We start from the raw sequence: 72089 nt of genomic DNA on the forward strand, positions 1-72089 counted from the left end.
TATTTGGTTGTTTGGTTGTCTAACAACGGCGACAGCGGAGAGTTCGGGGCCCATTCTACCGTACTCCGCGCTGTGCGGTGTCATTATGTCTTGATGTCATCTTATCAAACGTTATCACGGACGAGTATAATAAGAAGGACTCCGTGTCACGTTACATAACAGTGAGGCATCAAAACAAGCCGGTGAACGTGTAAATACGTATCTGCACGTATACACTTACACTAATACAAGCCGATCGGCTGCCATTATGAGATTTGCCATCGTCTGTGACAGATCAGTTTGCGCCGCAATAAAATATTTAAAAAATGCCGTCGTGCTTTGTGAAAAAGTGTTAAAACAATAGTATAAAAGTATTTGTGGATATATGATTATTTAAGGGAGAAAAAATTGTGTATCTGGTATACCACGAACCGCACACACACTAGCATAAAGGTGATTCACTTGCTAATATTACGGCGCGGAGTCCTTCTTTTTTTAATAGTCCGTGAATGTTATAAATGATTGTACCTAAACATTTCCATCAGCGTAGACCACTCAAAACAACGATTCCTAACATTTATTTTGTAATATTTTAAAGCAGTAGTGTGGGAACACCTTTATATAATACTAGCAAAGTGCCGCGGTTTCACTCGCGTACATACCGATCTCGTGTTAGTGGAAAGTTCGACTTTAGATTTTTTCTTAACATAAGACTTTATTTCACTTAGTTATTATTTTATTATTACATTATTCTTTAGATTGACATTTATAATTTTGTTATATTATCTTCTGAAGGGAATATCCGATTTTAATAATTTAATAAATAATTGTACAGGTTTTGAAACGGTCTTTAATATAATATCATTTAATGGGATAGGGATTAATATAGAGGTATGAATACTATGGTTTGATTTTACCAGTGGGAGGCTCCTTTGCACAGGAAGCCGGCTTGATTATGGGTACCACAACGGCGTCTATTTCTGCCGTGAAGCAGTAATGTGTAAACATTACTGTGTTTCCGTCTGAAGGGCGCCGTAGCTAGTGAAATTACTGGGCAAATGAGGCTTAACATCATATGTCTCAAGGTGACGAGCGCAATTGTAGTGCCGCTCAGAATTTTTGGGATTTTTGAGATTCCTGAGCGACACTGCATTGTAATGGGCATAGCGTATCGATTACCATCAGCTGAACGTCCTACTCGTCTCGTCCCTTATTATCATAAAAAAAAGATTATTGTCGGCACTTTTATAATCTAAAAAAGGTAGTTATTGTGGCATAACTACAGTAGTTGGACATATGGTACTGCGGACTTTTTTTTTATTGATATATTCTATAATACTGTAGAACATTTTTTTCTTTCTTGGGTTATATTATTGCATTTTTACGAGGGCTCAATATTTTTTGAAAATATTATAAAGGCTATGTCACTTAGTGAAGATGCAGCTTTCTAATGGTGAAAGAATTTTTAAATTCATTCCGGTAGTTTTTGTGTGAAAATAGTACAAACTCACATACAAAAACACGCATGTCTCCTCTTTATAGTACCTAATATGTTTAGAAATATGCATAGCTATAGATTCAGGTTTCATCAGCATAATGCATAAAGCCCCAAGCCTCATCTTCCTCTCTGTTAAGTATTATGTAAACTTCACTGTGTGAACTACACAGTGAGTTACTATAAGTGTCAAACTAGATGGCGTTGTTTTTTTTTGCGCCCAAACAAGGGAAAGGGCCACCCTCCGGGATAACGACGGGAGGGAGGTGGTGAATGCTCATGCATACCAACGCAGCCTAAGTCTGCGTTGGTTATGTGGGACTCACGTGAAAACCTAGGTGCCTACCCACTAAACACCACCTGCAGTTGGCTTTGGGCAGGTGCCCTCTAAGCCTTCATCGAAGGCGACCTTCTCTTGGGGAGAGAGAGGCGCAAGCGGCACTCCCTATGGAGTATCCGCTGAGATATCGTTGGCGCTGTATTATGATGATGGTATTTTCTAAACACACTTTAAATATTTTTAGCCGTTTCATAGGTAAGTTGTATTTTTTGGAATAAATGTCGCTTCGCCGCTTCGCTCAGTGAACAGTTGTTTTTATGTGTTAGTGCATTAGTTGGGAAGTGTACACTCTCAGTTTCTGATGCCAATAAAATATAAATGTTATTCAATAAGATATTGATTATTATCACCTCGTTATAACATGTCAATATATTAATGTAGTCAAATGAAATGCAAATGTTATACTCGAGTCATCTTCACATTATTTTAATAAGATCACTAACTAGTTCTTTCAATAGGATGCACTTAGCAATTACTTTGTTTGGAGGTTTATATGTAGTTAATTTCAATATATTATTATTTATGGCTTTGGGGTATAAACAATTATTACTGCAAAATCTTTGGCCATTATAAATATGATTAGTTAGTATTAGAGTTTATACTTACATAGAGGTTTTATATATAACTAGCTGACCCGACAGTCGTAGTTCTGTAAATAATAAAAAAATACTGTTTAATAGGAATTTGCCAATAATATTTCAAAACATCAGGAATTATTTCATAAAAAATGCTGCCTGTTGTTATAATGAAATTGTTTCACAGCAGAACTGTCACACCGTGCGTCAATAAATTATCTCAAAAAAAAATATTTCCATAAAAAAACAAAACTTCTTACATAAATAAAAGAGATTGTATGTTTGTATGTTCCCAAATAACTCCTAAACTATTCGACCGATCTCAATGAAATCTTTTGTAATAGATTCGTTGAAGCTCAAGGAAGGTTTATTATATAATTTATATGGCAAAACAACGTTTGCCAGCTCAGCTAGTATTTAAAATAAAATTATTTATTGGTCCCGAATCCAAAACTAGCCTATCTCTCAAGTATTGATAGGTTATCGGAAAATATTTTAAGTAATTTACCTTTATTGTTTTAAATTTGTAATATTAATCAGTTCACTAAAACAAAATTTTTAGGGCTGAGTTGCATCAACTAACTTTAGCAATAACAAACATGTTAAAGTACCGGTTAGGCAATAAAATGTGTTGCACCATTTGACAAAATTCAGATGTCGTCATAACTTTAACTGTTAACCGTAACCGTCCAATCTTCGCCGGTTAAAGCTATTGTTAATGTTAAATAGCTAAATAGCGACCTGTCAAAAGCTTCAAAATAAATATTGACTTGTTATTTCACTTTTTAAGTTTAAATATGCCAAGGGATAAGATGGTGTAATACATTCCGCAGTCTATGTTAAAGATAGTGTTACTGTAAACGTTAAATTTGGCTTAAACCTTAACTATAACAGGTAATATGATGGAACCCGGCCTTAATCTTAACATTCTATAAAAGTGTAATTTCATTTTACCAAGATTTAAGTTACCTTTTTATTTTTAATTAAGTAACAAGTTCAGCTTTAAGTCGTGCTTGAAAATTTAAGTAACTATTGACAATCTGGTATTAATAGATTTAGGTTATCATTATATTATTAATCATCTAAAATAAAATAAAAAAACTATTTTTCTCATTACAATCTAACCTAAGCTAATCAGTTTAAGCTAAGAGAAATCTCTTAATTATAAAGTTAAAAGGTTTTTTTTATATGAAAAAAGGGACTAGACGAGCAGGACGTTCAGCTGATGGTAATTGATACGCCCTGTCCATTACAATGCAGTGCCGCTCAGGATTATTGAAAAAACCAAAAATTCTGAGCGGCACCACAACTGCGCTCGTCACCTTGAGACATAAGCTGATGTCAAGTCTCATTTGTCCTGTAATTTCAATAGCTACGGCGCCCTTCAGACCGAAACACAGTGATGCTAACACATAACTGCTTCACGGCAGAAATAGGCGCCGTTGTGGTACCCATAATCTAGCCGGCATCCGCTGCAATGGAGGCTCCCACTGGTATGATTTAGGGACTATTCATTTATAATCTTATAGGATCTGTAGACACCATATACAGTACATAATATTACTGAAGTTTTCCTAAGGATTTCGATACAGTAGCTGTTAATTTTGATTTACGAGATTCTTGCCACTTTTACTTATTCAAGCTCAACTTCTCCGAAGTTTTTTTTTTGGAAGAGGAGGGCAAACGAACGTCACCTGATGCATAATGATTACTGCCGCCCACATTATCTTACAACACCAGGTATCATAGGAGCATAGCGTATCGGCCTGAGAACACTGAACAAGGAAGCTCATTTCCCAGCGTGAACAAAAGTTCCTTGAAAACCGTACTTTGGAGGAATGCCACATATCCAGATAGTGGGGATGATATTCTTATATGTGGCGTGTCGTGCGTGGGTGAACCCAGCTCTTCGGAACACCTGTGATAAATGCGATTTAAGTTACACACAATACAATACAATGTTAGAAGACACTAAATGAAACGACGTCTCTACGCAAGGTGATCTAATCGTTCTAGGAGCACTGGGTCGCCGTTAATTCCGCCAATATTTCATCTCATATGCCACGAGTTGCATGCTCACGTGCCAGACAAATATTGGCGGAATTAACACTGAAGAAAACTTAAATTATTTGTATAATTATGGATTTCCGCAAAGTAACACCTACTACAATAAGTTTTCTTGGTGTGCGTTAATTGCTCAAAATAGAGGTCAGTTCTAAACTCAATTTTTTTCGACGTGTTCACAGCTGTAATAGTCTATCTAGACGTATAAATTGTCTCAGCTAGATTCTATATGACTGTAACTGTATTCAACAAAGAACATTTTTTAGAAGAATCGATCGTATAGGTAATATGATCTTGCGTCAATACCGCCTCCAACATTCACCTGCAAAACTAGAGGATTTAATTACAACGTAAAATGTATGAGGATGAATTTATTCAATCTATATAAACTAACGAAAATTTCAAAGTCACCAATACAGCCCAAATGATTGTGAAACTGAAGTGGCAGTTGGTAAGGCACATAGTTTGACGGACGGATGGAAGAAAAGGCCCTGAATGGCGACCACGTACCGGAAGACGCAGTGTTGATAGGCCCCCCACAAGATGGACCGATGATCTGGTTAAGGTCGCCGGGATACGTTAGATGAGGGCAGCGCAAGACCGATTATTCGTGAAGATCTTTAGGGGAGGCTTTTGTCTGGCAGTGGACGTCTTCCGGCTGATAATGATAAAAAATTCATAAAATTATTAGAAATTACTTTATTATTAGGAGAGTAACCAAAAAGAAAAGAAGATTTACGAAGCCTTTTATGCCTCAGACCATCATATAATACAGTAAAGGTAACTATCGCACAAAGTACCTTACCCCAACCTAGACATATCCTGTCCTATGGGTGCATGCATGACAACGATATAATTATGGCAATAATATTATACATATATTTCATCAAAATCAGTCAAATATTAAAACAGTGGTATGGTATGGTATAGGGGCTCCTGTTTCCGCAATTAGACCACTAGCATGGGTCCATTTTGTTTGCAGTAATGGCCAGTTACTCCAACCAGCCCAGCTCCTTCCAGAAATTCAGAACATTCTTGGGGTGTGCGCAGACTTCCTGGAGCGACCTGGATTTTTTTATTTATTTACCATTTTTGCACTGTGGTGAAACTGCTAATTTTCACTATAACTTGGTATTCAATTCCTTCTGTGAGGAATTTGACAGGATTTTTACTCCAGTAACGGTGACAGTAAACAACAAACATTGTTTTAATGATTGGGCAAGAATGGGTATCGGTATAGGTAAAATTAAAAACAGTAATAATAAAGTAAAAGCGACTTGGAGTGTAATTAACAATGAAACTGGTAGATCGTAACACCTCTATCTGTTTAAATATTAATAATCGCGTTATAAATTCGGAAATAGTAATTGCAAATGAATTTGATAAATACTTCTCCGAGATCCCGATTGTCACGACCAAAGACCTTAACTCTTCGCCAAAAACAGCATATGATATGCTTTAATTACACGTACCAGTATCTTCCACTGATTTAAAATTTAAGTATGTTACAGGTAGCGATAAAATAAAAATCTTCAAATGAATTAACCTAAAAAATACAAAAGACCTATGGGGCTATTCGACTAATATTGTAAAATACATACTTGACACTATAGCACCTGAATTAGCAATAATATTTAATGAATGCATAGATGAGGGTGTGTTCCCTGACCTCATAAAATACAGCAAAGTTATACCTTTGTTTAAATCGGGCAGTTCTTTTGACCCTGCTAATTTCAGACCTATTTCAGTGCTGCCTGTTTTTAGTAAAATTTTTGAAAAACTTTTCCTTCAACAGCTACAAATGCATTTTTGTAAATTAATGAACAAAAATCAGTTTGGTTTCACTAGGGGCTTATCAATAATTAATGCGGGTACTAGACTCATTGAGCACATATTTGACGCCTGGGATGAGTCACAGGATGCATTGGGCATTTTTTGTGATTTGTCCAAATCATTTGACTGCGTCCACCATGAATCTTTACTCCTAAAACTAAAACATTATGGAGTGAAAAATAGAGCCCTAAATCTGTTAAAATCATATTTAGGCGAAAGAGTTCAGATAGTCGATGTAAATGGCAAACGGTCTTCGGGTAAACCTGTGGGAATAGGTGTTCCACAGGGTTCTATTCTCGGTCCTTTCTTGTTTCTTATATATATTAACGATCTACCGTTTGTGGTAGATGATAGCCATGAGATTGTATTGTTTGCTGATGATACTTCACTTATTTTTAAAGTGAAGCGACGTGCGGATATTGATGATGAGGTAAACAATGCACTCTCAAAGATAGTGCGTTGGTTTGAGACGAATAATCTGCACTTAAACAGTAAAAAAACAAAGTGTTTACGGTTCATTACACCAAACACAGCGGAGGTACAAACCAACGTATTATATTTATATTTATAAGTAATAAATGACCAGAGATTGGAACTTGTGGACACTACGGTCTTCTTGGGTATCACGTTAGATAATGAGCTTCAGTGGGGTCCACATATTGCCCATCTAGCAGATAGACTCAGCTCTGCGGCATATGCAGTTAGAAAGATTAGAGAGTACACGAATGTTGCGACCGCTAGATTAGTGTACTTTAGTTATTTTCACAGCATCATGACGTACGGTATATTACTATGGGGTGATGCTGCTGACATTGATATAGTGTTTCCTCTGCAAAAGAGAGCTGTTCGTGCTATATATCAGGTTGGTTATAGACTGTCTCTCAAATAAAATTTAAAGGAATAAATATTATGACTGTTCATTGTCAGTACATTTATGAAAACTTAATATACGAGTACGTTCACAAAAATCGTCACCTTTTTGCTCTTAATAGTGATTTTCATTATTATAACACTAGAAATAAGGGATTGCTTGTAACTAATTCTAGTAGGCTTCATAAGATACATAATAGCTTTAAGGGTAAATATATACACTTCTATAATAATGTCCCAGCCACTGTTCAGGCATTATCTATAAATAAATTTAAATGTTTTATAAAAAAATGGCTGTCGTAAATCCTTTTACTCCAATGCTGAATATCTAAATGATCGGACAGCCTGGGACTAGATTGTGATTATTTTATAGCGATAGAAATGATGTACAATATTGTATATTTTTATTGAACAGAGCACAAAAAAAGAATGCTGGAAGAGTTTCTTGCGCCGCTTCTTCTCTTTCAGAGCGCCATTTGTTTCCGAAGCGGTAGTAGTATCTAGTAGTATAAGAAATGACATCAAAAAGAATTCTAAAGGAATCAATTTTGAGAAAATAAATGCCTTTTATGCCTTTATGCCTTTTTATTGGTTAATGTTTTTGCCCGTTGGTTGGCAACCCCCGCACATTCCAGGATTACGTGAGCGACCGTTTCGTCTTCGGCCAGACAGCCTCTGCACCTAGGACTGTCCATTACGCCGATTGTGAAGAGGTGTTTGTTGAGTGATGTGTGACCCGTTAGGGTGCCCACCATTATACGGATGTCATGTCTGTTGAGGCTGATAAGTCTACGTGTCAGTTTGGGCGATAGTACAGGTATCGCCTCCTTCGACTGTCTACAGCTTGAGACATTCACCCATCGGGTGTTGTGTAAGTCGTTGATGAGAGAGCGTATCCATGAGCGCATTTGGCTGAAGGGCAGTGGCAGTAGTGGCAATGAACCAGTCACTAGATTTGCCGATGCCCGCCTTGCAAGCTCATCCGCTGCATCCTTTCCCAACGAACCGCTATGTCCCTTGATCCATTGCAGAGTTACCCGGTTATTAGAGGCAACCTGTTCGAGGGTTTGGTGACACTCGTGTATTAGTGCTGAGTTGTAGGTTCAGGTACCCTTCAGCGCTGTTAGTACCGCCATGCTGTCTGAAAGAATTCTGATTCTGTGGCCGTGTACTTTTCTTCTTAATATTGCGCTGGCGGCTTCCTTGATGGCTACGCACTCACATTGGAAGATGGAGCTGTGTGTGCCCAAGGGTAAGGAAGTGTGTATGTTCAGTTCCTGTGAGAAGATGCCAGCACCAGTTCCAGTAGCCATTTTGGAGCCGTCTGTGTAAATTCTTAATTCATTTACACCAGACTGGTCAGCATCTTTCTCACATAGCTGTATGTGATAGTTTCTATGAAAAGCATGTGTTTTAGGCATCTTGTCGCATGGTGCCTCACAGAGTGGATAGTCCTTTGTTACCCTATTTCAGAGATTATCTGTAAGGCAGTCTTCATTCAACAGCTTTAGACGTAGAGTCGCCATTGGCGCTTCATGTTGATAGTGTATGTCGAGTGGTGTTAGCCCTAGAATAGTTTCAAGGGCGGAGTTAGGCGTGGTGCGCGTGCATCCTGTTATGGCTGTGCAAGCCAGCCGCTGAAAACGCTGCAGCTTGGTTTGTACTGTCACAAGCTCTATCCTGGGCCACCAAGCTATTGCTGCGTAGGAGATAATTGGTCTGATGACTGCTGTGTAGAGCCAATTATTAAAACAGTGATTGTATTTAAATTGTGATAAATCGTTAGCCACCGAATCACCCAGGACCGACCAGGTTTTTGACCTCATCTTTCCTGGCAAGTTTGAATTCATGCGCTTCTTCACTTCCATGAATGCCGGAATATTATTATTAGCCAGTAGAAAATGCAAAAATAATCTATTTAGATTTAAGACTAACTAAGATCAATAGATTGATCAACCAATAGAGGTAACTTATACTGCGCTTTCATTATTCAATTCAATGAACTTATTGATTTTCTTGGCCTTCTGAAATAAAAAAAAATCCATTCATATTGTAAATTAAGCTTAAGTTAAATCAACAGTGTTCTTAAACAACTTGAGGGTAATGGGGAGTTCGTGTCATAATTAATTCATTTACATAGAAATACTAGCTGACCCAGCAAACGTTGTATTGCCGATATTAAAATCGCGATACAAAAGTAACTGTTGATCGTAGATGGGTGAAAATTTGAAGTTGTATGTATTTTTAATGCTGACTCATAATCAAACAAATTAAAAAAAAATGTCAAAAAAATTAAAAAAAAATCATGTGGACCACCCTTAACATTTAGGGGGATGAAAAATAGATGTTGTCCGATTCTCAGACCTACCCAATATGCACTCAAAATTTCATGAGAATCGGTCAAGCCGTTTCGGAGGAGTTCAAATTCAAGTAGACATTCATTAGTATGTGTTATATTTTATAATAGCTACAAACTAGAATAGTATAGAATAGAATCAATTACCCATATAATTTTCATCTATACACATATCTTACACATATAAATAAAATTTGAGTGTCTGTTTGTAATATTGAAATAACCGACAAATAATTGACAAAACATATTGGATTATCAATAATATAATGTTGACATCTTATGTATTGTACATACATACATTGTTTCTTGCAAATAAAATTTCATTTCATTTCATTTCAACCTTTTTTTACTACATGATTATGATACGGTACATACAGCAAAATAATTTTTTTACAGTTTTTGTCTGTCTCTCTGTTTGTTCCGGCTAATCTCTGAAATGGTAGGACCGATTTTGACGGGACTTTTATTAGCATGTAGCTGATGTAATAAGGAGTAATTAAGGCTACGTTTATTTAGAAAAAATCTTTTATCTTAGAAAAATAAAGTAATGTTGCAATGTCCAAGAAACGGTGTAACTCTAAAAATAATTTATATGCCAAACAACCTTTGCCGGGTGAGCTAGTATAATATACAATATACTTACAACAGGATAATTAAATATTGTATTCATCCTGTATACACTATAGTGAAAATAGTAGAATTGGTTTCATTAAGAAATTAAAATCCCTACTAATATTATAAATGTGAACGTAAGTTTATTTGATGCGCTCTTACGCCGGAGCTATTGAACCAATTTTGATGCAATTTGGTACAGCAGATAGACTAGAGCTTCGGAAAGGACATAGGCTACATTTTGTACCGAAAAATTGATCCATAACTCCCGCGGGATTTGTGACAAACTGAAATTCGAGTCGATGAGCTATAACTATACCAATAGTAGGTTTAGTTTGCCATAGCAATCTTCCTCGAAATATGATTTATATAACATGTCGGGAACGGGAGCAAAAACGGGAACCGGAACCGGAATAGGACATGAGATAATCGTTAATTCCAAACTTGCTTATCATTTTCAAGCCCTATTAATTACGCGGATGAAGTCGCGGGCATCAGCTAGTAAGTAATAAAAAGCAATTGTGTGGTTTTATGAAACCACGATGCAAGTGAAACTTTTTTTCACAAAATAACATAGGTATTACGAGATATCAGCATAGAAAAAAAAACAAATTTATATATTATGCTTTACGTTTTCATAAAATAAAAAAAAAACCTTCATCAAGTGTGTGGGGTTCGAACCTTTCTCTTCCACCCGAACGCAATTGCATCCAATATGCGAAATATAGGCGCCGTCCGACCGTCACGCGACATGCAACACACAGACGAAAAAGTTTGAGGCGATGTAATAAAAGTTTCACTTTAAAAATAAAAGATGATCACACAAATTAATTCATATTATAACAATCAGGTAGTGAGATGGTTTTTTTATTCTGATATATCCTGTTGTGAATTACCTGACTGTTATTCTTCACTGAAGAACGATTAGACCGAGGGAATAGTAAAAGAGAATATATTAAGTTCAGATTAGAATGAACGACTAACAAAATTGCTAACGCAATTAGAATGTTATTGACAAAGACCCCAATTCAAAGGTCCTAATGACCCAAATTCAAAGTCATGCCATCATTTTATTTTAACGAAAATAAGGTAAGATACGATCAGGACTTGCGGCTGACGGTAATTGATACGCCCTGCGCATTACAATGCAGTACCGCTCAGAATTTTAGAAGAACTTAAATTTTCTGAGTGGCACTACAGTTGCGCTCGTCACCTTGAGACATTAGATGTTGAGTCTTATTGGCCCAGTGTTTTCACTAGATACGGCGCCCTTCAGAAGGAAACACAATAATGTTTACACATTCATGCATTACGGCAGAAATAGGCGCCGTTGTGGTACTCATAATTTAGCCGGCATCCTGTACAAAAGATCCCCCCACTGGTTTCAAGCCATTTTGATAAGAAGCTTTCACTGACCCATTTGCCTACAACGAATCCCTAAAAAGTATACATGTCAAATTTCAACAAGATATAAAACCTTTTACTCAAAAAGTAGATTAGAGTAAAGTTGCCATGCGGTAGTAATTTACAAAATACACGTTTAACAAGTTCTCGGAACATATTGTAATAAATCAGCATCGTTACTGGAAAAATAAAACCTGATATTATGGTATATCGTATACTACATGTCTGGTAGGCATACGTAGAAATAAAGCAGTCAGATTCCACTGGGCTTTAACTACTTCTAACTAAATAAAATGTTTCTTTTACTTAAATATATAGAAAGTAATGCACCGCGTTGCACAACATATTATACTTGTGCGAAGATACGGAAGTCAAATTCACGGACTAGTAAAAAAAGAAGGACTCCACGCCGTGATATAAGCAAGTGAAGCACCATTATGCTAGTGTGTGTGCGGTTGCGGGGTATACTAGTTACACCATGTTTTCTCCCTTAAATAATCATATATGGCCAGAAATACTTATATAGTATCGTTTTTACACTTCTTCACAACGCACGACGGCATTTTTAAAATATTTTATTTAGACGCAAACTGATCTGTCACAGACGATGACAATTCTCATAATGGCCACCTATCGGCCTGTAGTAGTGTAAGTGTGTGCGTGGGGCTATGTATTTACACGTTAATCGGCTTGTCATGTTGCTACACTGTTATGTAAGGTGACACGGAGTCCTTATTTTTTTACTAGTCCGTGGTCAAATTATATTCTTTTGCTATGATATGACAAGACGAGATGTTCATCTGATGTTCCGCAAAGTATTATTGAAAACCCTAAATTTAGACGCTGTTCTTTCAATAGAAAAAAAAATAGATGTACCTAAGTATTTCCGAAATAATGTAGTCTTAAGCAATCGGAAATTAATGAATTTATAATAATATGTAGTGATAAACTTATAAGGATTAATATCGTATTTTCTGTAAATAGCTTTTATTATTAAAATGGATATAGTATGCTATCCTTAAGAGATAAACATATGCTATCCAGGACTTTTCTATAGAACTATATAAGATACACAATTCCACCATACATTATTTTGTTATACCTCGAAGGGTTTAGACAGCGTTTTCGTTGAAAGCTCCGAGACGGCTTATTTTTTTCCGACACCTCGAACAAATATTGTGTATAAACAACAATATACAAATATGTATACAAAATATATACAAAAACTCAACAAATTATATACTAAAACCTTCCTCGAGAATCACGCCACCCGTTAATGAAAACAGCCTGACAATCAGTGCAGTAGTTTTTGAGTTTTTCGCGTACAGACAGACGCGGCGGAGGACTTTGATTTAAAATATGGGATGTTAATGTCAAATAAAATTAATTATTGCTCACGCTTTTTATGTATTTATTATTTATTTTACATTAATTAATTATATTTTTTGTTTGATTATTTTCAGTCGGGGCAAACAATTAAAATTATAAGGAATCAGGTTAAAGAAAGTATGAGCACTAATTAATTTTTTTCAAATCTGGTCTTAAGACCAAAGCAAAAACATAAAGCAATGGTACTTAATTTAATTCCAGTTGGATCAAAATCAAAATCAGTTTATTCACGTAGGTCACGGAAATGACACTTATGAATGTCAAAAAAAAAATATATTTTTCTTATTGAATCTACCGCTACTTCGTAAAGGGTTGAGCTAATGAGAACAAGTAGCAAGAAACTCATTGCCACTCTTTTATATCAAGATTTACAGATCATTTCAATTACAATATAATATCTTAAATGTAAAATGATGCAACAAACACACTCAAACGTCAAATAGTCAAAATAGATCTTTAAGTGCATTTGAATTAATTAAAACGGATCTGCTTGCATCAAGATTTTTTTAATAAAATCTTAATTTGAATATTTAAAACAATTTTCCTGATCTAGAAATATAACGCACCTGTATCGTGTCACGAAGTAGAAAACTAGGGTGCGCATGTTTTAAGCATTGTGTGAACTAGTTTTGTGTAGTTATTGGTAAATACATCGACCCACCCACTTGATCATTTTTTTTTTCTGTACTGAACTTAACAATCAAGGCCGATACTACGGCCATGTTCCATTTTCAAAAGAAAATTAATCTCGACAAAAAGTCCAAGTTTAATATTTATAATTAATATTTTATGAATATTTTGATTTTTAATAGACAATTTTGTTCTATTCAAAATAAGATAAAATATCACTCATTAAAATTGTCCAAATCCATTTCAGCTGGAAGGCGACCATTGGTAGACAAAGGCCAAAGATCGTCATGACGATCGGTCCTGCGCTGCCCTCATCAAACCTACTTAGGTGATCTTGACCAGATCGTCGGTCCATCTTGTGGGAGGGCTTCTAACACTATGTCTTCCAGTACGTGGTCGCCATTCGAGGACTTTACTGCCCCAAAGGCCATCTGCCTGTCGAACTATGTACCTTGCCCACTGCCACTTTAGTTTCGCAAACATCTGGGCTATGTGGATGACTTTGGTTCATTTACGGATCTTCTCCTTTTTGACTTTAAAGTCCATCCCTGCAACTTCCTGCTAATTCCATACATAAATGATTCAAATTGTACTTATGACGATTTTCAGCTCTAAAATATAATTTGTGTTATTTTGAGCTCAAAGAGTAAGCTGTACTATGTTTTTGAGCTCTTCAAGCCCAAAGGTTTGATAAAAGTTAAATATTACCCTATTTTATAAAATTTTAATTCGAACGGCGGCCTTAAAACGTCGAGAACTGATGAACACTCGATTTTCGAAAAACGGGGTAGAACGAATAACTTCAGGAAATTTTTGAATATTTTCAATTTTCTTAGCGGGAAATTAAAAATCTTAAATATAGAGTATAAAATATCTTAAAATAAAGAGATCTTAATAACATTTACTGAAAATAAGAAACATTTTTGTCCCAGAATGTTTATTTATTTTGTTTATATTTAAACAATATGTCATGTTTTTAAAGTGATAACCCTCACTTCTAGGATTAATACACAAATAAAATTTGAAAAACAATATTTTATTAACGTTGCGGGATTCGAAAACACGACCTCCGGCGTTCCGTGCAGGTGCTCTAACCAACTGAGCTAACCGTTCGTGTACCGCCTCGTTACAAAATTCTGTTTGCTTTGTTCAACTCTCAGGTTGTGGCTTTATCTACAGAATCTACTTTACAGTTGATAACCTACCCAGCCCCTATATTTGCATATTATTAAATTGACTTGAGATGTCGCTCTTGTAAATCTAAACATTATGTTATGTTTTTAAAATGATAACCCTCACTTCTAGGATTAATACACATGTTTATATTTCTTTTTAAAGATAAATAACGACAGATACAGACGTATTATTACACACATTATCTATCACTACTATAGTATTTATTGCCCATAAACTATAAACATGACTTTTAAGTCGAAAGCGGCAGCCGTGGGATATGACGTCAGGATATAAGGTAAGACACTCAACATTTGTTAATCAAACCGATTATACCGTGTCTACTTAAGTTCGTTATGTTCGCCTGGTACCAATAAAAAATTCACTGTGCTAGTAGACGGATAATCGATAAAGAGTAAACATAACATTCTCTCTCTCTCTCTAACTAAAGCTATAGAGACTAACGCCTTTTAGTTAAGCACGCCTTTTACCAGTGAACTTATTTCTCGATAATATAGTTAGCAGTAATTAGTGGGAGGCTCCTTTGCACAGGATGCCAGCTAGATTATGGGTACCACAACGGCGCCTATTTCTGCCGTGAAGCAGTAATGTGTTAGCATTACTGTTTCGGCCTGAAGGGCGCCGTAACGAGTAAAATTACTGGGAGACTTAACATCTTATGTCTCAAGGTGACGAGCGCAGTTGTAGCACCACTCATAATTTATGGGGTTTTTCAAGAATCCTGAGTGGCACTGCATTGATGTGATGATGGGCAGGACGTACCAATTACCATCAGCCGAAAGTCCTGCTCATCTCGTCCCTTATTTTCATAAAAAAACCTGTTCTTACTTCGTCTTAAAAGAATGATATGCACCCTACTCGCGGTGTACCTACGCGCTGGTCATTATTATACAACAGTTCTAAAGATCATAGATGAGCAAACAGGATTTATTGAATTGTACCCAATAAATAACATGAACCTGTTTTCATATGTAGATCGTAAGGTGACAAAAATATGTAATTTATTATAAACACATTAATAGATACCTTGAACTATAGCAACATTTTAGCTAATTAATGTATTCGCGGATGATCGATGTCAGTTCTAGAAATCCTTGGTCCTTAATATTTTAATGGCGCTGGTTCCATATTTTTCGGTTTTTAAATTAACACTTCAAATCAAATTAATCGTGTACTATAAATGCCTTACTAAATTATAGTACAATTAAGACCAGAATAATAGAATAGACCAAGGAAATTAATATATGTATTTGTAATGCATATTTATTAAAAAAAGGCCCGCTGAGTTTTTGCATTCCTGAGCCATACAATATAAGTGAAATTAAAACCCTCATTTTAAATAAAAATATGTGAATTCTAATTTTTAATTTTGATTTTCAAACAAGTAAACAGTTCGTTTACAATTATCATTACTTGCAGGGGTAATTTAATGCTCCCCAATGTAGGTTATTTTTAATTCGTAAACATAAAACAACTGACAAATTAAATTATAAATTTCAAAAATTCTGAATTTCTTAAGATTTTTATAAATGATTTTTTCAAGATGTGCATAAAAATCATTATATTAAATCAACAATAAAGTACATTTAAGCTTATAACTAATTTTAATAATATGTAGGTACACTGCTCTTGTAACGGAGTGACGCTCACGTGTAGGATTGCACTTGTCTTCTAAGTAATACATAGTTCTTCATTATTATAAAATGAAGATCACTTTCTGCCCAAATTATGCAAAAGTCAGAAGGAACTTTCTTAGTATTCTGTTTAAAATGATATCATGAGGACGAAATAGGTGTATGGTAATTTCTAAGGCGATGCTGCGGAATCGGTGTATGATATTATGTTTCTTCGAGGAAAGTGCGATTCTCCTGTTGAGGTGTTTTAGGGCATTCGGTTTCACCTCTAGTCTACTTATTACACCCTAGTAAAAACCGGTTTAAAATGTCCTATACGAGGCGTAAGGGGAGATAAAAATACTTTCATTTATCGACAAAGTCTTAAGCGATTTGCAATTTTCCCTGTGCTTCCCCGGGGTATTAAAAGAATAGGGAAGTCGCCTAGGACTTACCACAACGGCGCTTTATTCTGCCGTGAAGCATTATTGTGTTTCGGTCTGAAGGGCGCCGTAGCTAGTGAGATGTAATGGGCAAATGAGACTTAGCCCATCAGCTGAACGTCCTGCTCGTCTTGTCCTTTAATGTCATAAAAAAACCATCTCCTTAATTGCTTTTCTCAAGGCTTTAAAGTTCCCTAATAATAATACATAAATATAAACAGCTAATAATTGTTTGAGTTTGGGAAACAGAAGTCTGAGGGCATCTTATTTGGTGAATAAGCAAATCACAGCCCAATTCATGGGATTTGACCAAGTTGTAGCAGTTTCATGCTAATCCGGGTATTTTATCATGGCCGCAGTTTTGTAATCTACCTTGCAGTTAGCGTAATCCCATCATTTATCATTTTGGGAGATTTTCAATCGCCAAAAAACCTATGATTTCTCCAGCAAATTTTACAGCTTTTGCATTCTTTCGAGCCGGTCATCCAGTCGTTCACTATTTCGTCTGAGTTTTCGACTCTACTATAAAATATGGTGGAGCCATATTTCATCTGAAAATTGGGCCCTAACTTTCTAGGAGACATATGCACACGAACGCGTTATTAGTCTGTTATGAGCGATTTGCACCATCCTTCAATCTATTTACGTGCAATTGTTAAGACAAAATCTGATGTAGATGTAGTATACCTTAAAGATGCTCGCGGTGGCAATTTCAGCATTCGATCGTCTAGAACGATGTCATAAATTTTACCTGACCCTTTTGCAGCTGTGACACTTTTTAGCCGACCTGATCCGTATTCGTCTTGGATTCGTCTAAATTTAGATTCCCAATTTACGGTTGAATACGAAGGAGCATTCACACCTTAAGCAGTTTTCACAAAAAGTACTGGAACTGCCTAAGTCAAAATTGAAATTTAGTTTACTATGAAACGTGCAGTGATTTGACATAAGTCTGAAAAAGTAGTGATTCCAGCATGGCGATTGGCGACTTAGTATAATCCGGCTAAGTTTGGAAGTGAACAGTCGCTTAAAACGCAGTGGATTTTGGCTATCTCTATTTTTTTCAAGATAATAGCCGTCATCTGTCGATCTATGAATGACTACACCTTTCGAATCGAGTGATTCGCTTTTTTCTTAAAGAATTTCGCTAGGCTAAGTTTTCATTTCATAAAAAATTCGTCCTGCCTTCTTTTTTTCAAAATAAATAAGTACTTAATTGCGGCTTTTAACTCTATCCATGTTTTGAAAAATCTGCAGCTGCATTAAATAATTAAACTGATAGTAAAATGGGCGAGAAAAATGTATCACTGGCAGTCCATAAACTAAACTGGCTTTGCGTAGAGACGTCGCTTCATTGTGTGTCTTCTACCGCATCTATCACGGGGAGTGTTCCCAAGAGCTGTTTAACCTGATTCCTGTCGCCAAATTCCACCTTCGCCACAAATTACGATATCATCCCCACCATCTGGATGTGTGCCGGTCCTCCATAGTGCGGTTTTCAAGGAGCATTCTTCCTCGTACTTCAAAGCTGTGGAATGAGCTTCCTTGTATGGTTTGCCGGGACGATACGACATAGATACCTAAAAAAAAGTGCGTTCACCTGTGATTCGTCTGGTGTTGCAAGAGAATGAATGCGGCGGTAATCACTTAACACCAGGTCCTTTCCTCCTTTTCCATAAAAAAAAAAAATCGACTTTATAAAAAGTCAGAAACCTGCTATATTATGTTAATGAACTCAGAAGTGCTTTCCTCGACTCCACTACCGGCACTCACGTATTGATCGATTGGAGAGAGCTATGCTCGGAGTTTTCCTGCGAGATCAGAAATGAGGAGATCCGTAGGAGAACCAAAGTCACCGACATAGTCTAAATGATTGAAGTGGTAGTAAGTAGGGCATATAGTTCGACGGACAGATGGCCGGTGGGACAGAAAACTGCTCGAATGGCGACCACGTACCGGAAAACGCAGTGTTTGTAGGAGATACAAGATGGACCGACGATCTGGTAAAGATCGCCGGAATACGTTGGATGAGGGCAGCGCAGGACCGATTATCGTGGAGATCTTTGAGGGAGGCCTTTGTCCAGCAATGGACGTCTTCCGGCTGATGATGATGATGATGAATATGTTATCATGTACTAATAATAGTTCTTATTTACTATTTGTGTATGTATACAATTTACATGGCAAAATAATCTGATTTAATTTAAATTAATACATAATAATCAGCCTATTCACAACATTGCTTTGAAACACTATAAATGTGTTAAATATGTAGGTAGGCTCATTAATAATTCTTAGATGTTTTGATAAAATTAACTTATGAAGTTGCTTTCTGGAAAGCAAAAGTAAAAGGATGCAGGGCACAAAGATTAAATGTACTTTGTAAATCTTGTAGCCCCATTGATTATTCCAGAAAAGACGGTAGTGCAATATTACATTGCTCAAAATAGCCCTTTAATTATTTCTATTAAACTATTTAATCGGCTATAGGTCAGCAAAAAACTCTCAAGTTCATGAATTAAGTCAGAAATGATATTTATGATTTTGATTGCTCGACGATTGAGGAGCTCTGCTAATGAATAGATAATAATTTATAATATCTAATTAATAATAGGATGTCTGTATAGACAGGAGTCATATAATAAATTAGTTGCAAAAAATCATATAAATAGCTATTGAGCTTTGGAGATGTCAGCATTCGGGTGAATAAGTCGATAACAATGCGTTCTTTTCTGGTATGTTAAAAATATTAAATTTACTATTTATAAATCAAATAAGAGTTAGAAAAAGACTTTTTTAATCAGTGCAGTTTTAATTGTGACGTTTTCCATTTTTCAGGTTTTGTCTTTGGCGTTCGCAGTTGCCTTGGCGGCTGATGAATTTGTGTAAGTATAATTTTTTGTTAGCTAACTTTATTTTTTTATGACAATAACGGACGAGACGAATATGACGTTCAGCTGATGCTAATTCATACGCCCTGCCTATTACAATGCAGTACTGCTCAGGATTCTTGATAAACCGAAAAATTCTGAGCGGCAGTACAATTGCGCTCGTCACCATGAGACATTAAATGTTAAGTCTCATTCGCCCTGTGATTTCACTAGCTACGGCGCCCTTCAGACTGAAAAACAATCACGCTTACACATTATTGCTTCACCCCACCTACTACATCTACCCATAATCTATCCGGCATCCTGTGCAAAGGAACCTCCCACTGGAAAATGTCCTTAGTCGCCTCTTACGACAACCTTAAGCTTGGTACTTTCCTATTTTTTGATGCCCCGGGAAAGCACAGGGCATGATTAACTTCAGATTTCAGGATTAACTTCATTTAAATTCAATACATGTATCCAGACGTGTGGTTTTTTTGGATTTTCAAGAGCTAATTGCGAAACGGAAGTGGCAGTTGGCAGGGCACATAGTTCGACAGACATATGTCCGGTGGGGCAGTAAAGTTCTCGAAAAGCAACTACGTACCGGAAGATGCAGTGTTGGTAGGCCCCCCACAAGGTGGACCTACGATCTGGTCAAGATCGCCGGAATACCTTGGAAGAAGACAGCGCAGCACCGATCGTCGTGGAAATCTTTGGAGGAGGCCTTTGTTAAGTATTATTTTTGTAATGCTACAGCCTACTCTTAATAATCGTATAACTATATTTTACTTAGGAGCACAACCGTTCAACCGGTAAGCCGTGCCACAGCTTCAGCCTCCGCGACCACCTTCAATCCTTACAACTACTACACCAACCGGTACAACCCCATCGTGCCAGCACCAGTCAACCCAGTGTTCGGTCGCTACCAGCCACAGTACCAACCAGGACAGTACCAAGCAGGACAGTACCAAGCAGGACAGTACCAACCAGGACAATACCAACCAGGACAATACCAACCAGGACAATACCAGCCAGGACAGTACAACGCAGGCCAATACAACGCAGGCCAATACACCGCAGGCAACGACAATTCTGGAAAATACGTGCCAGACAACTCTGGTTCTTACAAGTAAGGCATAAAAGGCATTTATTTTCTCGAAATTGATTCCTTTAGAATTCTTTTTAATGTCATTTCTAACATACTGGATACTACTACCGCTTCGGTAACAAATGGTGCTCTGAGGCTCTAAGACTTGATTGATCCATTAGATTTCTTTGAGTTTGACGCTAGAAAAATCTAAAATATTGCAACCTCTTTAATCACAAAAGTCATGAGGGAGAAGGCAAATTACTTGACCGAATGCAAAATTTTAAAATATCATTAAATCTTGAACCTGGGGATAAAAATCTTTATTGCTGTGACATTTTTTTTTTATTTTAGTTTCGTTTAAAAATTTAAGCATGTAAAATACGCATGGTTATAATATATTTATCTTGGGGAAAATCTACACAACAAGCGGTATAAATTTGTTTAATTTATGCAGTCCTTAAGACGCCAATATGTCAAATTTTCTGATTGATTTATAATAGGTGTGCAGAGCAAGTTCAAATCACGCTGTTATAGATTGACATAGTAATGTGAATATCATGACCATTAAGTTAATTCAAAATATCCTTTTGTCAGAACTCTTCTACGAGCTTAAAAATTAATTTTCAGTATTTATTGGGATAATAAAAGAATTAATAAGCAGTAAAAGGCAATCAATGTTTTTGAATATAGGCAATTTATTTCTTTGGAACGCTTTGTTTGATGTTTGTATTCTAAAATCATGGTGGTTTGGAAAAGTCACAAAATAATATATACCTTATGAGTGATTTGATCTCTCAGTGGTGACCGTGGTGACCGAGGTGTAGCTGGTGGTTTCTACACTCCAACCTCCGACAACAGCGGTGCTAACGTCGCTAACAAGGAACAAGTTATCCCACCCAAGCCCGAGAACATCCCAACATCTGCGTAAGAATCAATTAATACTAATCAAAATGCCAAAAATTAATACGCTTCTCCAAGATCATCCACATCATTGTAGACACTTCAGTTAATTGTGCATCTTTTACTAAAGTTTTTTGACCATCTAGGACGTTTCTCATTGTAAGAACACGAGGAGTGTTTTGAAGATCTAGTCTATCCACAGATTCCTTCAATCGAAATTCTACATTAAACGTTACGTCACAAGCTCAGACATCATCGTCAACATTTAAATGTGTGGCAGTTATTCTCAGTGCTGATCTTTCATCCACGTGCACACCATAAAAAGCTCAATTTCAGCTTGTTTGACCTCTTATTCCTACTACCAAAGATTTAACAACCTTTCTGCCGTGATATTTTCTGATCGCCAAGGCAAGGGAAGCTTCAAAAAGGTTGGAACAAGAGAAATTTGCTGCACATATGCTTTATAAACATCAATTATTATGCGTTAAAAATTCCATCACTTAATAAAGTATATCCAACGCAACGACCCAGAGCCTAATATTGAAAACAGCAATAATATTAACATTCGAGTGTTGAATATTTCTCGCGCAAACGAGGGCTTAAAATTGATTCATCTGATGGTGAAGAAACAATAGTGAGAAAGTGGAAGCGCGTTGTGTTATATATTTCATTACAACATATTCACGTTACCATGTTTAAAATATAATTAAATTGTTTAAATAATATTTAAACTTATAAATTTAATAGAATTTTGTTATTTTAGTGTCACCATCAACAAAGAACCTGAAGTAGTGAAGACTGAGGCCGTCGTACCTACATTCGCTCCCATCCCAACCACATTTGCTCCAGTGACCACCGCCGTCCCGGTAACAACACCAGTGCCTGTAACCTCTTTTGTCTCATCATCTACATTCGCACCAGTGACCACATTCGAACCAGTGACCAAAGCTGCCCCGGTGGCCACATTTGCCCCAGCGACCAACGCTTCCCCAGTTACCACATTTGTTCCAGTTACCACCTCTGCTCCAGTCACTCCCGCTGCTACAGTATCCACTTTTGCCCCAATCTACGTCAGCTCAACCTTCAAGCCCATCTACAAACCATACGTGCCACCTACTCCATCACCAGTAGCACCAGTAGCACCAGTTGTAACCAAGTTTGTCACCAACCAATACCAACCCAACCAATACGATTCTTCTGCTTACAACTACGGCATCGTCCGCCAGGAATCAGATGTCCTCCCCGACGGCTACCACTACCTCTATGAGACGCAGAATGGAATCCTTGCTGAGGAAGACGGTCGCTTGGAGAAGATCAACGACTTCCAAGGAATCAGAGCCAGAGGTTTCTACGAATTTGTTGCCCCCGATGGCATCAAATACAGAGTAGACTACATCGCTGACGAAAATGGCTTCCAACCAACTGGCACTCACATACCCCAGTAAATCTATAATATATAGTAAAATCTATAGTCTTATTGCGATATACCTTGTACCTTATAGATATTATTAGTACCTACATACTTACAAGGGCATTAATGATTGTGATATAATAAATGTTATAACCCTGTTTTAAACTGGTATTTTTAATTATTCAGGCTGGTATTTTTTAATTATTATTATTATATTTTTAAATTTTACCTATATAAAACATTATTCTTGGTTCTTGAATTTAAATATTTCAATTTGAAATGATTGATGATTCACATTTATTTTCAAATTCAAGTACAAAATTTTTTATTCAAAATCACTTATTGAACCTCAAAAACTACCACCCAGATTTATTTATAATGAATATGAGAATAGGAGAATAAGTAGACTTAAAAAAAAGACATTACAACAACAAAATAAAAGCATGATGAAAATAGTGTTCTAATTTTTTTTTATGGAAGAGAACGGGCGATAGGGTCACTTGATGTTATGTGATCACCGCCACCCACATTCTCCTACCATACCTGAGGGATCACAAGAGCGTTGCCGGCCCTTAAAAAAATGTACGAGCTTTTTTTGAAGGTACCCATGTTGGATTGCCCTGGAAATACAGCACAAGGAAGCTCATTCCACAGCTTGGTTGAATGTGGAAGGAAATTCCTTGAAAACGTCCCTACGCAACGCCAAGTTCTAACCATTCACAGAGGACTGGATCTCCGAGCAGCTCTTCGTTGCACGCGGTCTAATAGTTTGAGCTGATACCGGTTTGATATTTCCAATTATTAAAAAGTTAAGCTTTGATTTAGCATAATATTGACTGAATTTAACCTATAGGTCATTTTTAAATATTTTTATATATTCTTATTTTGTTTAGATTCTATTCTGATTGTTATTTATTATTTTTTAGTCAAAAATTTACTTGGTAGGCATTATGGTACGTCGTCATTTAACACAAGTTGTAAAATTACGTGCTATGGGCTTGCTTGCCGTCTTGCTGTCCAACCAGTTTGTCATGCGAAGATTGTGGCAACATTATCAACTTAGCACGGCTCATATACATCATGACTTATATTGGATCAATGCGGATAATTTACAAGACTGTTTCATTACAAAGATTTCCAGAACGGAGGCGAAACGATGGCAATCGTGGAGAGGCTGCGATCGCAATACCAGGTGACTGTCAGCACTCAAACTGCCGGAAAGATACTTCACGAGGTTGGTTTATAGTCTCCTAAGCCATTGCAGGACGTAGCTCTTCGGCAAGGCAATCGTGCTCGATGGTTACAGTGGGAACGCATTCACCTATAATGGCTGGCTCATATTTTATTTTCGGATGAATCCAGGATTGGCTTTTAACATGATACAAAAAAATTACGTGTGTAGTTTGCTTCCGGATGTTATCGACGGCTGAGTTGTCCTCAGGAAGTTTTCCTTATGAATGGCTTGTGCCTTGTGTGTGAATTCGCTTAGGCGGGAGAACCGATCGTTTTGATACGGGGCTACATGACTGGCGAAAAATATCGCAAAGAGCTAAGTCCTGTCCGCACAAAATTCAAACGGGAAAGGCTTTTATCTTCATGCAAGAGACATACACTGCAGGCCCTGTGACGAACGTTTTTGCAACAAAACATCGTTATTTATAGACTGGTCTCAACAGTTTTGTGACAATATGAGTCTGTCTCGCACATGGACCATTATTCCTACTAAGAAGGTGCAGAGCTTTATTTAATGCTGCAATACCGACCTGACTTCTGAATAGTTTTTCCTTTAATTTCACAGTCTTAATGTTATTTATTAACCTCTTTCTCTCTATCAGTTATTATTTTGATACGATTTTTAATCTTCATAAACCATTATTTTATCTTGAAACCATTATATCTTTCGTTCATCATTCAACCTGTTGCATCTTGCAGAATAAAATATATTTTTGAAAACATCTAATAACGTTTGCACTTTTCTATAACCATTGTTTGTATCAGATATCTAAACGTTTAGAGTGATCTTCGAAAAATATTGTAAGTCTTAGACAATCTTGACTAGTGTATTATCATCATCATCAGTTGTAAGACGTCCACTGCTGGACAAAGGCCTAAAAGGCATAAAAGGCATTAATATTCTCAAAATTGATTCCTTTAGAATTCTTTTTGATGTCATTTCTAATATACTAGATACTACTACCGCTTCGGAAACAAATGGCGCTCTGAGAGAGAAAAAGCGGCGCAAGAAACTCTCCCAGCATTCTTCAACCTTTAAATTTATTTATAGATAATGCCTGAACAGTGGCTGGGACTTTATTATAGAAGTGTATACATTTACCCTTAAAGCTATTATGTATCTTATGAAGCCTACTAGAATTAGTTACAAGCAATCCCTTATTTCTAGTGTTATAATAATGAAAATCACTATTAAGAGCAAAAAGGTGACGATTTTTGTCAACGTATATTAAATTTTCATAAATGTACTGACAATGAACAGTCATAATATTTTTTTCTTTAAATTTTTCTTTGAGAGACTGTCTATAACCAAGCTGATATATAGCACCTCCTGCCTCCCCCAAAGATCTCCTCGACGATCGGTCATGCGCTGCCCTCATCCAACGTAAACCGGCGTTCTTGACCAGATCGTCGGTTCATCTTGTGTGGGGCCTACCAACACTGAAAATAAAGTATTACAGAAAAACAGATTCAGGCTTGTTTTACTGCTGATATAAAATCTTGATTTGAAATTATCATAACTTAGAGAATTAATTTAAAGATTCGGTAGATACATATTTAATTTGATATGAGCATTATTGGATTGTCAAGGATTAATAACGTCGGATGGAATTATGAATAGATATAGGTTATCACGCAACCTCATCCGTCAACAAGTGATCGGCTACTTTTCCAATCCTGCGGTGCGGGGTGGGCAGCTAATCTTGCCGACCCAACTCCGATGTCATGTTTGGCCTGGTATATGTCCACACTCCAACACAACAGAACAATAAAAGGCATAAAAGCATTTAATTTCTCAAAATTGATTTCTTTAGAATTCTTTTTGATGTGATTTCTAATACTACTACTACCGCTTTGGAAATAAATGGTGCTCTGAGAGAGAAGAAGCGGTGCAAGAAACTCTCCGAGCATACTTTTTAGCTATATTTTTATTAAAATATACAATTAATGTGAAATGTGTGCGGCTGTCTCTGGGCATCGCTTGCTTGGGGAATGTCGGTGACACCTGTATTAAACAAGTGCTTGTTGAAAGAACCGCGAGCCGACATCACATGAGTTACATAAACGTACCTCAGGCTTGTGAGTTTCACAAGATTTTAAAATTTATTTTTCTTTAGTTTTCTTCTTTTAAACATCCCACTTGAAAATTTTCATAAAACAGGAAGTTTTTAGTTTTACGCCGTTATTCGAAAATCGAGTTTTCATCATATCTCGACGTTTTTAGATCTATTTCTAATTTTTTTTCTTGGATTCACAACACCATCAAAAATATTTTAAGTAAGCTCTTATGCGTAAACAATCTATTAACTATCTATTTACCGCCTTGAAGAAAATTATCATGATGAACTTATATAGGAATGCATTTATTTATACAGAAATAAAAAAAATATATACTAGAACAATCAACCTAAACCTAAAATCCTTAAAAAATATAATATGATAACTAAAATATATTATTAAATGGAGTCCCTTTAGGAAAGGTTCCGAATATACTAGCAGCCTTCCCCCTTTGAATAGCTAGACTAATTCTTTATTCGAGGTAGCTGCCAGCTCTTCGGTCTGCTGTGAAAAAGATATAATAATAGATATAAAGCTATCTTTATAGAATTATTAAGGCGACACTAAATACCGGCGACCTTGAGCGATATGAGTTCACGGCTCCTATGTAACAAAGCCAATTATTTTAAAACTCTTGCGTCGAAAACTTAACATTTTAACAGACGCAAAAAGTTTAATTGCTTACAATCCTCACTATTGATTACTAATCTTAATAAATGTACCAACACAAAAAAGTAAAAGCTATAAGAACAATTTTTATGAGAGCAGTAATCTAAACAGTGGGAGGCTCCTTTGCACAGGATGCCGGCTATATTATGGGTACCACAACGGCGCCTATTTCTACCGTGAAGCAGTAATGTGTAAGCATTACTGTGTTTCGGTCTAAAGAGCGCCGTAGCTAGTGAAATTACTGGGCAAATGAGACCTAACATCTTTTGTCTCAAGGTGACGAGCGCAGTTGTAGTGCCGCTCAGAATTTTCGGGGTTTTTCAAGAATCCTGAGCGGCACTGCATTGTAATGGGCAGGGCGTATCAATTACCATCAGCTGGACGTCCTGCTCGTCTTGTCCCTTATTTTCATAAAAATAAACAAATGCATCATGCCGAGAAAAAACTTGTTTAAGTGCAAACAAAACTGGTAATTCATAATAGCTCTGGAGTGTTAAGTTTAACTCACAACAAGCATAAGTAACCTACAAGTAAGACTTAAGGGTAAGTGTATCAGGATAAAATAGTGTTCATAGCTCCAAATGCTATATTTTCACCACAAAACTTGTCTAAAAACACCTTGTTTGCGTGTTTTCTGCTTACTCTTCGCCTTAAGTAGGACGTCTGTAGTGGTGAAAGTTTTATTGAACGCTGCAGTTCCACGTATATCAAGCATAGAAAATAGAATGTGAAATGAGATAAGTAGACACAAGGATAGCAGCAGCATAGAAAGGAGAAAATAGTAGATATTGATCTACTTGCTGTGAGAATAACGGCAGTAAATAGAGCTATGGCACAATACCAGATTGAACAGTCTCAATCACATTAAAATAAAAATCTAAAAATGTTCCTCTTAAATTGTTTGTATTTTCATTGGTGAGTGTCTTTTTATTTTTGACTTTACCTGTTATAATAATTTATATAATATCAAACGATTACGAAAGTCAAAATAACTAATGTTGAGATTACATTTCCGTCTATAAAACTCTCATCATAATACCCAAATGCCCCATATAAGATATACACATACCCACACATACCCCACACACACACACACACACGGAAGTAAATTGAATGTTATACGTACTCACTTTTTTTCCTTGTTTCAGTTCATCTTTAGTTTTACTTAAGAATTTTGCCTTGCCTAAATAATATAAAATCTCTGTTGGCCTTTTGTTATACAATACTTTAGCATGTGCTGTAGATTTTATGAAATCAATAAATAAAAATAAAAAATAATGTAATACCTGTTTATTAAGCTATTTTTATTTATTTATTATTTATTTTATTTCTTAGGGACAACAAACAGTTCACACAATACATTTTACAATTTCAAATTAAAGTAGATATTAACTTAATTTTAGTGAGAACCCACACCGTTATCCACAGGTTAATTTTATAGTTACTAGTATCTTACATGATGAAAAACAAAGTTTAACATTAATTAAAGAAATATGTACAAACATAAAGAGGAAAGAAATATAAAATTAGATGTCTTAAAACTAGTTTATTTACAAAATTTACTTTATATTTAAACAAAAGAGTTACCTAATGAGATTTTATATATATATAAAAAAACTATATATATATTAATCCAGTTCACTTAAAATATCATTAACTTGCTTTTTAAATGTTGGTTTTGTTGAAAAGAAAATGTCAAGGTCATTAAAAAGTCTGTCATGTGTGTCGACTAATCTGTGTAGTGGAGCGCGACCGCCAGCGTGCGTGCGGTAGCGCGGCGTGTGAAATAGCCGCTGCGTCCACCGCCCGCCTATATGCTATGCGTGGAACTGCGTAATTAAGTTTATTGCATAGCTTCTATCGCGGGCCTTGAGCGTGGAGACCGAATCTAGAAATTCCGTAACGAAAATAACCTAACACTTACTTACTAGATGTATACAGATTGCCACGGTCATTACAGTTTGCCGTGGAACAGCGGTTATCACGCATGCTTTGCTGAAGGTCCCAGGTTCGAGCCTGGGGTACGTTTTGTTTTTTTTTTAATTTCTTTATTTTTTTACCACTTTTTTTAATTTTTATTATTATGACAAGCATTTTTATTTAGTTTTACCTGTCCCATTGTCTGTCTGTAATCAAATCTTGCAAGTTAAATTTTACTCACATCCCGTTAATAATATTAATTAATAAATTTTATCAAAAAAAAATACTGCATAAATAAAATAATTATAATTGCATAAGTTGATAAAAAATGCTATGCAATAGCTTTAACGCGGCAGTCCCCGAGTGCAACACTTCTTTTTTTTATAATCTTCCTCATAATAAAAAAATAAATATAAAATAAATACCTGAATTTTATGGTTATTGTCACTATCCTTTTCATCAATGATAGACCCAGATATAAATTACTTTACAATTTAATAGTTATTGTCAGTATCCTTTTCATCAATGATAGACCCAGATATACATTACGTTACATATACATACGTTGACATATTATTGTCAATGTCAAACTTTGAGCTTCATAAGATTCAGTAAAATTGAACGACTAAAATTAAAAAGTCATCTTCATCATCAACAGATAACATCAATGATAAATCTGTTATAGTTACTGTAACGGCTTACTGACGATAACTTAAGTAAAGATCACATAAGAAAACAACTTTATAGACCATCGTTTACATCATACTATTTGTTTTTCAAAATTATAACATCATCATCACAGCCGGAAGACGTCCACTGCTCCCCCTGACAAAAGCTCCCCCAAAGATCTCCACGACGATCCGTCCTGCGTTTTATTATAATAGTTATAACATATTAACCTACTATTACTGAACTCGCCGATCGATGTTACTTTTTTTAATAATCAAAGAACAAGATGCGACTCAAGCCGAACGCTAGGATCGATCTTACCTCTCTATCGCTTGTTCCTCGCTCTCGCTTACACGCTCGTCTTAGGCGGATAGTTACACTTTTTTGTGATTGCAGCCAGTGGTCAGATTTATAACGTCAAAAAGTATTTATCTATATTTATTAAGTCTGGCTATTCACATAGTATTCATAATAAAAAGGCGATAAAAGCAGGTAAGAATAGTAGATTGTTAACCGAGGGTCGAAACAATCAATTCCCTAGGTATTTAGACGCCTGAGCGCAGCAAGGGCGGCTATAGTCCGAGTAGGAGTTGATTCTTTTACCAGTGTTAAACATTCTACTTTTCACTTCGATATGAGGAAAATAAAAAGTAGTTGTTTATCTAAACTATTTATTGATAATAAATAATAATATTAGTAGTACCTATTTTAAATTAATTTTCAAATTTGGACAATTTAAGTCGACTTTTTAAATTTTAAATATGGAACTCACCGCGTAATTGTTGCGGCTTATTCCGCTCAAAGAAATTTGCGCTAAGTTCACACTGGCTGTTTAGAAAGTCAAATGGCCGCAGCATTTTTTTAATTAGTTTTTTTTACATAAAACTCTTCACAGCTGACAGCAGTTCTATTTTTAAAGTTCATTCCGGCCCTTAGGTGGGAAGAAATTGTATGAGTTTTTCCCTCCCTATGGAGGGAAGTAGCATTTTCCATCCAATAATCAGGTCAAAACAACATTACTTTCCGAGTATGAGAAATGAAAAATAATTTGAAGCATTACTGTTGAAGTTTTGCTTTCAGACAGTAGGAAAGAATGTACTATTTAGCACCCTGTTGCAGATTTAAACGATGTTTATGGACTTAAAGGTTAAATTAACGCACTGGTCATTATTAAACCGATAATTTAAAAAGGACTGAAGTGATAAAACTTTACTGCACCGCAGCCGATTGTCTTAGGGATGAAATTGTAACATTAATTTCAACTACTGCTGTCAAGACAGTTTCGCCGCACGGCTCAAAACATATCTTTTAAAATTTATTATTTTGTTATTCTTCCCCTCTAAAATATTTAAATAGCAAAGTCAAAAGCCAAAGTTTCCAATAGATATTAATAGCGAATTATCTCTTTCAAAAAAGGACATTAAATCATTTATGTTTTGATAACATAAATACAATAGAAAATAGTCCTAGATAATTTATATGCCTAGACAGAGTCTCTTGCTGTTAAACAACCGATTAAAACAGGCCAGGAATATTAGTTTAGTGTGCGTGACAAGCTACATCTTACACTCGCGATTTGTATGAATTGCAGTGAATTGCAGCTCTAAATAGAGGTTAGTTCTAAAGTCTATTTTTTTCGACGTTTTTACAGCTGTCATAGTCTATCTAGACGTATAAATGATCTAAGATAATAGTAATACTTAGTCAAATTTTCATTAATTATTTATTAAATCTTAAGCAATTACAGTGAAATTAAAAATTTATTCATTCAATAGGATAAATGAAATCACTTTGAATCGTCAGGATTAAATGCAAAATTTACCCACGTAACCATGAAAATGTTTAGAACTGGCCAGTTAGAAACATTGCTAATGAAAACTTTCTTTGAATTTCAATTTTAGAACTCTTTGGTAACCTAATGTTGCATTCATTTGTCATTTGTTTTTGTGAATTGGCGGCAAATCTAAAACTCTTGTTACACGTGAAAATGAACCTAACGCGAGAAAATTTTCGGTCAATGATTTATTATGACTTTCGTTGTGGGCTTACTTAACAACTGAAGATAACATCAGTGCTGTGCGACGCATGATAGAGGAAGATAAGGGAGTGACCTAACAGCAGATACGGGCAAGTCTAGGCATTGTAATGAGTCAAGTTCAAAAAATATTACACGAACATTGAGGCGTCAGGAAGCTTTGTACCAGATGGATTCCTCATACTTTAACACACGACCAGAAACACCTTCGCATGGACTGGTGTCGCCAAATGTTAAATTAGTTCAACGGCGGTGACTCAAATGCTGTATTTGACATCGTCACAGGTGATGAAAGCTGGATATATTGCTACGAACCCGAAACCAAAAGACAATCAGCTCAGTGGGTGTTTCCTTTCGAGAATCGGCTAACTAAGGTAAAGAAAGGAAGAAGTCAAGGAAAAAAGATCACTGCCTCATTCTTTGGTCGGAAAGGTCATTTCGCGACAGTTGTACTAGAAAATGGAAGGACAGTTACTGCAGACTGGTATGTCAATCGCTGTTTGCCTGTTATCTTGGAAAAAATTCGACAGCAGCGCCCTCGAAGCAGGATCCTCCTTCACCACGATAATGCTTCAGCGCACTCTGCAAAACGGACTGTTGAATATTTGACTGTGGCAGGTGTTGAGATAATTAGTCCTGACCTGAGAGACTCATAGACTGCATTTTAGTCGTCGTTATTGTTAGGTCACTGACGTTGTTATATTTAGGTTACTGTCTAACAAGACATATGCCTAAGCCATGTTTAATTAATTTTTTGTAATAACATCGTTTATATTAAGACTAACTATAAGAATCAATATAATTGCTAAAGATTAATTTATTTCTCTACCAAGTGGCGTTACCAGTAATGAAGTCGATTCTGTAGCAGTAGCTTATGATTTTTTGGATTATCTTGATGAAAAAGTGGTAGGGTTTGAGTCGTCCAACTGTTCAAAATACATAGACGGATCGACACAAAATATAACAGTTTTTCGCAGAAATCAAAGAATTTTATTTGAACATGTATACTAATTGAAAGATCTATTAGTTTAGGAGGAATCAGCGTAATTAGCTCTCAATAGTGATTTTCATTATTATAACACTAGAAATAAGGGATTGCTTGTAACTAATTCTAGTAGGCTTCATAAGATACATAATAGCTTTAAGGGTAAATGTATACACCTCTATAATAAAGTCCCAGCCACTGTTCAGGCATTATCTATAAATAAATTTAAATGTTTTATAAAAAAATGGCTCTGTCGTAAATCCTATTACTGCACTTCTGAATATCTAAATGATCGGACAGCCTGGGACTAGATAGTGATTATTTTATAGCGATAGAAATGATTGTACAATATTGTATATTTTTATTGAAAAGAGCGCAAAAAAAGAATCCTGGGAGAGTTTCTTGCGCCGCTTCTTTTTCTGCCATTTGTTTCCGAAGCTGTAGTAGTATCTAGTAGTTAGAAATGACATCAAAAAGAATTCTAAAGGGATCAATTTTGAGAAAATAAATGCTTTTTATGCCTTTATTGAAACAATTGCAAATAAAAGTTATTTGCAACCGGACAATGTTGTTCATATTCTTTATTTAAAAAGGTCGTATGATTCTTCACGATAAAGTTCATATTTTTAGAGATAAGAAATTTTAATAGATAATTCGAAAAATCTCAAATTTGGGTACTTATGACCCATGAAAAGTATTCGTTTTTTGTCCGTACACGAAATAACAACTCCTTGCAATTGTTTATACAATTTCAGTTTAAACAATACGGAACGGGGTTGCTCCATGGTAACATGTATTTATATCATCAGTAGGGCAATTTGAAGAGGATCTTATAAAAAAATTTAAGTGGAATAGTTTTCGGTACTCATGCACCGATTTCTTCTGGACTATACTGCAAGTAATTTTATTTATTCTTTAATACCAAAATAATGAAATGAAAGATATAAAATTCTGATTTTAGTCGTATATAATTTTGTGTCTGACCTCCAATTATAGAACGAATTCATCAGAAAATATACTGTCAAGTTCATGAATAAGCCAAGATTTTAATGTCCAATGAACGAGATGATCTACTTAATAAATAATGATTAATAATGAGATGAACTGGATACGGTAATCACATTATGAATCAGTCAAAAATATCGTATAAATAGCCGGTGGACTTAATGAAAATTATCATTCGGTTGGATAAGACGATCATAATGCGTTCTCTACTGGTATGTAGTTAAAAAAAAGGTTAATTTTGAAAAATAATAATGTAGAGTTGTTCGATAATATGTGTTGTTTTCTTAATTTCAGGTTTTGTCTTTGGCGTTTGCCGTGGCCCTGGCAGCTGACGAATTTGTGTAAGTTTAATTTGCCTGCAAGTTTTTCTCTTGTTAGTGACGTGCAAGGGTTTCAATCGATGTTTTAAATCAAATAAATATTCAAATCAAAAATATTTTATTTCATATTAAAATTACACTTGAAATAAATAATTTATTTTAACTACAACTTACTCGGAAGACAGATTTCTCCACAGAAGAACGATCAGGAAATTCTAAGGTCTTTTCAAATAGATTGTTTCAAATTCTTAATTAGTATTACTGTTACTCTGCCTCGCTGCCTCTGTGCTCGGACACTGCTCGGTATCTCGGATTCGGTTCGGAAGCAGTGCACGAGCGTACATACAAATAATACTAATTCATCTTCTTCCATCAATAATCTTCTCCGGAACTGAGATTAACGGTTGACGGAAAGAAACCGTATGACGGAAGCCGGATCGAACTAGCATAGAAATAGTTCTACAACTACTCCGTATATTTACGGGCACGGATCGGACGTAGTGCGAAAGCGCTCTAACTTTGAATTTTTTAATGTAAAGTTTTTGATGCCAAATTATTTCATTATAATATTTATCTGGATGTAACTAAAAAATAATCGAATAAATATCTTAACGTAATGAATTATCTTAAATTTTGATTCAAATAAGATTTGTAAGTCTACATACAGAATGCACCTTAAGCCCACCCGAATGGCTTAGAGTGACTTTTCTCTATAGAAGAGTCAGCCCACGCTGAACCCAACGTCCAAGGTTATTCATGAAATTCAGCTTAAACTAATTCCACTTCGTATTTTGCATCTACACGAGACATCCTCAGAAGATATTGACTTACCGAACTCTGGGACGACAGTGAGTTGTGACCAAACTCTGAGCGGAATTAAAACTAGAGATAACTCATGACATTTAGATAATTATAGAATACCTAATTCGATTAATATTATCTGAGGAAATATCTAACCATCTTTTGAGTTTAATAGATATAATATATGGTGTACACAATTAGATCTAGGAGTAGTTAATATTAACTTAAGCATTAGCTGTACTTTTGATGTTGTTGTAATTGTTATGTAAAAACATTATACTTTCTAGTGGGAGGCTCCTCTGCACAAGATGCTGGCTAAATTTTGGGTAACACAATTGCGCCTATTTCTGCCGTGAATAAGTAATGTGTAAGCAATATTGTGTTTCGGTCTGAAGGGCGCCGTAGCTAGTGAAATTACTGGGAAAATATGACTTAACTTCTTATGTCTCAAGGTGATGAGCGCAATTGCAGTACCATGAGCTGAACGTCCTGCTCGTCTCGTCCCTTATTTTCATTAAAGAAACATGAAAGATCATAATTTGGATTGACTTGCTTTAGGAGCACAACCGTTCAACCGGTTAGCCGTGCCACAGCTTCAGCCTCCGCGACTACCTTCAATCCTTACAACTACTACACCAACCGGTACAACCCCATCGTGCCAGCACCAGTCAACCCAGTGTTCGGTCGCTACCAGCCACAATACAGGCCAGGACAATACCAACCAGGACAATACAACCCTGGACAGTACAACCCAGGCCAATACGACGCCGGTCGCTACACCGCAGGCAAATACGACAACTCTGGAAAATACGTGCCAGACAACTCTGGTGCTTACAAGTAAGAACTTACAGTCTTAATTATTTGTAATTTTCATGTTAGTTATTATAATTTATCGCCTGTTGTTGTGTAGAGGCATCGCTTTATTACCTGATTCCTGCCGCCAAATTCCCTTGGCATGACGCGCCACAGATTACGATATCATCCCGGCCATCTGGATATGACGCGTTCCTCAACAGTGCGGTTTTCAAGGAACTCTCTTCCCTTCCACGTACAACAAAGCTGTAGAATGAGCGGTGTTTCCGGGACGATACGACATGGGTACCTTCAAACCTTAAAGTGCGGCAACGCAAGAGTTTTTCCTCCTTTTCCAAAAATAAAATATATAAAAAATGCTATTATAATGTGTACAAAAGTATTTCAAACCATCTAAAGATAGAGATGAGTGTTAAAATATGAAGTTAATTTGTTAATACTTCACAGTGGTGACCGCGGTGACCGTGGAGCATCTGGTGGGTTCTACAACCCTTCCGCTGACAACAGTGGCGCTTACAAACCCGAGATTGTCCCAGTTGCTAGGTAAGAATCAATAATTCATCAGATTAATCATAATTCATTCCATTTCGCAAATTTTCATCTTTTAATGGCTTGATCGATATAATAATTGTAAAAGTTTCAACAGTATGGATGATGTTCTGAAAGTATTAAAGTTAATACTAGATTTGATAAAGTCATTATCCATTACGAGCCTTATCATTATTACTGTATTAACAATAAAAGTTTATTTATTCTTGGAATGTTAAAAGAAAATTAAAATGAATAGATTAATAATGTAAGGATTTCAAAATATCATATTATATTATAACTTAATTAAATGTATTTGTAATTTTAGCGTTTCAAGTGCACCCGTCACAGCCACATCAGCTCCAGTGACCACCGCTGTCCCAGTTACCACTCTTGCCCCAGTGACTGACGCCGCTCCAGAGACCACAGCTGCCCCAGTTACAACCGCTGCTCCAGTTACCACCGCCGCTCCAGTACCCACTTTTGCCCCAATCTACGTCAACCCCACCTTCCAGCCCATCTACAAGCCATACGTGCCACCATCTCCATCCCCAGTAGCTCCAGTTGTATCCAAGGTTATCACCAACCAATACCAACCCAACCAATACGATTACAACTTCGGCATCGTCCGTCAGGAAACAGATGTCCTCCCCGACGGCTACCACTACCTCTATGAGACTCAAAACGGAATCCTTGCTGAGGAAGACGGTCGTTTGGAGACAATCAACGACTTCCAAGGAATCAGAGCCAAGGGTTTCTACGAATTTGTTGCCCCAGATGGTATCAAATACAGAGTAGACTACATCGCTGATGAAAATGGTTTCCAACCATCTGGCGCTCATTTGCCCCAGTAAATCTAGTTATAACTGATATTTAATAACCTTGTAGATAGAACAAACTAACATGAGCATTTGTGATATGTATAATATATGTTAAAATGCTTAAAAAAGTCTTTTCTTAATATTTATTTCTTAAAATTAATTATGAACATGTAACAAAAAATTGCAATACTAAGATAGTGGTAAGTGTACGTCTTGATATAAAAATATCAACATAAAATGAAAGAGACAACATAAAAATAATTAAAGAAAAACACAAAATTTTAAAACGCTTTAAAAAATATCATAATCCAATTTTCCAAGATGTCGCAAAAGGTGCGGGACCAAACAATATACCACCGGTATTTATATAAAGTAATGCAATTAGCATATTTTTGCCATTACTTTTACTTACTTAATTTGGGTACTTTTCCGGCTTTATGGAAACAAGCAAAAGCTGTTACAATATATATGAGTGATGCCAAGAAGGATATACGCAACTATATGCCTATATCGATTCTTTTGGTTTGAATCTATAGTTTGTCCGATAATTCAAACGCACGTTTCGTTTCTGACTATCAACATGGATTTTTTTCTGGTAGGGTTACCACCACTAATTTGGTTTGTTTTACTTCTTCATTATCAGAAGCATTAATGACTTGCAGAAGCAGGACTTGATACCGTATATACCGATTTAAATAAGGCATTTGATAAAGTTCCACACGGAACATTAATTGGAATATTATCGTTAATATGGATTTTCAGTCCCAGTGCTGAAATGGCTTTCATTATGCTTACATGATCGTTCTTTTTATGTTTTCATGAATGGTTTTAGCTCCTCAACGAATTTGGTACGTCAGGTACACCTTACAGGGTTCACATCTTGGCCCGAATTTGTATAATATATTTCTTAACGATATTGTTTCTAGTTTTGAATCCTCCACTTCAAATTATTATATGACGATGACTTAAAATTACAAGAACTATTTCTTCAGCATATAATTCGGTTCTATTACAGAACGAACTACATAAACTTACCAATCGATGTGAATCTAATGGGATGCAACTCAACTGTAGGAAATATCTGCATATTAAATTTACTCGGAAAAATAATATTATCCCGACAGGATAAATAAATTGTATGATAATAATCTTAAGGAAGTTTTTTTATAAGAGACTTGGGTGTTATGCTCGATAGAATATTGACTTATTCTTACCACATAGAAAGTGTAATAAACAAAATTATAAGTTTTAGCTTGTGACAAGGTCGAACTTTTAAGGAAGCCAAAACAAAATCTTTCTTTACAAAAACCTTGTCCGCAGTGATTTAGAGTACTGTAGCGTTATTTGGCGTCCATATACACACTTCATAAGAAATTGTACAGAAAAGGTTCATGTGGTACCCGTCACACTCAGCCAAGATTTACAAATGTGGTGTCTTATAGAAAAGACTGAAATACATAACCATTCTTGAATAAAGAAGAGAATATTTGGATTTAAAGTTTTTATATAAATTGCTATGGAATAATTTAGACTGTCGCAGTTTACTACGTAAAATTAATTTCCGAGAACTACGCAGATATCCCCGTACTGGAATTACTCCGGTCGTGCCTCCACGCACTAGAACCGTCTTTGGTGACAACTGCCCTATCCCACGTTTTAAAGTATATAATAAATTCAGTCAGTTAATTGACATTAACATTGATTCCCCTAATTTTTTTTAATTTAAATTATTTATCAGCTCCAACCTAGACAGTCTGTCCCCAGTGCGATAGCCTACTTGTCATGCTAGTTATAACTTATAAAATACTAGTTGACCCGAGAGACGTTGTTCTGTATAAAATAAAATAATGTTTTTATATGAATTTTTCAATAATATATCATAACATCAAAAATTACTTCGTAAAATATGCACCCTGCTGCCGTAATGAAATTGTTTCACGGCAGAACTGTCAAACCATGCGTCAATAAATTCTCTCATAGAAATTATGTATGGACACATCATAGGAAAAACAAATTTGTTGTTTTTATTTAATTTAGCATTATTGGGAAATTGACTTGAGATGTCGCTCTTGTAAATCTACATAACATATTGTTTAGATTGTTAGAAATTGCGACATCTCAAGTCAATTTCCCAATATGCAAATATTGGGGTTGAGCAGGTTATCAACTGTAAAGTAGATCCTGTAGATGAAGCCACAACCTGAGAGTTGAACAAAGCAAACAGAATTTTATAACGAGGCGGTACTCGAACGGTTAGATCAGTTGGTTAGAGCACCGGCACTGAACGCCGGAGGTCGTAGGCTCGAATCCCGCATCGTTCATATAATTTTGTTTTTCAAATTTTAATTGTGTATTAATCCTAGGGTTATCACTTTAAAAACATAACATATTGTTTATACTCAGCTAAGTTTTACGTAAGTAAAGTCTAAGTACGCTCTAAATATATCAGTCTCAGCCTCACTCTAGCTGTAGAAACAGTTTCTGTACATTGTCTGTCTAGATTCAGATAATTATTATTTTCGATACACTCTTTGGATTCATTGAATGGAAACAACCATAGTACTTTCATCGCTAGTCACATTATTAAACTCATCATTATGTGTTACCTCTATTACCAAAATACCACATTACACTTTAGGCAACCGTCTTCTTGACCTTCCGTCATTTAATGCGTTATTCATGTCATGTATGTCATTAAATGTCAAGATGTAAAATATTATTAAATTTGGAAAATTATGTTGAATCACTTTGTTGATATAGATTGTATGTTTTTATAATAATTTATAACATGATGAAGCTGTGAATGTTGATTTAAACGTTTTTGTCAACATCATCAGCCGGAAGACGACCACTGCTGGACTAAGGCCTCCCCCAAAGATCTTCACGACGGCTGCCCTCATCCAACGTATTGTGACGATCTTGACCAGATCGTTGGTCCATCTTGTAGGGGGGCTACCAACACTGCGTCTTCTGGTACGTGGTCGCCATTCGAGGACTTTTCTGCCTTACCGGCCATCTGTCCATCGAACTATATGCCTTGCCCACTGGCCACTTTAGTTTCGCTATCATTTGTGATATGTCTTTGACTTTCGTTCTCCTACGAATCTCCTCATTTCTAATCTCACAGGGAAACTCCGAACATAGCCCTCTCCATTGTCCTCTTCGCTCATTAAGCCCTATTAGCGACCACGTCTGTGTACCGTAAGTCAAAAGCTTTTGTCACTTTTTCTAATTAGAACTCAACCTTTACCGAAGTGGTGGTATATGGTAAAAAGTATAAGTTAAAGCATTCACTCGTGTTATTTCTTTGACCCAAATGATAAAGCGATATAGAAATCAAATACATGACTCTTACGAATGCTTGCCAAAATCCGTCCATATTTTTTTATGATTTTATTATCAGTTGGTATGATGTTAGTGTCTCGTAAACAATCGCATTCCCGTTTTTATACAAAGTTGATACCACAGCGAAAGCAGCACTATGTTAAGGCTGAAAGTATTCTCTTTTCAAATTCCTTACTTATTATTTGTACGCTATTGTTGCTAAGCTTATTATATGATATCTAATATATAAAATTCTCATGTCGCGGTGTTTGTAGTTAAACTCCTTCGAAACGGCTTGACTAATTCTTATGAAATTTTGAGTGCATATTTGGTAGGTCTGAGAATCGGACAACATCTATATTTCATCCCCCTAAATGTTAAGGGTGATTACGCCACGCCAAATTTTTATTTTTATTTTTTTTGACATTTTTTTTTAATTTGATTGATTATAAGTCAGCATTAAAAATACATACAACTTCAAATTTTCACCCATCTACGATCAACAGTTACTTTTGTATCGCGATTTCAATATCGGCAATACAACGTTTGCTGGGTCAGCTAGTTATTTATAAAATAGCATATATGTATAAAATATACATAATATACATCATTCTTCAGACATATTTATTCAAATTTTTAATCATCTTTAACTTTAAAAATAACTTTCATACTTACAAAACTTGAACTATATTTTGAAGAGTTTAAATTTAGTGAGATTGTAAGGACGTCGATCTAAGTATCTCTGAATCTACTGAACCAATTTTATAATTCTGTTATTCATATAAAGTCACATTAATTGTGAGTGTTATGTAATATATTGGGGAATGTATTAGTACTAATGTACAAAAATATAACAATGAAGATTTTTCTTCAATTAATTTAAATTAAGTTATTTGACAAGGGAGGACAGCTCTTGCAATATCATACAAAATAGGCAACATTCACCAAATATAAATGTTACTGCTATAGATAATCATAATATAAAGCTCATAAATATTGTTCACCAGAATATACAAGGTATCTCAAGTAAGGAATTAGAAATTGAACTGTTTTTGAGCTGCTGTAATATAGATATATTATGTATTACAGAACATTGGCGTAAGAGTCATCAGCTCCAGTTTAGTTTTAGAGAACATAAAGTAGTCAGTTCGTTTTGTAGAAGTAGGGCAATACATGGAGGTTCCCTAATTATTATTAATAATAGATTAAAATGTAAAAATAGAAGAGATATTGTTAATCTCTCTATAGAACAACTAATTGAGATAGCTTGTATAGAACTAGAGCAATTTATTATTGTAAGTGTATACCGCCCCCCCACTGCATCATATGAACAATTCCAACATAGAATGGAGGAGGTACTATCAAAATTTAGCAAAACTAGCAAGTCAATTATAGTGTGTGGAGATTTTAATATAAACTTGCTTGAACCTTCGGCCAATTGTACTAGCCTTAAAAATTTATTTCAAAGTTTTAATTTGTTCAATGTATTTTGGGAACCTACTAGAATCACTTCTACAACAGCAACCTGTTTAGATAATATTTTTACAGATGTTACTATTACTAGTAAACTCATAATTAATAATCTTCAGTCCGACCATAGTGGGCAACTTATAAAAGTAAATACAAGATTGGACAATGTCAGACCAAAAAAGGTGACGATTATACCAGTTACGGGTAGCCGTCTTGAGAGGTTTAGAAATAATTTGGTAAATACGATACCATTTTTACACTGTGGTGAAACTGCTAATTTTCACTATAACTTAGTCTTCAATTCCTTCTGTGAGGAATTTGACAGGATTTTTACTCCAGTAACGGTGACAGTAAACTACAAACATAGTTTTAATGATTGGGCAACAATGGGTATCCACAAAAGTCGTAAACGCTTATATGACCTTTATTATGAGAAACATTACAATAATAGTGAAGAATTTAAAATATATGTAAAAAAATACTCCAAGCTTTTTAAAATAGTTTGTCATGAAGCGAAAACACGTTTCATTGCAGATAAAATTAAAAACAGTAATAATAAAGTAAAAGCGACTTGGAGTGTAATTAACAATGAAACTGGTAGATCGAATTGCCGTAACACCTCTATCTGTTTAAATATTAATAATCGCGTTATAAATTTGGAAATAGAAATTGCAAATGAATTTGATAAATACTTCTCCGAAATCCCGATTGTCACGACCAAATACCTTAACGCTTCGCCAAAAGCAGCATATGATATGCTTAAATTACACGTACCAGTATCTTCTACTGACTTGAAATTTAAGTATGTTACAGGTAGCGATATAATAAAAATCTTCAAATTAATTAACCTAAAAAATACAAAAGACCTATGGGGCCATTCGACTAATAATGTTAAATACATACTTGACATTATAGCACCTGAATTAGCAATAATATTTAATGAATGCATAGATGAGGGTGTGTTCCCTGACCTCATGAAATACAGCAAAGTTATACCTTTGTTTAAATCGGGCAGTTCTTTTGACCCTGCTAATTTCAGACCTATTTCAGTGCTGCCTGTTTTTAGTAAAATTTTTGAAAAACTTTTGCTTCAACAGCTACAAATGCATTTTTGTAAATTAATGAACAAAAATCAGTTTGGTTTCACTAGGGGTTTATCAACAATTAATGCGGGTACTAGACTCATTGAGCACATCTTTGACGCCTGGGAAGAGTCACAGGATGCATTGGGCATTTTTTGTGATTTGTCAAAAGCATTTGACTGCGTCCACCATGAAACTTTACTCCTAAAACTAAAGCATTATGGAGTGAAAAATAGAGCCCTAAATCTGTTAAAATCATATTTAAGCGAAAGAGTTCAGATAGTCGATGTAAATGGCAAACGGTCTTCGGGTAAACCTGTGCGAATAGGTGTTCCACAGGGTTCTATTCTCGGTCCTTTCTTGTTTCTTATATATATTAACGATCTACCGTTTGTGGTGGATGATAGCCATGAGATTGTATTGTTTGCTGATGATACTTCAATTATTTTTAAAGTGAAGCGACGTGCGGATATTGATGACGAGGTAAGCAATGCACTCTCAAAGATAGTGCGTTGGTTTGAGACGAATAATCTGCACTTAAACAGTAAAAAAACAAAGTGTTTACGGTTCATTACACCAAACACAGCGGAGGTACAAACCAACGTACTTATAAATGACCAGAGATTGGAACTTGTGGACACTACGGTCTTCCTGGGTATCACGTTAGATAAAAAGCTTCAGTGGGGTCCACATATTACCCATCTAGCAGATAGACTCAGCTCTGTGGCATATGCAGTTAGAAAGATTAGAGAGTACACGAATGTTGCGACCGCTAGATTAGTGTACTTTAGTTATTTTCACAGCATCATGACGTACGGTATATTACTATGGGGTCGTGCTGCTGACATTGATATAGTGTTTGCTCTGCAAAAGAGAGCTGTTCGTGCTATATATCAGCTTGGTTATAGACAGTCTCTCAAAGAAAAATTTAAAGAAATAAATATTATGACTGTTTATTGTCAGTACATTTATGAAAATTTAATATATATTCACAAAAATCGTCACCTTTTTGCTCTTAATAGTAATTTTCATTATTATAACACTAGAAATAAGGGATTGCTTGTAACTAATTCTAGTAGGCTTCATAAGATACATAATAGCTTTAAGGGTAAATGTATACACTTCTACAATAAAGTCCCAGCCACTGTTCAGGCATTGTCTATAAATAAATTTAAATGTTTTATAAAAAAATGGCTCTGTCGTAAATCCTATTACTCCACTGCTGAATATCTAAATGATCGGACAGCCTGGGACTAGATTGTGATTATTTTATAGCAACTGTACAATATTGTATATTTTTATTGAAAAGAGCGCAAAAAAAAAGAATGCTGGGAGAGTTTCTTGCGCCGCTTCTTCTCTCTCAGAGCGCCATTTGTTTCCGAAGCGGTAGTAGTATCTAGTAGTATAAGAAATGACATCAAAAAGAATTCTAAAGGAATCAATTTTGAGAAAATAAATGCCTTTTATGCCTTTTATATTTAAACCTAAAAAATTAAAAAGCTTTTTCGTGGTAGTCGTATCTGCAAAGTACGTCTTAGAAAACATGGTTGAATGAAAAGGACAGATATGTATCTAGTCTTGCCATAAATACTGAAACAAAGAAAACAAAATTTTCTATTTCAAATAACATTTCTTACTTTAACAGTGTGTAAGTTTGAAACATAAATATAAAACAATTAAAAATATAAAAAGCTTTTTCGAAGTATTCTCCATCGGCTGCAATACAGTCCTTTAATCGTTGAGGCCAGCTATCAATACAAGCACGCACTCCTTCCATGGGGAACTTCACTGCCAATCGTACGGATTGTTATAGGGACTCCAAATTATTATGGCGTTTAGAACAAGCCGTACTCTCTAAGACTGACCATAAATTATAATCCAGCCGATTAAGACCGGGACAAGACGACGGCCAGTGTTCAGCTCTGATGAAGTTCGAAACGTTCCTTTCCATCCAAGACTGCGTAGATTGTGCTTTATGACCCGGCACCGAGTCTTGCTGGAAGAACCATTCTTGGTTATTGAACATGGTGTTGTTAAGGGGCTTCACTGCCTTCTTAATAATGTATCTTGGTACATTTGTGCCGATGTTTTGATACCTTTTTCACAAAGGTATGGCTCAGTCACTCCTTCATAGCTGATAGCTCACCAAACCAGCACTCCGTCGATTAATTGGGAAGCTTCCTTAGAGCTTTGAGCATAAATACGGTCATTTTATTTGTTAAAATGATGCTCAATTGTAAAAAATTTCTCATCCGTAAACAAAATTTTTCTGTGACCTCCCTTCGCTTGCGTACCGCTTCAGTAGTAGTTTCGATTTCATCACCCTATTCTTTTTTAAATTATCAGTTAAGAAATGACCAGTACGTCTCTTATAGGCTGCTAGTCTTAAGTCATTTTTTTTAATACGTGACATGGTTCTAGGTTGTATCTTCATCTCCCCAGATAAAATCTTATGCTTTTGGACAGAATTTCTTCGATTTCTTTCCCTTACTGCTTTGACCATCTTTTTCGTACTAACACTACGTGGACGGCCAGATCTTTTTCTGTCACAAACAGAGGAGGTCTCATTGTACCTGTTAACAGCCCGGTACACAAACATTTTACTAATACCATGCATATTGAGAGTTTAAAATATTGCATTTGGCTTCATACCTACTTTATGTAATGCAATCACAGCGAGAACCTATACTATAACCTGGCAAACCTCGCAAGCTATCGAATGTCGAAAGAATCGATACCTGCACTCGATATAATTCATTAACAGAGAAAGATAGATCGAAAGATCTCATTTAGCCCTAATTATCTAAACTAATTACAAGTTCCTGTTTTAAGTAATCAAAAAGTATTCCCCTAGGTAAAAGTTGACTTAAAAAACCTAATTCTCGAAAAAAATGGTTTATGTCGATGGAACATCTAGAGTTAAGCATTCATTGCATTCATTTTTACCCAGCAACCGGGGCATTGCTAGGTATAGACACACCTATGGCATAGCCTGACATAACCACTCATCAGCTTAAACAGAGATCCTTGATATAGTGGCGCCCTGATGGATCTAGGTATGAGGGTATGAGGCCTAAACACATGATCGGATTTGGCACGGCTAAACTATGGGAAGCGGTCCAGTAGCACACCATATTCAATGGTATGTCGCATTGTGCATCGCACAAAATCATTATTAATACCGTCCCGACCGTACCGAGTACGACACCGGAACTATTCGTGCGAGGTGCCCACCGGACCGTCCCATGGTCCGACTATGTGTTTAGTCTTATAAGTGCTAAATATGTTGATGATTTTAATGCTAATTTATTTATTTGAATCAAATGTGAAGCAAAGTCAATACATCACGAATCCGTCAACTTTATCAATAATGTCACATATGTGTAGATTAAATTATTCATATCCTCGAATATTGAGAAGAATTGCTAATTAATAATTACTGATTCATATTAGGAACTGGATAGGATAATGATATTATAAATTAGTCGAAAAAATCATATAAATAGCTTTTAGGCTTTAGTGATATCAACATTCGGGTGGATAGATTGATAACGATGCGTTCTCTTGTGGTACGTAAAATTGTTGATTTTAATTATTAAATTCTTTATTATAATGTGAAATATTAAAAAAACTTTTACTAGTGGGAGGCTCCTTTGCATAGGGTGCCGACTAGATTATAGTTACCATAACAGCGCCCATTTCTGCCGTGAAGCAGTAATGTGTTAGCATTATTGAGTTTCCGCCAGAAGGGTGCTGTAGCTAGTGAAATTACTGGGCAAATGAGACTTAACATCTAATATCTCAAGGTGACGAGTGCAATTGTAGTGCCGCTCAGAATTTTTGGGTTTTTCAATCATTCTGATTGGCACTATATTGTAATGGGCAGGGCGTATAAATTACCATTTGCTCAGCGTCCTTCTCGTCTCGTCCCTTATAATCACAAAAAAACTTTTATTCATATTATCAGTGAACATACAATATGATTTTATAAGAACTCTTGTCTTTTTTCAGGTTTTGTCTTTGGCGTTTGCCGTTGCCTTCGCGGCTGATGAGTTTGTGTGAGTATATATTAAAATAAAACCAATTAATTTCCAAATATTTCCAATGTACAAGTTACCTTCCAGTTGAAATACTTTTACCATCAGATATTAACTGCAAATATAGCGTTATAGAAACATAATTTTATTGTGATTATAATTCTATCATTAATATTTTTGTCTTTGAATATTACTTAAGATTATGAGCAAAGTTTTAAATTGATATGGCGATAACTTTTTAAATCCTCTATATAACTTATAAAATTCCTACTTAACTGATTATTTTAGCTTTTTATATATAGACTCAAGCCCTGAAGATAAATTTGATAATATATATATAAAAGGCATTAATTATTATCTCGAAATTGATTCCTTTAGAATTCTTTTTGATATCATTTCTAATATAATACATACTACTGCCGCTTCGGAAACAAATGGCGCTCTGAGAGAGAAGAAGTGGCGCAAAAAACTCTCCCAGCATTCTTTTTTTGCGCTCTTTTTAATGAAATATACAATATTTTACGGTCATTTTTATTGCTATAAAATAATCAAAATCTAGTCCTAGGCTGTCCGATCACTTAGATATTCAGCTGTGGAGTAGTAGGATTTAAAACAGAGCAGAGAGATTTAATAAAACAATTTTTATTTATTTATAGATAATGCCTGAACAGTGGCTAGGACTTTATTATAAAAGTGTATACAATTACCTCTTATGTCTAAATAATGCTATTATGTATCTTATAAAGCCTACTAGAATTAGTTATAAGCAATCCCTTATTTCTAGTGTTATAATAATGAAAAGCACTATTAAGAGCAAAAGGGTGAAGATTTTTGTGAACGTATATTAAATTTTCATAAATGTACTGCCAATGAACAAGCATAATATTTATTTTCTTAAATTTTTCTTTGAGTGACTGTCTATAACCAAGCTATAGCACAAACAGCTCCCTTTTACAGAGAAAACACTATATCAAAATCAGCAGCATGACCCCACAGTAAAATACCGTACGTCATGATGCTGTGAAAATAATTATTAACATCTTATTTTAGGAGCACAACCGTTCAACCGGTTAGCCGTGCCACAGCTTCAGCCTCAGCAACCACCTTCAATCCTTACAACTACTACACCAACCGGTACAACCCCATCGTGCCAGCACCAGTCAACCCAGTGTTCGGTCGCTACCAGCCACAATACAGGCCAGGACAATACCAACCAGGACAATACAACCCAGGACAGTACAACCCAGGCCAGTACGATGCCGGTCGCTACACCGCGGGCAAATACGACAACTCTGGAAAATACGTGCCAGACAACTCTGGTGCTTACAAGTAAGAACTTACTGTCTATATTATTTTATAATTATCATGTAAGTTATTATTATTTATCATCTGGCGTTCCGTAGAGGCATCGCTTCTATCACATTTATCACGAGGATTTAACTATTTATTTGGTCAAGTAACAAATTACACTCTTTACATGCTTAAACTTAAGATATAATAGTAATATGGATAAGAGTTAATTCACTTATAAGCTACCACAGCATTCATAATTTTTACTACGTTTATAAGACAGTAATTTTAACAATTAAAAAACTGAAATCTATAAATATTGTAATATATAATAGAAAAATAAAAATGAGATATGAAAACAAGGTTTCTAAGTCATGTGTGTAAATTTAGTATTTTCTTTGAGGCGCCACAAATTAGGATATCACCTCCAACGTCTTGATGTGTGGTGTTCCTCCACAGTGCGGTTTTCAAGGAACTCTCTTCGACGTACGACAAAGCTGTGGAATGGGCTTCCTTGTGTGGTGTTTATGTATACGACATGGGTACCTTAAAAAAAAGCGCATACACATACATTCCTTAAAGGGCGGCACACGTGATCACATAACACCATCGTATACTAGTTGACCCGACAGACGTTGTTCTGTACATATAAATAAAATAATGTTTTCAATGAATTTGTCAATAATATTTCATAACATTATGAATTATTTCGTAACATATGCTCCTTGTTGTTATAATGAAATTGTTTCACAGCAGAACTGTCAAACCGTGCGACAATAAATTCTCTCACAGAAAATATGTCCATACAAAACAAATATTGGAAATAAAAATAATTATGGGTACGAAATAAAAATATCCTATCTCTCAAGTTGTTATAACTAAACTGCACTTCACGAAGGAATCCCCAATTAAATCCGTTCATTGGTTTAGGAGTCCATCGCGGACAAACAACGTGTCACGTAATTTTATATACATTAAGATTATAGCCGTCACCTGTCAATCTATCAATGGTTGCACGTTTCACACAATCGAGTGAATCACATTTTTCTTAAAGAGTGTTGCTAGGCTGTTCATAAGTGTTAATTTCTTGACCTACATGAATAAACTGATTTTGATTTTACTGCTTATAAAAGTATGAAGTTAATTTGTTGATACTTCACAGTGGTGACCGTGGAGACCGTGGAGCATCTGGTGGGTTCTACAACCCTTCCGCTGATAACAGTGGCTCTTACAAACCCGAAATTGTCCCAGTTGTTAGGTAAGAATCAAGTAAAAATTGCCTATATAATCTTAGACTATGAAAGCTGTGAAAACGTCGAAAAAAATAGACTTTAAAACTAACCTCTATTTTGAGCAATTCACGCACTCAAATACAAAGTGCGAGTGCAAGACGTAGCTTGTCACGCACACTAAACTAATATTCCTGGCCTGTTTTATCGGTTGTCTAACAGCACGTGACTCTATCTAGACATATAAATTTCCTAAATTTGTAATGTTCACAATCTGTAGCTGGAGATAAATGTATCTCTTCAGTGGCTTCATAAATATTTATTTGCGATCTTTCATTTCCATATTTTTTTATGAAAATGAGGGTCAAGAAGAACAATAGTAATTGATACGAGCTGCCCATTACAATGCAGTGCCGCTCAGGATTCTTGAAAAATCCCAAACATTCTGAGCGGCACTACAACTGTGCTCATCACCATGTAACATAAGATGTTAAGTGTCATTTGCCCAGTAATTTCACTTGCTACGGCGCCCTTCAGACCGAAAAACAGTAACGCTTACACATTACTGCTTCACGGCAGAAATAGGCGCCGTTGTGGTACCCATAATAGATTATCCGGCCGGCGTCCTGTAACTCCCACTGGTATCAATGGTCATATCAACCATAATATTATGGTCGATGTTATAATCATACTAAAATTTACTTGTCTGATATACTTAATGAAAACAATTAAAAAATTGACTCCACTAATTGCAGAAAGTATTCTTCAAGTTAAAATTTCATTTAATATAATACCATCACTTTCTTTCTCATTTTGACAGTCAAAGATAGCAAGTGATTTAATGAAACATTAACTTAAGGCTTTCCGCAACTAAAGGTTAATCTCGTAAATTATTCAGGCATCAATAGCGTTACTTTTGGATGATAAAATCACGTTGTTATTATTTTAATAGTTGGTGATTAATCTGTACTATATTAGGGGTGATATTGGTCAGTTAATAATATAACCAAGCTAGGGAAGAACTAACAGCCTTTAAGTAAAGCTTTATATTGTTATTAAGTAAAATATATTTTGTATTTTAGCGTGTCCAGCACTCCCGTCCCAGTCACATCAGCTCCAGTGACCACCGCTGTCCCAGTTACCACTTTTGCCCCAGTGACTACTGCCGCCCCAGTGACCACAGCTGCCCCAGAGATCACAGCTGCCCCAGTCACAACCGCTGCTCCAGTCACCGCCGCCGCTCCAGTGTCCACTTTTGCCCCAATCTACGTCAGCCCCACCTTCCAGCCCATCTACAAACCATACGTGCAACCTTCAGTAGCTCCAGTCGTATCCAAGGTACAATTCGATTACAACTACGGCATCGTCCGCCAGGAACAAGATGTCCTTCCCGACGGCTACCACTACCTCTATGAGACTCAGAACGGAATCCTTGCCGAGGAAGACGGTCGCTTGGAGAAAATCAACGACTCCGAAGGAATCAGAGCCAAGGGTTTCTACGAATTTGTTGCCCCAGATGGCATCAAATACAGAGTGGACTACATCGCTGATGAAAATGGTTTCCAAGCATCTGGCGCTCACTTGCCCCAGTAAATCTAGTCATTTTAAATAATATATTGTACCTTATAAATAATATTTGCACATGTTTATAAGGGAATTTAAGATTGTGATATAAAAATAAATGTTATAGACCTGTTTCAAATTATGTTGTTTTTATGATATATTGTTGAAATGATTTCGAAACTAAAGTGGCAGTGGGCAGGCACATAGTTCGACGCACATGGCCACCACGTACCGGTCTGGTCAAGATTGCCGGAATACGTTGGATGAGGGCAGCGCAGGACCGATCGTCGTGGAAATCTTTGGGGGAGGCCTTTGTCCAGTAGTGGTCATCTTCCGGCTGATGATGATGATAAGGGTGAATGATGTATTTGTTTAATTAATCAACAAAATCATCAACTTCAAGTAGTCTTTGAATAATTGAGGCGATATTTGAAGGCTGAGTAATCCTGTAAGGAACCACACTTACCTATTGATGAAACTGCAACAAGTACTTCGTTGCGCTTTTTCTCCATTCGGTGAATTATTCGCTCTGCTTTGGATTTTTAAAAGATTTCATTTACATCTTATTTCACAAAAACATATGCCTATTAGAGCCAACGATATTTATAAGTCATGATGGCAAAGAGCATGATGATGTGACGCTGAATTCCTGGAGTCATGGCAGGCTGCTGGTGTAGACACGTATCTTGTGTAGACACGCTAGCAACATCTCATCTTGAAACCTCTTATAAGGCTGCAGAATCAGTGACTGAAATTGCTGGCGAGCAGGAAATATGCACCACTTAGTTATGGATGTTTTTCTGCCATTTGGTAAAGAAGTTATATGGCTGTTCAGATACCGTACAAATTAGACCAGCTGGGGCTGGTAGTCCATTAATTAAAATACATATATGAATGGGCAACTTCCCAAATGACTGGTATAAATTTACAAGCAAAATTCCAGGAAATTATTTAAAATCACGTAATCCACCGAAGAATTGAGCTCCCCCTGAGCTCTCGACTGAATGAAAGGGTAAGTTGTAATAGGAGTACAGGTATACGTGTATTCTGATGGTAGTGATCATCACCGCCCATATTCTTTCCTTTTCCTTTTAATTCCATGAGCGTTGCCGGTATTTATGAGTGTCCGCTCTTTGTTTTATGTTTCCCATGTCGTAACTACCTGGAAACACCGCGCAAGAATGCTTTATCTATAGTTTCGTTATATTTACGTGAAAGAAAGCTAACACCCAGATATTTTGGGTGATATTTGATGTTGTGGCTATCGTGTGCTTCGATGATGGTATTTGGTAGTAGGAGACAGCACTTTGGTACTAAAATACGTTTGTTAACATACAATAAAGCTACGTTTTTACGCAATGCCGCAAAGCGATCAGCCTATAAGCAGCCGTTCCAAGCAGCTATACGTCACATATGATGAATTGTTTAGAGCTAATACTGCATTTCCATTGCTTGAACTAGACATTAGCGAAGATAATGTCTCCTTCTATAAATAACTCCCAGTTATTTCTAAGTTTACTTTTCTTATGAAAAAAAGGGACGAGACGAGCCTGACGTTCAGCTGATGGTAATTGATACGCCCTGCCCATTACAATGCAGTGCCGTTCAGGATTCTTGAAAACTTCCAAATTCTGAGCGGCCCTACAATTGCGCTTGTCACCTTGAGACATAAGATGTTAAGTCTCATATGCCCAGTAATTTTATTAGCTACGGCGCCCTTCAGGCCGAAAGACAGTAATGTTTACACATTACTGCTTCACGGTAGAAATAGGCGCCGTTGTGGTACCAATAATCTAGCCGACATCCTGTGCAAAGGAGCCTCCCACTGGTGGTTTACGTCGCACATGGTCAATTGTTTAGAGCTAATACTGCATTTCCATTGTACTGCACTAGGCCATAGCGAAAAGAATGTCTCCTAAGTTAACTTGACTTACATTCAGTCAAAATGTATCGGGAATGAATCGTTTGTTTCAGGCCCCTTACACAATATTTTGATTTTCATTTTGGATTTGAGTTTGAGGTGCATCTATTATTAAGATTAAACATAGTACTGTTTTTGGTTAGATCATATTATTATCTAGTGTGCATAGCGAATTTCATTTTAGACAAAAAGTACCGAACAAATTTGTCTTAAATTTCGCATCGCCAAAGGAATTTAGTGTGAGGAGACACTGAAAATGTTACAGAGGGCTTACGGTAAATTTATAACAAAAATATGTGCTTTTGAGTGGTAAAAAACCAGTTGAGATAATCGTGAAGATTTGGCTCATCCTGAATTCCGAAAACGCTTTTAACGAATGTTTTGGATTGATTTATTCGTTGGCTTAAGACGCCATGGTTTCTGTAAGGGCATAATTTGAAGATGATTAAATTAATTTGAATGAATAAATACCTTTTTTCGGAGCTGTACCTATTCTAGCCGTAAATAATGTAACAATTAAAAATGCATTTTGTATGACAATAAAATAAAAAGTAGTATAATTCGAAATTACAATCGTCGACTGTATTCTGTGTCTGGAAACAAATATATTTCATGGAATGGATCAGTGTTTGTTTGCATGAGAAATTTTATCAGTTTTTGATCTAGAGATTTCCTAAACGAATCGATGCATTTAGAGGCCATGTCTTCTGAAAGCATCCATAATTTGCAGTACACGGGTAGACTTCATCGACAAGGGTGCTTCAGCTCTTCAGTTTATAATATAAAGGCTTGAAAGTTGACCTCCAGCCAAGCATGGGTAGTTTGTCCCTTGCCCCTAACTGGGCATTGCCTGTGCTATAGGTGCTAAATAAAGATATATAATTTGCAATAAAACGAGAGGTTTTAATTTTTGCCGTCCCTTTAGAAAATACAATACCAAAAGAGGTTTTAATCACTGGAGAATATAACTGGCACATTAACGAAGTGTTGTGGTGCATAAAAAAGTTTATTCGAAATTATAATTTAAGACATAGCCTGACTTCAACAATAATTATTGCAGTTATGTGCGTCTGCCCGCAAAACATCAGGGAACTAAGGAATATAATTGCTGCGCATTGGGAGCGCATTTCACTAGATACAATTACGAATAGCATCGATAGCATGCCCGGACGAATAGAAGCTGTCATTTTAGCAAGAGGTGGCCTCACTCGATAATAAACTTTTACTTTTTATTTTTATGTTAAAAAACTTAAGGTTTGAGTCTGCATTTTTATGAACAGATACGCAACTAGCTGTTTTGACTCTGGGATCATTTTTCATTAATTCCAACGAAATGTAATGACGAAATTGACAGAAACTACTTATTGCTTATTTATTTACCCCCTTATTCATAATGGTCCGCTAACTTTAAACAGCCGCTTAGGAATGTTTTTTCTCATTCTGACTTAGGTCAATAGAAGAAGACAGAGTGAGAATTAGCAATGCTTTAAGTTAGCAGACTATTATGAATAAGGGGGTTAAAGTATTATGATGATACAAGCTACTTTGAGAATTAAATTGTCTTAAAAATGACGGACGACTCTATACTCATTTGGTGCAAGGCACTCACTGAAATTATGTTTTATTTAATATCCTATTCCATTATAATGATTTAAAATAAACTTCGAACATAATATGTGAAATGGCGGGAACTGATCGAAGTTTGTAAACATCATAAATTGCATTCCAAATTTTGAATTCAACATTGAAATTGGAAGATTTTGTATTATGGACAGACTAATTACTACCATTATACTATTCAAATGTATCTTTGATATTAACTATTAATATAAAAAATATTATTTTAATTATAACATGCCTAGTTTAATTCAGATGAATTCTTTTTACTGAAGTTTATTGAAGTAGGCGTTACTTTGCCAAAATCCATAATTGTCATGTCAAACATGTCCTGAGAATGCCTCGTGTAGTGGAGAAACAAGTGTCTAATTGTTTAAAAGACAAATATTGGCGGAATTAACACTAAAGAAAACTCATAACATTTGGATATTTACTGAAGTTGACGATGAGCAAAAATCAGAAACAGAAACTTTGCTTCATCTATTTAAACATTCTCGACGATAAATTAATTAATATTAGCCATTAACAGATGAGATTTTGCAAAACGATTTAAAGAAAACCTAATTCACTAGAGATTTTGAGATAAAAACACGATTGATGAAGAAGTTACGTACAATGTTTGGACATTCAAATATATTATGATGCAATAATAATAATGGAAGAATATTTACTTGCTTGGAACAGAGCGTTCAACGCACTGGCACTTCTCAGTTAGAACGCATTTACTTTCACTTTATACTGTGTCTATAAGCAATATCAGAAATTCATTGGCACCCGGGGATAATCAGACGCATTTAGACTCACCTGTAGCTTGTGATCATCCTTCTGATGTCACTAGTCCCAATTAGATTGCACCTTCTGTGCTATATCCCAGGCACTCCACAGGGAGTGACGCTCGCGTCTCCTTCTCACCAAGACAAGATCGCCTTCGATGAAGGCTTAGAGGGCACTTGCCCAAAGCCAACCTCAGGTGGTGTTTAGTGGGATGGCACTTAGGTTTTACGCAGGTTCCACATAACGAAGCCCACATAAGCTGCGTTGGTATGCATAAGCATTCACCACCTCCCTCCCGTAGTTATCCCGGAGGGTAGCCTTTTCCCTTTATCTGGGCGAAAAAAGTGAGAGAGCACTCCACAATTAGGTAATATTTTACTTTGTGTCAATGTAATTTGTTTTCATATTGTAGCATTGTTTTGAATAATTTGTGGTGGCAGTGTTACGAATGAGAGGGTTATTATTCCTATTGAAAATTTGCCTACAAAATTTTAGGAAATGAATTAAGGCAAGAAACAGTAGCGTCTTTTTCAGCAAATCGGGACATTCCACTACAGTAACACTTGAAAACTTAAGGACATTTACTGCAGATTATATACATTCAAACAATGGATCTGCTGGCTCAGAGTTTTTGGAAAAGTATGCGAAAATGTTCTCGCAGCAAAGTCGCCCTTCATGCAGCCTAGTGAAACTCTCTAAAAAAAAAGGGATTCACTTGATTATATGATACGTTTTAAGCAACTTGTCGCTCACAAACTTAGCCGGATTATACTTCGTCGCCAATCGCTATACTGTAATTACTACTATTTCAAATTTCTGTCAAAAGGCTGCACTTTTCATACTAAACTAAATTTAAAATTTTACCTGCCTCTTATTACGTAGTATTTACATCCTATTTGCGTCATCACAACAAGGGTCTTACCATGCAATGCCGGTATTTAAGTTGAGAATACTTATGTCTTGTCTTGACTTAAGGTCCCTACGTCATACCGGTTCAAGAAAACTGAAACCGGTAATTAATTCCACAAAGCGGCTGTGACAGGCAAGAAATTTCTCGCAGAACGCATGATTTTAGAATACTAGATGTCAACATCAAAATGGATGGTCAAAAGTTACAGTTAGACATATGGCATCGCTGACTGTATTACCACGTGGGGTGGAGCGGGAAAAACATTGTTATTAACTATCGAGAGAGCTCAGAGAGCTATTCTTAAGGTGCCTATCCTCTATAAATCATGCAAAGTACGACAAAACATTTCATCAAATTCAAATTCAAATATTTTTATTCAAACTAGGATGTGACATCACTTATTGAAAGTCAAGAACTACCACCCATTCCAAAATAAATGCCTCAGACCTGAGAAGAACGGGTGCAACAAACTCAGTGGGCTTTTTTTTCATTGAAAAAATATGTTTACAAAGTAATATTTTACAGTGAAACTTATTATTAAATAGGCTGAGGGCGGTCACTCCATTCCCAATCTGTGGTATCATTAAGAAAGTCATTTATGTTATAGTAACCTTTACCACAGAAACGTTTTTTAACAATTCTTTTGAATAACGTAATACTTTTGTTTTAAACATTTTCTGGGATCCTGTTTTAAAAGCATATACAGCGCCCCACAAAATACTTACTAACTCGACTTAGCCGAGAAGTAGGCATTATAAGTTTAGGTCTGTTCCTGGTATTAACATTATGGTTATGGCAGTTTCTAGCAAATTCACTTATGGGCCTATGAACATACATTACATTGAAGAAGAATATATTGAGAAGCAACAGTCAAGATGTTTATTTCTTCGAATTTTGCTCTCATTGACAGTTATTGATAATGAGCATAGTACTAAAACAGCACGCAGACCTTCCCTACAGCACTAAACTTATCAATAAGAGACGCAAAGATATTGTCTGTCCTCAAAAAACAAAACACAAACTTAGTTTTTACATCAAAGTTTTATGTATTTCTAGGACCGTTCTTTACAAAAAAACTTAACGCAATAGCAAACTTCTATTCCCTTAATTATATAAATTGTAAGAAGGCTCTTCAGGAAGCACTTCAAAATATTATGTCCTATGAAGATACAGAAAAATTACTAATAGTGTTAAAATGAACATTGTCTATATTTTATTTGTATTAGTTAATAGTCATTACGTTAAAGACGTAATTAACGTTATTAAGTTTTTCTTTTTTGTGATTATTTAGTTTCAATATCAGATCTTTACGCCTGAAACACAGGATTACCTAGTTCAGGCACAGTGTTAAGGAGCTATTAAGTAAGATTTTTGTATTATTATTTTATTATGTAATTTAAAAATCGCTTAATAAATAAATTGAATTGAATCGCGGAGATTTCTTCATTATTGTAGAACAAATACAATTATTTAGTTCATCTTTGAGGCAGCAAATTGGTTGCTTTGAATGAATGAATTGAATGAATCTAATTGTAATACTATAACTCATGACATTTTACAATTATTTGTGAAAAACATACAGCTTGTTTTTTTTTTATGGAATAGGAGGACAAAGGAGCGTACGTGTCACCTGGTGTTAAGTGATCACCACCGCCCACATTCTCTTGCAACACCAGAGGAATCACAAGAGCGTTGCCGGCCTTTAAGGAAGGTGTACGCGCTTTTTTTGAAGGTACCCAAGTCGTATCGTCCCGGAAACACCGCACAAGGAAGCTCATTCCACAGCTTCATAGTACGAGGAAGAAGGCTCCTTGAAAACCGCACTGCGGAGGACCGCCACACATCCAGATGGTGGGGATGATATCCTAACTTGTGGCGTGTCGTGCGAAGGTAGAATTCGGCGGGAGGAATCGATAAAAGACAACGGAATGGAAACGATAGAAGACACACAATGAAGCGACGTCTCTACGTAACGCCAAGCTTTACTTGAAGGTTTAGAGGAAAAATATATACGGGAAGATACCGATAGAATACAACCTCCGATATAATATATTATGTTTAATCCTTACCCCCTTATTCATAATAGTCTGCTAACTTAAAGCATTGCTAATTCTCACACTGTCTTCTTCTATTGACCTAAGTCAGAATGAGAGAAAACACTCCTTAGCGGCTGTTTGAAGTTAGCGGACCATTATGATATGGGGGGAGTTTATCGGCTTATATACAAATAAAGGCGGGTTGGAGAACTTAGGAAAAATAATGGGCCTCAATTGAAACCTGTGAAGCGTTTCAAATTACCAGTGACTTATCACTGATTGCTTCAACATCTCGTGAAAAATCCTCTTTTTTATATGAGAGGGGGCAAACGGGCAAGAGGCTCACGGGATGGGGAGAGGTGAGGCAACCGCCCATGGACATCCGCAACAACAGGTGTGTCAAGAAATGCGTTGCCGGCCTTTAAGCTGGGAGTATGCTTTTTTCTTGAAGGTCCCTAAGTCGTATCTGTTCGGGAAGACCGCTGCCGGTAGTTGATTCCACAAAGTGGCTGTGCGAGGCAAGAAATTTAGAACAAAACGCGCGGTTTTGGAATGCCAGACGTCTACGTGATGCGGATGGTACTTTGCACGTAATGTGCGGTCGTGGGATTCGGCCGCTGGAATCAACCCGAACAGCTCCTCTGACCACTCCCCGTGATAAATGCGGTAAAAGATGCAGAGAGAACCCACATCTCTACGCAATGCTAAAGAATCTAGCCGATCGGAGATGACTTGGTCGTCGATCATCCTTTCGTTTTCAACAAGTCAAACCATAGGAAACTAATTTATAAGAGAGAAAATTTTGACAAGCAAGTTAATAATTCTCCATATTAAGATTTCATAATCTTATGAATGTATTATATTCTTTTGGTTTATATAGAAACCACTGTAATTGTATTTTAAAGAATCTATGATTGCTTAGTGAGCATTAATTTTGTAGTTATCATGTGTATGTGTGCTATAATATCGTTCGTCATGCTCACTGAACGGCATTGCTTGCGGCGGTGACATGTGCCGGGTCGTCTCCTTCCCTCAAATATGTGCGAGGAGAACGATGGCTGGTCCATGCGTCAACTCGTGAACGGGTGCTACTTGTGGTGCCAGGTCGACCTGTTATAGTTAAGAAATCATTGTATTTGTATGACAGTAATCACGACCATAATTTTCACGAAGCACCCTCAAACAAATGCTAGTTCTTCCCGTGTAAAGGATAGTTTCGCTTTTAGGGTAGATAGTAGCTGGCCCGTGTGGAATGGTGCCGTGACTTGTTGCATAGATGCAGGCTTGTGTCGGCGCGCTTATGATATTGTGACAGGTGACGAATCCTGTATTTTTCGCGAAGGGTCAGTGGACAGTTTGGCTGTTTCAAAACGAACCAATTTTGCCTTCCCCGGGGCGAAAAACGAATAGGGGAGTCGCAGGCCACCAACTCAGTGAAAATCCAGAATTCCACCTTAACTTTAAAATAACATAAATCTACTATTATTATACTATAAAGATGATGAAAAAGAAATGTAAATCAAAAGCTTCCAGAAAAAAAAGATCATTCTCTCGATCTTTTTCGACCCCATGATCAAAAGAGACTAGATCTGATTCACCATCAACAAGGAAATCGTCAAAATGATGCATGTTGTTGAACTGGGTTATCTGGCGAAATAATTTTGGAAAGCAGGTTACACATATCACCATGTATATCTTCGATTTTTGTATTATTAGGCTCAATGTCATTTTTATTTTTATTAAAATATTATTCTTATTAAAATTCAGTGGAGGTCACTAATTTATTCTATTTTAATATTAAGTATAACATTTAGCTACAGTAGGAAAAAAAACGAGCAATTAATTAATATTCAATGAGAACATTACGGAGATTACATATCAGGAAAATTATATTATTAATTAGATAAACAAGACTATTATCAAAAAAATGGAACCGACAAAGGTTTGTTTAAAACTTAGTTGGAAAGCATGGTATTTGTTGATGGATAGTTTTTCCATTTGAGTTGTAGCTTATGAGAATTTTACCAAATAATAACAATAGTTTTTCTAATTAAGTGCGAGATACAACTTTGGCAGATCAGGTTAAACGTCAACTGAAGTGATCAGTATAGTTCATAATTACATAAGCATGACCGATTTTATAAATAAAAGTTTTAAAAAATATTCGAAAACCGAAAATTATTGGTACATGGCGGACGGATTAATATCTATTGCACCGTCGATTCCATACTGTAAGAAAGTTTAAATATCACTAAAGAGGCAACGAACCAGTGGGAGGCTCCTTTGCCCAGGATGCCGGCTAGATTATGGGCACCACAACGGCGCCTATTTCTGCCGTGAAGCAGTAATGTGTAAGAATTACTGTGTTTCCATCTGAAGGGCGCCGTAGCAAGTAAAATAACAGGGCAAATTAGACTTAACGCCTTATGTCTCAAGGTGACGAGTGCAATTGTAGTGCCGCTCTGAATTTTAGGGTTTTTCAAGAATTGAAGATGAACTGCATTGTAATGGGCAGTGCGTATCAATTACCATCAGCTGAACGTCCTACTCGTCTCGTCCCTTATTTCATAAAAAAATTAACAAATAGGTATATATTTTTTTAGGTGTTGACAAAAGTAAAAAAAAGCGGGCGCTCTGAGAGAGATGAAGCGGTGCAAGAAACTCTCCCAGTATACTTTTTGTGCGCTCTTTTTAATAAAACATACTGTCATTATTATTGCTATAAAATAATCATAATCTATTCCCAGGCTTTCCGAACCCTAAGATATTCAGCTGGGGTAGTAGGATTTTCGACAGAGCCATTTTTTATCAAACATTTAAATTTATTTATAGATGTTAACGCCTGAAAAGTGGCTGGGAATTGATTACAAAAGTGTACACATTTACCCTAAAAAGTAATTATGTATCTAATGAAGCCAACTAGAATTAGTTATAAGCAATCCCTTATTTCTAATATATAAAAATTACGTGACACGTTGTGTGTTCGCGATGGACTCCTAAACTAATGAACGGATTTTAATGGGCATTATGACTTCATAGGAGGATAGGATACTTTTTATTTCGATTTGGGACCCATAATTATTTTTATTTCCAATATTTGTTTTGTATAGACATATTTTCTGTGATAGAATTTATTGACGCACGGTTTGACAGTTCTGCTGTGAAACAATTTAATTATAACAAGAAGGCAAGTATACGTTACGAAATAATTCTTAATGTTTTTAAATATTATTGGCAAAATTCCTATAAAAGAGTATTTTTTTTTTTAAATAACAGAACAACGTCCGTCGATTCACCTAGTGTTACATCTAAACAGATATAACACTAGGTGAATCGTTAAAATTAAAAGTCTTACGTTAAAATTAACTTATTATCAAGATGAGGAAAATTCAATGTGGAATTCGATTTAATTTTAACTTCGAGTGATGCAAGAATTCAAGATGGCCTTCACTACATTTACTGTTAATAATATTTATAAACACGAAAGTTATGATTTCCGAACTTGTCATCTACCCTTATAAGGTTACTCAAAAATTCTTTAAGGTTTGTTTTTGTAGCATCTTATTGGACCTTCATCATATTTTCATTTTAATTGTTATTATCAAGCCTTATATTAACTGACCTCCATCGAGAAGAAGTGGCTGTTCAACCGCTGCTGTAGATTAACAAATTCACAAATTAATTCAATAGCTGTGACCTTTTTTGAGCATTTTATCACTAAAAGTATGTAGGGACAAAGTTTCGAATAAAATTATTCCGTTCTTCCTTGTACGATATAGAGTCCTGGTTACTTTTTAACCGACTTCACTATGTACAAGTATGTACACCGATTTTCATGATTCATCTTTAATTTGATGCGGAGTGTCTGCCATTTGCCTCCATATTGACACACTTTTTTACACAAATTATCTTGCCCCAAGTTAAGCATATATAGCCTGTGTTATGGGTTACAAGACAATGATATATTTAATACCATATACTTACTTAAACATACAAAAATTCATATAAACATACATAAATACATTTAAACATCCATGACTCGGAAACAAACATCCATATTAATCATATAAATGGTTGCACCTACCGGGATTCGAACCCGGGACCTTTAGCTTTGTAGGTAGGATCGCTAACCTCTCGGCTATACAGGTCGTCTTTTTTTTTGGCTCCATAAAAATTGGAAATAATTTAGCCCAATACTTTTCATTTAAAGAATATTTTTGTTTACATGGATGATATAATTTTATTGTTTGTGTACGACTTTTTTAGGAGTTTTCATTTGGGTTCAATCTCACAAAAACGTAAAATAGTGTTGCGAAAAACATTTTTTTGAGGCGCGTGGCATCTTTCGTAGGCCTACCCAAAGTTACTAAAAACTATTTAATATATATGACAATAAAAAGCAACCAAATCTTATAGTTTACCTGAATTAAAGTAGAAATATCTTACTGTAGTTTACAGAACAACCTATTGCAGACACTAAAAAGTAAAAAATATAGGGCTTAAGTCGGTGCCTGCCCGCTTGGGTTGTTCTGTTCTAGACGAAGCTCTCCCGCTCATAGGTAGGCTATAACATTTGGCTTGGCACCGACATAAAACCCATCATTAGGTAGTATTTTATTCATATTAAAGGTTTGCATAAGGGTTGTATTAAATTAAAACTTTATTAATTTATTTTATACTTTTCCTTTTTTAAGTCAGTTTTTTCAAACGTAGTTTTTATTATTTTTCAATGTATGTATGTTCTATATTGCATTCGAAGAATTAAAAAAAATGTTGAAAAGATAGCATTACAACATTGTCATTAAATCCAGCATAGGCTCAGTAAACTCAACTAGTGAAAGCACTTTTAAAATCCATTAAGCAATGTTTTAGTTCAAGAATATCAACGGATAATAAGTGGTATCTTTAACAGTTTTATTACACAAATACAATTTGAAAACAAAATTTATGTTGGAAGAGCGCTCGCACGGAACTCGAGAGTTTGCGGGTCCGAGTCCCGCATCGTGCATAAAATTTTGTTTTCTTAATGTATTTGTGTACAAATATTTATATATCCGTTGTGGTCTTCCAACAAATAAATTAATAATTTAATCAAAGCTTAGAGTTACTTATGGTAACGAACTAAGAATAAAGACACATTTAACTTTTTTACATTTTTTATTTTACAGGAAACTCTTCTCGTATATAGAGATAGGAATGTTTAATTTTCGTTCACAAATTTTGTTTTCAAATTTTATATATTGTGTAATAATCTCAGAAGTGAGGGTTATCACTTTAAATAAATAACAAATTGATTACTCTTGATAAACCTGCGGCTGCGCAATTGCCCTCCACACTTCGATATTTTAAGTCTTGTTAGGCCAGTGATTTCACTAGAAACGACACCCTTCAAACCAGTACACAGTAATAATAATAAGCTGAAATAGACAAATTGTCGAAGTACCTACACGAGGTTACTGACATGTGGGATGTTGATTCAACGATAACTGTCCCAATAGTCGTTTCCGGAAACGTAACAGACACAGCCAAGTAGCCAGGATTATCCATCAGCAACTTGCTCTTCGATACAATCTTGTGCATTTTGAAGTCCGGAGCCAGTTCTGGAAAACTGCCGTGCCAAGCTCTACTGGGACCGATCTATCATCACGGACAGAACTATCATTGCTAATAAGCCTGATATTGTGTTGGTAGATTGGTTAGAGCGTCGGGAATTTACTGTTGATATCATCGTTCTGTGATGATAACCTTGTGAAAGCTGAAATATACAAATTGTCGAAGTACCTAGACTTAGCACACGAGGTTACTGAGATGTGAGATGTTGATTCAACAATAATTGTCCCAATAGTCGTTTCCGTAAACGGTCTTATAGCAAAGAGCCTCAACCATCATCTCAAGAGGCTCTCACTTAATAACTGGATAAAGGGTCAGTTACAGAAAGCAGCTGTTTTGGGAACGGCACGCATCGTGCTGAAGTTCCTCAGTCTGTCGCCCTAACCACCGGCGGGACTCTATTTTTTATATTTATATTTGTAATATTGTTTTTTTTTTATAAATATATATAAATGTATAAAATAAGATGAAATTATAATTAAGAGAATAATAATAATAAATTATTTATTTTCAGGCATTTCACCCATAGATCTACAAACAATGATAAGTTAAATTACATTACATAGTTGAGTTTAATTTGATTTGAGTTAAATTACAGATGAAACTACAGATTAATACTTATACATTATTGCTTCATGATAGAAAAAGGCGCTGCCGTTTTACTCATCTATGTAGTGTTATTTATGCATCCTGTATAAATAATCCAAATATAATCAAATATATTAAATTCTCGTGTCGCGGTGTTTATTACCAAACTCCTCCGAAATGGCTTGAGCGATCTGTATGAAAATTTGTATGCATATCGGATAGGTCTGAGAATCGGCCAACATCTAATTTTCATACCCCTAAATGATAAGGGTGACCCACCCCATATTTTATTATGATTCAGCATTATAAAATACATACAACCTCAAATTTTCACCCGTCTAAAATCAACACCCATTTTTTATCGCGATTTTTATATTATTCTGTTCTATCCACAGATCCGCAATAGAGTTGCAAGATGGCAATCGAATATAATAATTATTGTAGTATGATAAATTTTATGTACGATGATATACTTGGTAGGTCTGAGAATCGGTCGTCATCTATTTTTATACCCTAAAAATTTTAATTATTGAAATTTTTATTGCTTTATATGGCTATACGTTTGCTGGGTCAGCTAGTCTAATATATAAAATTCTCGTGTCGCGGTGTTTGTTACCAAACTCCTCCGAATATACTAGATACTACTACCGCTTACGAAACAAATGGCGCTCTGAGAGTGAAGAAGTGGCGCTAGAAACTATTCCAGCATTCTTTTTTTGCGCTCTTTTTAATAAAAAAAAAGTGAGTTAAGTGATCACCACCGCCCCCAATTTTTGTAACACCAGAGGAATCAAAGGAGCTTTGCGGGCATCTTTGAAAGGTATTCGCGCTTATTTTGAAGGTACTCGTAGAAATGTCGTATCGTCCTGGAAACGCCGTACATCTCATTCCACAGTTTGGTTGTTCGTTTAAGAAATTATTAAATAAGTAATAAGAAAGTAAAATATAGAGGACCAGCATTAACCCGCGACTTCATGTGTTATTTTTTAAAATACTTTGCCAATAATACACATACAAACTGCTGGGGTTACATAAAAATTTGCTTATTTCAATACACTTTTATAAACTATTTTACTTTGTTTTTCCATCCTTTTCAAAAACATTTTGTAATTGATATTCGTAAGCACGACAGTATATCAAAGTTTCCTATGGGAAAAACATGTGTTTCTTAAAGTATTCCTGAAACTCTTCAAGTCTACCAAATATAATCAAAATCGAATTCCTAGCTATCCCCTATTTCAAGCCCTATTTATTGAATTCTTATCAATTGCCGAAATACAAAGTTTCATGGTGTCACCTTTGATAATGGCGAACTTCCATAAAACTTCCACCCCCTATTTCTACTCCTTCAAACCTCTTATTCGCGATAAAAGGTAGCTTATGTCCTTTTCCAAGTTCTAGTCTACCTCTGTACTTAATTTCATTAAAATCTTTTCAGTGGTTTAGGCGTGAAAGCGTATCAAACATACTTACATTCACATTTATAATATTAGTAACGATAATCGTATGTTCAAACCTAAGATAATTTATAGGTTTTCATTCCTTCAAACCATTTTACATTAATCAAATATAGAAATAAATTATATCAAAGTTAAACATATCTAAAGCCTATGTGATTATGACTTTTGTATTTCACCAGTAGCTTGTAGTATTGTCAACAAAGAAATTAAATATGACAGATGTTTTTATAGTAACTTGTTTGAATTATGTTAATCATTAGCATCAATCGATATGCTATTATTAACATGATCAGATATTAGTTAAAACTCTATCGGCCTTACAAATAAAATTGGCATAAAGTTATAAATAAGCATAAACCAAGAATATGTAAAATGTTTACAAATAGACATTTTGCTTACGAATGGTTTGTTCGGACATATAACCTTTCTCGCGTTTATTTGCAAGGCTGCATGCCATGGCTCATCAAACTTAGCCCCCCAAAAAAGAAATTTTTTCTATTTTTGAATTTTCAATTTCGCATATCGTTAGTTCGTAGTTTGTTCTTAATTGTTCGCTATAAATAATTGTTTGTACTTTTGTTGTTTATTTAAAAACAATTAATTAAAAACATACACTTTAGGTAGCCCCCGCCCCCTGTTAATGGGGGGAAACGCATACTATTTGGTTCTGGCACTCGCCGGCCGCTGCCGCGGCACGCTACGCTCGGCTCGTGCGTTGTTTTAACTGTTCTAACATAACCTAACCTAACCAATTTTAATGAATTGCAATTTTTTTTAAATAAATAAATCGAGAACAAACAAATGTTTATAGAAAATAATCAAGAACAAATGGCTAACTAACGATGTAATAAAAAAAATAAAAAATCTGGGGGGTAACTTTCTTGAGCTGCTTGTCATTGGGAATACTTCATAATTATCATTGTATTGACAGTGTTGTCAACGATATTGTAAACATTTTGCATTTTTTTTGTTTATCATCAGTTATAACTTTATACCAAGTTTATTTGTAAGGCCGTATGGATATTACTATTTCGTAATGTAAACATACAATCTGTTTTATTGAACTGAGTGCCAAGTGTGAGAGTTTTTTTTTCTATTCGATCGTGTGAAAGTTAACTACGATTTGTATAACGTCGAAAGAGCGCTATGATGTTATCCTGTACTGTCACTAGATGGCGCTCTTTCGATGCCATACAAATCGTAGTTAACTTTCACACGACCGAATAGGTATTTTTTTATAATATTTATTTTAATTACAGTGTAGTTTATATCTTAAAATAGAATAACACAAAGCTTTAAAGCCGCTTTAAATTAAATTACATAATATTTATAAAGAAAATAACAATTATTTTCAATTACAGTTCTTACAACATACATCTAATTTTAAACAAAGTAGTACCTACATAAACAGCAAATAAAATATAATTATCGAATAAACTTTAACAATTACAAATTAGTTGTATACTTAGCTAACAGCAGATAAAATTATAATAATGAATGATTTTGTAAAAAGTACTTTTGCAGCGATAACTATGCTTATTTTTATTTATCCATATTTTGTGAATCTCTATGGGAGTCTCGTTTAAATATATAGGAATCACGTTTGCTCTGGTACCATATTTACTTGGAGATTTAGGTAATTATGACATGTTTGTACCTGTAAATTGTCTCAGAGGAGACAGGTTTTGCATTGCTTGAAGGATTTTTTTTTTCAAAATCAGCATACAATTAGTACAACTATTAATTGATAGACGTATAAAAGGCATAAAAGGCATTTTTTTTTCTCAAAATTGATTCCTTTAGAATTCTTTTTGATGTCATTTCTAATATACTAGATACTACTACCGCTTCAGAAACAAATGGCACTCTGAGAGAGAAGAAACGGCGCAAGAAACTTTCCCAGCATTCTTTTTTTGCGCTCTTTTCAATAAAAATATATAATATTGTACAGTCATTTCTATCGCTAAAAAATAATCACAATCTAGTCCCAGGCTGTCCGATCATTTAGTTATTCAGCTGTGTTTTTATAATACACTTAAATTTATTTATAGAGAATGCCTGAACAGTGGCTGGGACTTTATTATAGAAGTGTATACATTTACCCTTAAAGCTAATATGTATTCAAATTCAAATTCAAATTCAAAAACACTTTATTCATGTAGGTCACAAAAATAACACTTATGAATGTCATTAAAAAATATATAAATATTGTTTCTTATTGAATTTACCGCTACTTCGTAAAGGGTTGAGCTAATGAGAAGAAGTAGCAAGAAACTCATTGCCACTCTTTTAAGTCAAGATTTACATTTTAGTTGTTTTACAAATCATTTCAATTACAATATATGGAAAGTGACGCAACAAAATGTATCTTATGAAGCCTACTAGAATTAGTTACAAGTAATATTGTTTATTTAATTACATGTAACATTGTTTATTATTTGTGTTAACGCAATCAATCGAGCATTGTTCCAAATATTTAGTAGTAAGATTGTGTCTTCGTTTATTCAAAATATTTTTATAAGTCGAAAATGATCACTCCACGCGGGGGCTACTGAAGGGCAGAATTTGAACTTGAGTGCTATGTTATCACTCATATTTTCTGCCGAACTGACGGCAAAAATTCTGCCGTCCCATTAATAAAACTATCAATTTGACACAGAGAGTTTCAAACTTTTCCTTAAATTTTCATTTATTTCTGACAATAAACTGAATTTCATTTTATCAAAATATAATCTCACGTTTGGCGCTCTGTACTGTAATCCGTACCTTACTTTAGTGTTTGATGTGTCGACAATATGGGATTTCGAATCAAAGTGTGAACCTGGAATATATTATTTAACAATTCAGTAGTTAAATAAGATTACTTGTTATTTTTTTTTTTTTTTTTTTAATATATTTATTTAAAACTTTACATATTTATATAAATAAAGCAGCAACCAAAAATCACGAAGATTTGTCCGGATATATATTATAATGTGGCCAGATACTCTGACGACAGATGGACACACAGAATAATTAAATGGTCCGGCCCTCGAGGGATAAGAAAGAGAGGCAGGCCTTGTGGAGAGATGAAATAGTGGCCGTGGCGGGGCAAAGTTGGATAGAGACTGCAAAAACCAAAATTAAATGGAGTTCTTTGGCTTTTACCCAAAAGGGGTCCATATAAAACCAGAGATAGAGATAGTAACTAGAGTAATATTAAACAATTGTTATTTTTGCATGGAATCAAATAAAGCTTCATTATTATTATTATTATATTATTACTTGTTATTGAAGTGAAGAGGGCGACAAATAAGCGAATGTCACCTGATGTTAAGTGATCACCGCCACCTTCAATTACAATACCAGAGAAATCACAGGTGTGTTGTCAGCCTTAAGGCCCGGTAACCACCAAATTGAGAGGAGAGGAGATGTATTTTGATAACCAATCAAATTTCGTTATTTCTACTTCTCCTTTGCGCTTCGCTTCGGTGGAAATGGATCAAGTGGAGAGGAGAGGAGATGTCTCATTTTTCTTAAGAATTTTGTTGAATATAAATAATATGTATAGAATATAGTAGTAATATAGAGCTGTAATGCGTGTAGGCGGTTGGACGGGCGGCCCCTTTCCCCGCTGCCATTTACAGCTGACCTCTATTCGACGAAAGCAATATTCCTACCAAATTTCAAGTCTCTACGCCTTATGGTTCCAGGGATATCGTGATGAGTCAATATATAGGTGGAAATTATATATAACTAGCTGACCCAACAGACGTTGTTCTGTATATAATAAATAAAATAATGTTTTTATATGAATTTGACAATAATATATGATAACATGAAAAATTACTTCGTAAAATATGCACCCTGCTGTCGTAATTAAATTGTTTGCTTTTAGAAAGAACAATATTGTAAAAATCTTGCATAGATGACTTTGACAATTAATTATTAAATAACGAAGCTGTATGGGCTTGAACCCTTTGTCTGTCCAAATAATGGGCGAAGAAACCAAAAAAAAAAAATAACGAACGTCGCAAACGTGATGCGCGCGCATCTTAAAATTACTCTCATCATTTTTTCATAACGCGCCTATACAAGAATTAATTAAAAAATGTGGTTAGAACTAGCCTCTATATTGAGCAATTCACGCACCTAACACAAAGTGTCATACGAATCGCGAATATAAGACGTACCTTGTCACGCACACTAAACTTGACCGCGTGCAACGCAGAGCAGCTCGAATTGTCGGGGACCCAGTGCTCTGTGAACGGCTGGATCACTTGGCGTTGCGTAGAGACGTCGCTTCATTGTGTGTCCGATTCCTGCCGCCGAATTCCACCTTCACACGACACGCCACAAGTTAGGATATCATCCTCACCATCTGGATGTGTGGTGGTCCTACACAGTGCGGTTTTCAAGGAGCTTTCTTCCACGTACTACAAAGCTGTGGAATGAGCTTCCTTGTGCGGTGTTCCTTCCTGGTACGACATGAGTACCTTCAAAAAAAGCGCGTACACCTTCCTTAAAGGCCGGCAACGCTCCTGTGATTCCTCTGGTGTTGCAAGAGATTGTGGGCGGCGGTGATCATTTAACAACAGATGACCCGTACGCTCGTTTGTCCTCCTATTCCATAAAAAAAAAACTAATATTCCTAGCCTGGTTTCATCGATTAGGTGGGACTGCCTAAATAAAAATTGAAATTTAGTTTAGTATGAAATGTGCAGTGATTTGACATAAGTTTGAAATAGTAGTAATTACAGTATGGCCATTGAAGACGAAGTATAATCCGGCTTAGTTTGAAAGCAGACAGTTGCTTTAAACATTGTGGATTTCAGCTTCTTCCGTTTTTTACAAGATTATTATTTCGGTTTTGAATAACAAAAATAATCCATCATCTGTCAATCTATCAATGACTGAACGTTTAATACAATTTCTTAGAGAGTTTCGCCAGTCTGGCTGCGTTAAATTCACAGCGGAATTCAGCTTTACTTCACTTTTAAAACCAAACAAAAGAATCGAAAATCGAACAATCCAATGATGTACGTTTTTTCAAATCTAGAATACTCTAGCTGTCATGTGCAAAAAGTTCGCACCAATGAGGTTTGATTTTAATGTTTCTTATATGAGTTCTTACTTGAATTGTAATGTAATCTTATATTATTTTGTTAATAAAATTAGGAAGCACAAAATATTAAGAACCTCAAAATGCTGTCCTATATCCGTATAAATTTAAAATATAAGCAATAAAACACTCAAAAATTCCATTATAGGTCAAAAAAGACGACGACATATAATCTTTTTGTAACTGTGCATAAACATAGAAAATGTTGATCTCATTAATTCTTAGATTAAACATTGTATTATGTAGAACTGGATAATAGAATCGCATTATAAAATTGGATGACAAAACGTATAAATAGACAAATCTTCTCGTTGTATCGACATTCAGCTAGTTTCGCTGAGCTGGTATCGACAATGCGGATTCTTTTGGTACGTATCGTTCATGTAAGACGTTGTATTATTTATCAAGACAACAACTTGCTTATTTTTATTTGTAATGCAAATTTCATTAAATAAATAAAATATTTAATATAAATAATTACAAATTTAACCAGAATCTAAATCTGAAAACCTTAATATGATAACAAAAATATATTAGGTAAGGTACCGAAGATACTGGTAGCGTTCCCCCTTTGAATAGATAGACTTATTCTTTGTCCGAGGTAGCTGCTAGCTCTTGGGTCTCATTTGATGTCGACTAGCCTTTTTGCTGTTTCCTTAAAAAGCCTTATAGCGCTAGGACCCCACGGACCAAGGGTCTCTACACCGAATGGGAAAAAACCATATTCGGTATACCCCTGTATTTGCATGCTTTAGCTTTTTCAGCCGCTTCACAAGCCGCACCAGCTCTGTTGTTGGTTCTATGTAGATGGGAAGGGGCCAGCCAGATGTTGTATTATATGTCGGCTTAGCACTAGTTGATAAAAAGGTTTTGAGCGAGAGTCAACGGTTTTGAATAACACAAAAGTCTCGCTGAGTTTCTTGTAGCCGTACATTTCATTTTTAGCCGAAGAGATGTTTCTGCCTTTTAATTAGATTATTTTAGCCAATTATTAATAACGGTATTTGATTTAGTGAGTTTTCATAAATGGTTGGTTTTTCAGGTGACTCTATTGGCGGTTGCTGCCTACGCAGCAGAAGAACAAATGTAAGTTATAAAAGTATTAAAATTTAAACGAAGTGCCTTAATTTTACTAAATTGTTAAGTATA

The 72089-nt window shown here is 35.5% G+C and overlaps 4 protein-coding genes across 4 annotated transcripts in view; all 4 read left to right on the forward strand.

Moving 5' to 3' along the window:
• Positions 1–19472: 19472 nt before the first annotated feature.
• LOC126964536 (larval cuticle protein LCP-30-like) lies at positions 19473–23236 on the forward strand. Its single transcript, XM_050807726.1, has 5 exons — positions 19473–19532; positions 19636–19682; positions 20464–20799; positions 21559–21684; positions 22424–23236. The coding sequence occupies exons 1-5, from the start codon at positions 19518–19520 to the stop codon at positions 23103–23105; spliced, it is 1206 nt and encodes a 401-aa protein (XP_050663683.1). The 5' UTR covers positions 19473–19517; the 3' UTR covers positions 23106–23236.
• Positions 23237–33772: 10536 nt separating this feature from the next.
• Positions 33773–37844, forward strand: LOC126964546 (larval cuticle protein LCP-30-like). Its single transcript, XM_050807739.1, has 5 exons — positions 33773–33857; positions 33940–33986; positions 35325–35603; positions 36027–36122; positions 36436–37844. Exons 1-5 carry the CDS (start codon positions 33807–33809, stop codon positions 36959–36961), a joined length of 999 nt encoding a protein of 332 aa, XP_050663696.1. The 5' UTR covers positions 33773–33806; the 3' UTR covers positions 36962–37844.
• An 8480-nt stretch (positions 37845–46324) lies between these two features.
• LOC126964552 (larval cuticle protein LCP-30-like) lies at positions 46325–51062 on the forward strand. The gene is made up of 5 exons (XM_050807746.1): positions 46325–46373; positions 46816–46862; positions 47892–48170; positions 49294–49389; positions 50443–51062. Exons 1-5 carry the CDS (start codon positions 46359–46361, stop codon positions 50951–50953), a joined length of 948 nt encoding a protein of 315 aa, XP_050663703.1. The 5' UTR covers positions 46325–46358; the 3' UTR covers positions 50954–51062.
• A 20139-nt stretch (positions 51063–71201) lies between these two features.
• Positions 71202–72089, forward strand: part of LOC126964559 (larval cuticle protein LCP-30-like) — a 6442-nt gene continuing 5554 nt past the window's right edge. The window contains exons 1-2 of the mRNA XM_050807754.1: positions 71202–71308; positions 71983–72026. Of these exons, the coding sequence (XP_050663711.1) occupies positions 71219–71308; positions 71983–72026 (134 nt within the window). The 5' untranslated portion in view covers positions 71202–71218. The remainder of the gene's footprint in view (positions 71309–71982; positions 72027–72089) is intronic.

The sequence above is a fragment of the Leptidea sinapis genome, chromosome 5, assembly GCF_905404315.1.
Source record: "Leptidea sinapis chromosome 5, ilLepSina1.1, whole genome shotgun sequence".
NCBI lineage: Eukaryota > Metazoa > Arthropoda > Insecta > Lepidoptera > Pieridae > Leptidea > Leptidea sinapis.

Bases quoted from the DNA above. Each gene is read 5' to 3' on its own strand.
- LOC126964546 (XM_050807739.1), top strand. From the start codon at position 33,807: ATGAAAATTATCATTCGGTTGGATAAGACGATCATAATGCGTTCTCTA. The intron at 33,987-35,324 runs GTAAGTTTAATT...GACTTGCTTTAG, and splicing joins CTGGCAGCTGACGAATTTGT to GAGCACAACCGTTCAACCGG. The intron at 35,604-36,026 runs GTAAGAACTTAC...AATACTTCACAG, and splicing joins GACAACTCTGGTGCTTACAA to TGGTGACCGCGGTGACCGTG.
- LOC126964552 (XM_050807746.1), top strand. The intron at 48,171-49,293 runs GTAAGAACTTAC...GATACTTCACAG, and splicing joins GACAACTCTGGTGCTTACAA to TGGTGACCGTGGAGACCGTG. The intron at 49,390-50,442 runs GTAAGAATCAAG...TTTGTATTTTAG, and splicing joins GAAATTGTCCCAGTTGTTAG to CGTGTCCAGCACTCCCGTCC.
- LOC126964536 (XM_050807726.1), top strand. The intron at 20,800-21,558 runs GTAAGGCATAAA...TTGATCTCTCAG, and splicing joins GACAACTCTGGTTCTTACAA to TGGTGACCGTGGTGACCGAG. The intron at 21,685-22,423 runs GTAAGAATCAAT...TTGTTATTTTAG, and splicing joins GAGAACATCCCAACATCTGC to TGTCACCATCAACAAAGAAC.